The sequence below is a fragment of the Dipodomys spectabilis genome, unplaced genomic scaffold (genome assembly GCF_019054845.1).
Source record: "Dipodomys spectabilis isolate Male_0828 unplaced genomic scaffold, ASM1905484v1 ptg000492l, whole genome shotgun sequence".
Taxonomy (NCBI): domain Eukaryota; kingdom Metazoa; phylum Chordata; class Mammalia; order Rodentia; family Heteromyidae; genus Dipodomys; species Dipodomys spectabilis.
The window spans coordinates 397435-469523 of NW_024871169.1; the positions used below are offsets into that span (position 1 = coordinate 397435).

Here is a 72089-nt window from a genome sequence, read left to right on the forward strand (position 1 = left end):
GGGTTTTGTGTAGTCAGAAGCCCTCTGGCAAAAAAAAAAGCAGCCATGATTGCTGAGTGAGTTTTCCTACTACTTTAAACCCTAGTAGCTGTGAGAATGGCAGAGGTCACGGGTTCAGCTGGAGCAAGTGCCTCATGCCTATAATCCTAGATATGCAGGAGGCTCACATCTGAGAATGGCAACTCCAAGGCTAGACAGGAAAGTCATGGGATTCTTCAATTAACCACTGAAAAATTAGTAATTGGAGGTTTTCCTCAAGAGTGGAGCAGTAGCCTTGAGGAAAAAGCTACGGGACAATGTTTCGGCCCTGAGTTCAAGCCCCAGTATCAGCAAAACAAATTTTTAAAAATCAACGAAAAATGTTCCAAAATTGCTTAATCCAGCTTGTTGCATATTTTTATGTGACTCTCACTTATAACATCATTTGTTTCTGAATGATTGGAAACAATAAAAAGAACAGGAATTTTTTGATACATGAAATTATAGGGAAGTCACATATCCATGTCTAACCTTTGTGGAACCCAGTCAAGCTTGGTCCTTCACATCCTGTTCATAACTATGGAGCTGAGGAGTTGCCATTCAAGCCATATGGTCAGCAAAGTCTGAGCTGTTTACTCTCTGACTCTGCAGAAAAACCTAACTAGCCTCTGATTTAGCAGAATAGAGAGGAAGTACCATTTCAGAGAGGTGAACCTGAAGCTAAGCAGTGGTGTGTGATGTGAGGAAGGAGGTTGTAAAGCGACCTGTTAGGAGGACCACGCTGAGGAGGGGATAAGCAGCAGAGTTCTTGGATGCCTAGAATGAGCATATCGCATGGTTACATAGGCAAAAAATATGGCCAGCACTGGGAACACAAAGTGCAGTACTTAGGAGCCTGGTAGATCCAAGCAATAGCAAAGAGGAGATACAGTAAGTATTTAAGGGCCAATTAGAAAACAGCCTTTACAAGAAACCTGAGTTAGAAACCATGGAGTTTTGCCACTTTAATTATTAATCAAAGTATTACTCTAGCTGGGTATGGAAAGCTCACACCTGGACCTCATGTCTCAGCTACTCACCAGGATGAGATCCTCAGATCTGGGTTCAAAGCCAGTCCTGACAAGAAAAACCTTGAGATTCTTACCTCCAGTCTGTAACCAGTAAACTAGAAGTGGAGCTGCGTCTAAAGTGGTAGAGCACTATTCTTGAGCAAAAATCTCGGGGACAGTGCCCAGACCCTCAATTCACATTCCAGAATCAGTAAAATAATAGCCCTCATGAGGGAAGCTGGTCCTAGCTCCTAGAGGCTGAGTTCTAAGGATCACAATCTAAAACCAACCAGAACACGAAATACTCTGGGACTCTTAAACTGGTATTCTCTGAAACTATCTCACATATTTAAAAAAGGATATTACTCTAAAATGGGAAGGTGTATGAAAGACTTTCCCCAAGTTTAACTAACATATACATTCTCAGACAATTTTTTATTTTTATATTTATTTTATACTGAGGATTGAATCTAGAGATGGACACATGCTAGATGAGCATTCATCCACTGAGCTATAACTCCTGCCTCCCAGATAATCTAAAAATGTTTTCCAGACAGTAATTCGCTTTGTACATGTGTGTGTGTCTGTGTATGAGTGACAGGCAGACAGAGAGACAGAGAGAGAGAGATACATAGAGAGACAAACAGAGAGACAGAGAGAAAGAAAGAGAAAGAATATGTCCATGATGGCCTGGACCACTACTCTACACAGCTAGAACTTACACAGCTGGAGTGACAAGCTTGTTCAACCAGTCTAAGCTTATTTGTTGAAATGGTCAGCTTGATAACTTTTTTGTTTCGTGGGCTTCACTTAAACCTTATTCTTCCTAATGTCTGCCTTCTGAGGAACACAGGATATAAGTTGAGCTACACATCTGACTTTCCAATGTAATTTTTGGAGTCAGTATTGGGCCTTGAACTCAGGGCATGGGCCCTGTCCCTTAGCTTTTTCCTCAAGGTTGGCACTCTGACACTTGAACTATAGCTATACTTCTGATATTGTAGTGATTAATTGGAGATAAGCATCTCATGATCTTTCCTGCCTGGGCTAGCTTCAAACTGAGATCTTCCTGAGTAGCTAGGATTAGATTTGTAAAGTATAGCCTCCTGGCTCATCCCAGATTATTTTAATGCCTATAAAGGCCACTACTGGTATACAATCTGTTCCCATATTAATTGTGTGTAGTATAGATGTGAGTGGGTGTGTAATATTGGTATGTATTATAGGTGTGTAGTCTAAGTGTGAGTGTGTCCCTGTGCTTAAGTAATATTGGTATTCTCTTTTTAAATTTGTGTTTATTTATATTTTGCTGGTAATGGGGCTTGAACTAAGGACCTGGGTTCTGTCCTTTAGCTTTATACCTCAGGCTTGATCTCTACCCTTTGAGCCACAACCTCATTTCTCACTTTTGGGTGGTTAATTGGAGATAGGCACCTCATGGTCTTTTCAGCACAAGCTAGCTTTGAACTGAAATCCTGATATCTCAGGCTCCTTAGTTTCAAGGTTATAGATCTGAGCTACCAGTGCCTGGTTTGCTTTTTGTTATTTATTGCCAAAAATATAAGCTCTGAAATGCCATGTGATAATCTTCATGCTGGAGATGGAGCCCATAGGCTTGTGCATAGGAAGAACAGACTCTACTGAGAGCTAAACATGTTCTCTGTTGTGTACTTTATGCACTTGTCTAAGTCCACTGGGAAGGGGTTCATGCTTGTAATACCAATATTTGAAAAGCAGAGATGAGAAGAACTCAGGTTTGAAGGTACTCCAAATGAACATAAATTTAAAAACGAAGTCTTGGTGGAGAAAACAGTTTGTGATTCCAAATCCCAATGAAACAAAAACAATCTAGTGGGACTAGTATTTCACCCTGTGACCCTAGCTATTCTGAAGTAGGAAGTAGGTAGATCTCAGCAGCTGCCTGGGCAAATCTGTGAGATCCTATCTGAGAAATAAACAAAATACTCTAAGGGACAGCTCAAGTGCTAGGCATCTACTGGCCTGGCAAGCCCAAGGCCCTGAATTCATGCTACAGTACCACCAAAAAAAGAAAAAGAAATGTTGAAAAACAGTAAAATGCAGCTCATAGAAAAGTGCAGTCCCATTAAGGGTGGTACCAATTTAGTATCTGCTTCCTTCTCCTCCCTCCACCCTGTAGCCTGGGCAATTGCAGCTGATTGTTATCATCCTGAAATCCTTAAAATGAGGCTTGTTGGCTAACACAGAAATTCTGGTAACTTCTCTTGGAGTCCTAAGCTAAGGTAGACAAGGTATGGTTGAGATCTTAAAATCACGTGGAGTGTCTAGGCTTACATATCTTCTCAGGAAAAATAGTTACCAAGAACAACGATAGTATATTAAAATTAAAAAATGCAAATGCCCAAGTAAATAATTCAATTGTATCGTTTGGATACTAAAATGATGCAGTTGAAGGCTGAAGGCATGAATCCAGTCCTAACAAGGGCAAGACTATGAATTCAAAACCCAGTAATGCCACTCAAAAATATGCAGTTAAAAAGGAAATATTGGGATAAAGAGGGTTTTTTTTTTTTTCAAGAACTCTTATAAAAGTCTTCAGGAATGCTGGGTGCTGGTGGCTCATGATAATAATCCTAGCTACTCAGGAGGCTAAGATCTCAGATTGTGGTCCCAATCATCTAGGAAAGTCAAATCTGAGAGATACTTATCTCCAATTAACTACCAAAAAGTCAGAAGTGGAGCTGTGGCTCAAGTGGTATAGCACTGGCCTTGAACAAAGCATTTAAAGATAGTACGGAGACAGTCTGTTCAAGTCCCAAGACCAGAAAAGAATGAAATTGGTACTAGCACTTAAGAGGATGAGTTCCTGAGACTCTTTCCTTTAATGAACCAACAAAAAGGCAGAGATGGATATTTGGCTCAAGAGGTAGAGTGCCAGATTTGAGAGTGAGAATCCTTGAGATCAAGCCCTAGCAGTGGTACAAGTATCATATATCTGTCAGGCACTGGTGGTTCACGCCTGTAATCCTAGCTTCTCAGGAGGCTGAGATATGAGGATCATGGTTCAAAGGCAGCTTGGGCAGGAAAGTCTGTGAACTCTTATCTCTAATAAACTACTCAGAAAACGCCAGAAGTGGCACTGTGTCTCAGGAGCTAGAGCACTACCCTTGAGCCCAGAGAGGTTCAAGGAGAGAGCCCAAGCCCGGAGTTGAAGCCCCAGAACTGGATACATGCATACATATCTATATATACATACATACCGATAGATAGATAGATAGATAAGTGTGTGTGTGTGTGTGTGTGTGTGTGTGTGTGTGTATATATATATATATATATATATATATATGGAAGCTACTCTTGTCTTGTTGGTGTACGTCTGTAGGTTCAAGGACAGCTGGGTAAAGGTAGTTAGACCCCTGTGTCCGCAAAGAAAAAAAAGACTGGAAGCCTGACTGATAAGATAGAGAGCTTGCTTAGCAAGTTCAAGGTTCTGGTTTCAATCTCTAATGCTAAAATACAAAGATAAACTTGTGGAGAACAGCCAGAGATAGAGGAAATAAATTCAAGTTTAAAAGAGTGGAAATGAAAATGGGCACACCACTTGTACAGTTAACTCATAAAAAGAATACAGTAATTCAGAAGGAGAGCATACTAAAATAACGGGTTTCTCGGATTTAGACAACGTCCTATCTAGAAGGATCATTGCATACTCTACAGGGGAAAAGAAACAGAACTGTGTTGCAGACCCTAGCGTGCCAGGAGCTGGCAACATGGGCGCAAAGGCTCCCGGCCATTGACTCCAACCCACTGGGCTGCAAGTCCTTGCCCTTTTATTTGAAGAAGTGTTTTTCTCAGATTGTGAGCCTGAGGGCTTATTTGAGGGAGTAGACAAAGATTGTTTGAAATAGAATGAGAAAGGATGCATATACTGTCTGCACTTGTTGGCGCTGAGGGTCCTAGGACAATGTTATTCAAGCATTTGACAAATATGGAAAGGGTATATAGCTGAGGCTTTTGCTGGAATAAACAGAGTTGTGTCTTCAGCCTTCTCCTGTCTCCTTCATCAATCCCCTTGCCCCTTGGGAGCCCCTGTTCATGCTGTGGCTGTACTGTGGCAGAACTGCACACTTCTACACACAGAGTAATTGGTGATTATGACAAATGAACGTTTTAGGAACTCGGGCTCTTACTTGGCATTTTTTCTCAAAAGTGCCAATCTTACCCATTGAACCAACCATGTTTTTGCTGGTCAATTGGAGGTATGGCACTCTTCGACTTTTCTGTGTGGGCTGGTTTGCAATCTCAATTCTCACCGCTCAGCTTCCTGACATTAGCACCTGTCTTTGAGCTCAACTCTGTTTCCAACAAGTTAAGTGGGGATTCGTAGGCAAGGAGCAGGGTAGAGGGAGGTTTCGTAATGGAAATTAGTAAGAGGAGTCATGGGGGAAAGAAGAATTGATTTTGCTGATCTTGGAAACAGGCAGAAGGCACAGGACTAAGCGCAGAGTTCACCATTGCCCATCTTCAGAAAGAATACCCAATAACACCCTGGAACCTTGAGTCAGGATCTGGTTATTTTACACACAGAGTTTCATGAATTGTTCTCCCCAGATCCTCTGGTTGTCAGTCTCCTGAGTAGCTTTGTTTACCTACATGAGCCACTTGTGCCCAAGTAGAATATCTTTCATTCTTTGTATTTGTGCACTAGCCTTGAACTCAGGGCTTGGGCACTGTGCCTGAGCTTTTTGTGTAAGGCTACTACTCTGCCACTTGAACCAAAGCTTCTCTTCTAACTTTTTGGTAGTTAGTTGGAGAGAAGAGTGCCATGGACTTGTCTTGGCTGGGCTGGATTCAAACTATGATTTTTAGAATTTAGACTCCTTTGTAGCTAGAATTGCAAATGAGAGCCATGAACTCCCAGCTAGGTTGTCTTTCTTAAGGGCTTCAGAGAAATTTTGTGCTGGGACCATCAGGAAGTGAACAGCTCCGTCTCCCTGTCACCAAGTCGTTTAGCCTAGGTGACTTACACCAAGCTATCAACATCTGCTTGTCATACAGACAGGAGTTTTATTCTTTCTTCAGATCAATATAATTTCCTGACACAAAAGGCTCCTTTTAGTCCCAGGTGAACTTGTATGTTCATTGTTCACGCAGCCAGGCCAGTGAGGGGTGTACTTGGACTTTTCTGGTTTATTTTTTCCACAAGAATAATGTTAATTATGAATGCAAATAATTTATGGTCACTCCAGAAGAGTTTAGAAATACTTTCAGGATGCAGGCCGGTAAGTGACACGGGACAAGAAAAGAGAATGGCAGCTGAGCACTGGTGGATCACACCTATCATCTTAGCTACTCAGGAGGCTGAGATCAGAGGACTGCAGTTCAAAGCCAGCCTGGGCAGGAAAGTCCACAAGACTCCTGTGTCCAATAAACTACCCCCTACTCAAAGAAAACCAGAAGTGGTGCTGTGGCTCACGTGATAGAGCATTAGCCTTGAGCAAAAGAAGCCCAGGGACAGCATCCAGGCCCTGAGTTTAAACCCCAGGACTGGCAAGAGAGGGAAGCGGATTGCTGGCTGAGTAAAATGCAGGGAATCAGAGTAGAAAAATCTAAACATTCCTTTGGTACTGTCTGTAGGGGCAGTCTCTAAAGTAGTTCCCCTACTGATGTTCCTATTTTGTGTAATCTCATCTTGTACAGTTTAGGTGGACATGTGACTTGGCTCTAATGAGTGGAACGTGGCAAAGAAGATGGGAAGTCACTAAATTTTGGAATTTTAGTAGTTTTTGTGCCACAGCACATTTCTTTTGGATGAATATGTCAATAGGTTAGCGGTATATGACAGGAGAATTATTAGATCATATGGTGATTTCTCACTTTCTGAGGATACAGATATTTTTCCACAGTAGCTACACCATTTTCCATTTCTACCAGAGTTGCAACAGGATCCTGATTTCTTCCAATCCTCATTAGTTTCCGTTGGGTTGAAGTTGTTGCAAGAAAATAGCCATACAAGTCAGTGTGAAGCTATTCCTCCCTATAATTTTGATTTGCGTTGTCCTAATGATTGTTGGTATTGAGGAAGTATCCATGTGCCTTCTGGTCATCTCTATCTACTATCTATCTATCTATCTATCTATCTATCTATTTATCTATTTATCTATCTATAGATATATATCTTCTCTAATAGCTTCTCAATTCCTTTGACCCTTTCTGAATTGGTTATTTCTTATTGAGTTGTAGGAGTTCTTCATGCTGGATAATAACTCTTTATGAACTACTGACTTGTAAATATTTTCTCACATCCTGTGGATTGTCTGTCCACTCTCTTGTACACAGTTTTAAAATTGTACTTTATATACTTCTTTTCAATTGTTACTGTTGTTTTTGACATCATATTTAGGAATTCTTACCAAATCCAAAACACAGAACCTTTCCCCTATGGTTTAACAGTTTATAGTTTCACCTCACATCAATTAAAGGAAACATACTTCTTGGTTCTGTCTCTCCTTGATATTTCTTCCTGAATAAAACTGGGGCCATCCAGGTGCAGGACCCAGATCTGGGGGCAAGATGGATGCGAGTCTGGGTGTGGGATGCAGGTGCACAGGTCCAAGCTGACCACGTCTGCTCAGGAGCCCATGTGTTGGACTTAGAACGCCACGTGATGCTGTGAGTGTGCCCACTCCCATAGCCCTCAGACCACCACTTTCGGGTTTCTTACCCCATATTTGTAGGGTGTGAAACACTACACCTCAGAGTATGGGATCTGGTTTCCAGTGAGCTTCCCCAAGAGCAGATGAAGACATCTAGAGGTAAGGGGGAGTCCACAAAGCCTTTAAGCCACCTTAACACAGAGGTCCTACCTCGGCTCTCTACTCCTCTAGTCCCAGTTCCCACTTCCAACTGGCCTCGATCCCAGGTTTCTTCCCCTCTGTGATCTGAATCCACATCCTGGCTCCAAACCTGCATCCTCACTTCCAGTCCTTACATGCACATGCTAGACTCTACCCCCCAATTCCACCTAACTGCTGAACCCTCACTTCTAGCCTCTATCACTTCCCCAAGTCCAGGCACTCAGACCCACCCTTCCCACTTCTTACCCCAACCCTGACTTCCTGAACCCACGATCCCATTCCTTCCTGACACTCCCTACGCATGCAGACCTATGAGCAGCTGGCAAAGAGGCCATTCAGGCTTGCAGGGTGGTAGGGGTGGCCTTGGCCATGTGTGTGCACAATGTTGGGGTGAGGACTCTGGGGGTGGGATCAGAGGGTAAAGAGGATGGGGTGAGGTGGGATCTCCCTGGCTGTGCTGTGCTGGGGAGACTGGAAGGAAGCGAGAGAGGAATCTTTTCACTTTACATGTATTCCCACCAACTCCAGCCACGTGTGACCTTTGCGTTATCCTACCTGAACTCCTCTGGTTATCAGGGCTTTCCTGCACATAGACCCAAAGGGTAACATTCAGGTCCTCCACTCCTCCTGTGAGGCCTAGCTGGCCTTTCAACCTCTCTATCCCTACCTGACTCGCAAGTATTCTTTTTTGGTACCAGTTCTAGGTATGATCTTAGGGTCTGTTGCTGTTCTTTAGCCTTTTCACGCAACATTGCTGCTCTGCCACTTGGTCTCCAGCTCCACTTCTGGGTTTTTGGTGGTTAATTGGAGAAAAGAGTCTCACAGACTTTCTGCCTGGGCTCTCTCTGAACCATGATTCTCAGCTCTCAGCCTTCTCAATAGCTAAGAGTACAGGTATGAACCACCAGTGCCCAGGCTCTCAAATGTTCTATTTACATTTGCTTAGGTTTGGCTGTTGTTCTGACCCTGTGGTTGACTCTAGGTCCATCCTATGGTGGAATCTGTTGCACTGTGTCCACTGGGAGTCCAGATGTGCTGATGCAGATGTTTCCAAACGTACACAACTCACAAACCCTCTATGGTTTGACTTATGTATAGTTTTGTACTATTCCACGGCCTCTCGCATGTGAGACAAGCACTCTACCACTCAGCCCAGATCCTCCTTTTTCTGATTTGAGGTTTTACTATATACCTGAGGTTTTCTTGGGACTCAGAATCCTCCTTCCCTGGCCTCACACCTCTGACTCCCAATGGCTAATGTAGAGCAGGCTGGAACTACAGGTGTGAACTCCCTCTCATCTCCTCTGTCTGTTTTGACACAGCTATGACTATGTGAGGTTGTGGTGTGTGTGTGTGTGTGTGTGTGTGTGTGTGTTACTGTCCTTGACTCTGGTCCCTGGCTTTGGAATGTTGCATGTCTGATTTTCTCAGTCTGACTCTGAGGAAGTTGGTTTGTGGTCTGATAGTTGTAATTGAAAGCTTGCTTTTTTAAAATTATCTGTGTGTATATGGTAAATGATGGGTTTGATTCTGAAAGTATCTGGAGATTAAAAATGCCCAATTCTTTTTTGTAAGTGCCAATTCTGGGGCTTGAACTCAAGGCCAGATACTGATTACAGACATGAGTCACCATAGCCTGGCCATTGTGGCTATAATGGTCTGGGAATCCCAGGTCAAAGTAAGCCCAGGGAGGAAAGTCCTGAGATTCTTATCTCCAATTAATAAGAAAAAGCCAGAAATGGCTGGGTGCTGGTGGCTCATGCCTGTAATCCTGACTACTCAGCAGGCTGAGATCTGAGGATCATGGTTGGAAGCCAGCCCAGGCAAGAAAGTCCATGAGACTCTTATCACCAATAAACTACTCAGAAAAAGCCAGAAGTGGCACTGTGGCTCAAAGAGTAAAACAATATCCTTGAGCACAGAGAGGCTCAAGGACAGAGCTCAGGCCCTGAGTTCAAGCCCCATGACTGACCAAAAGAAAACAGAAAAAGAAAAACATAAAAAACGCAAAGAAAGAAAAAGAAAAAGTAAAGGCCAGAACTGGAGCTCCAGCTCAAGTGGTATATCATTACCCTTGAGTAAAATAACTAAGGGACAGTGCCCAGGCCCTGAGCTCAAGCCTCAGTACGAGCACACACACACACACACACACACACACACACACACACACACACACACACACACACACATGCACACACGGCTCAGCTGTGATTTGTAGTGAAGAACATTAGGTAATTAGGTATTGCTATCCAAAGGTCTCAACAGCACCTGTGAAACCCAGTTGTTCACAGTTGATTCACAATAGAGATGTAGGAGAGTAGGAGTTCCCACCACACAGACCCTCTGAACTTGTCTCCACTGCATTACTCATGGTGGAGCCCCACGGTGGACATCAAGGGTTACATATGTGTGATAGGGATAATGACAGAGTGGCTGAGAGAAGGGGAAAGAGGTCCTCTGAAGGAGCCTCTCATACCATAACCCCAAGGAGTGTTTCTGTTCCTGAAGAATGTCATACCCATAATGTGCCCATTATGACTTTGGTCTTGTGTGCCACTGATGACCTCTCATCTACATGTAACTCTGCCAGTGAGTGGGCAGCCAAGGGGCCTGTGTGATGAGCCAGTTGGGAGGGGAGGGGCACTCATTGTGTGTGATGGTTCCCATAGCAGCCTCAGAACTTTAGATTCAGGCAAGAGACCCTGACTAAGGAGTACTTTCAGACGGTCGGTCAGAAGCCCTCAGGGAATGAAGGACAATATGCTGCCTCAGTGAGTTTGCCTACTATTTTAACGCCCAGTAGCTGTGAGAATAGCAGAGATCAGAGGATCAGCTGGAGTGGGGATCTTTATGGAGAGCGCTGGGAAGCAGAGATGGTTAGCTGGATGGGGAAGAATACGTTTATGGGGAGTGAGGCAAGGATAAAACAGTAGGGTGGTGGGACACAGAGGGACAGCGGGGACTTTCAGATGGAAGGAGAAGATATTAGGGGTGGGCGGAAAGGGTGAGAGGTTAGCAGAGAAGGGAGGATTGGCTAGCCACACAGCACCTCCGTGTGTACAGGATGAATGCCAGTCTGGAAGGAGGGAACTCTAGAGGCCTGAGCTGGGATTGAAGACTCAGGCCAAGTCCAAGGCTCTCAGAATGACAGTTCCCTGACTCGTAGACCTTAGTCCCTCCCAGTGCAGGCTGTAAGCTATGGCCAATGTGTCCTTCAGGCTTATGTTCTTCATGTAGAGACTCATGGTCACTTATGGATACCTCATCTTCTCCAATGAGTACAGCTAGGTCCTGGGCTGGGGGCTGGAAGGAGAGCCTCTGAGCTGCTTCCCTCTCAGACCTTGGACCCATCAATACCCAAGGGCAGGGTGCATTTCTGACACTTCCAGGGTCGGTTTTGGGGTGTCAATCCTCGTACTCCTATCACATCCTGAATACCATGTCTTTTCTCCCATGTCCAGGTTTTACACGAGGGTAAATGATCCATATATACAGCGAGGAGGATCTGCTCAACCTCTGGATGCACCTCCATGTGTGGCCTGCCTTGTGCCTGAAGTCACCAATGGTGCTGAATCCAGAGGTATTGGGTTGCAGGGGCAGGGAGGGTGGCGGGTGAGGAGGCCCAGGGAGCTGGGTGCCAGGGGTGGATGAATAGAGAGCCGGGGCATGGTTGCTTGGATACAGACTGGAGCTCTGGGGGGAGGGGGGCTGGATGGAAAGAGGAGGCAGGAATGGATACACCAGGAGGCAGAGTTCTCTTATGAGCAGAGAAGGCAAATATCAATGGTCTGCCAGAGAAAATGTGGGGCAGAGAGGCTCAGGGAACAGGGCTAGGCTAAGATCTGAAGATAATGGTTTGAAGTCAGTCTGCGCAGGAATGTCTAAGAGACATTTATCTCAATTATCCGCTGAAGAAACGCTGAAAGTGAGGCTGTGGTTCAAGTGGCAGAGAGTCAAACTTGAGGGATACAACTAAAAGCACAGCACTCCAGCCCCAAGTTGAGGCCCCAGTACTGGATCAAAAATATATTTTGTTTCCTAACCCAAAAGAAAAAATAAAATCCAGCTGAGGATTTGATACTCAGTGTCACAAATGAAAAAGAGAGAGAATGGGTGGGAAGGAAAGAAGGGAAAGAGAAAAGGAAGGAAGGAGGAAAGGAAGGAAGGAAGGAAGGAAGGAAGGAAGGAAGGAAGGAAGGAAGGAAGGAAGGAAGGAAGGAAGGAAGGAAGGTAAGTAGGAAACAAGGAAGGAAGGAAAGAAGGAAAAGAAAAAATGTTGAGAAATGGTAGAAAAAGATGGAGGCCAAAGTAGGGAGGTATAGGAAGGATGAGGCTCAGGTGGGTAGGTGGGAATGATTTTGACAGGAAGAAGGTAGAGCTAGTCAGATAGAGAAAGAGGGAAGGCAATGAGACCAGGAAGAAAGACAGGTGCTGGTCTGATGGGGAGGCAGGAGTGAACAGAGAGAGGAAGAAAGGATTTCAGACATTTGTGGAAGGGCAGACAAAGGAAGAGAGCTTGTCAGAGGGAGGAGACAAAGCTCTTTGTCTGCTCCTGTGTCTCCTGGAGGCACAGATGGATAGACAAGATGAAGCCACAGTCCACTTCTCTTCCAGAGAAGAAAGCAGGGATTTCAGAGGGGGTAGAATTAAAGGCCTGCTCCTGGAATTGGTGCTGGTGGCTAACCTAAAACCCTCCCTATTCCAGGGCTGGGATCTGAGGATTGCCCTTCAAAGCCAGCCCAGGCAGGAAAGTCTGTGAGGTTCTTACCTCCAAGTAACTACCGAAGCGCTCAAAGTGGATCTGTAGTTCAAGTGGGAGAGTACAGCCAGGAGCCTAAAAATCCACAGGGACAGTACTCAGGCCCTGAAATCAAGCCCCAGTACAGGAACACATGCATGCACAAAGTTCTTAGCACATTCAGGAAGGGCAGCACACGAGCCTTCCCCCCTGACTTGCCTTTCCTCACCACAGATCCACATCCTACTCGCTACAAGCTGCGAGTTCTCATCGGTGTCTTCATGGTTTTGCTGACATTAATTGTTGCTCTCATTGTCTTATATCGTCCATCGGAGGTATCTTTGAAATTATTGGTTAGTATCTCCAATCCCAGTTCCCAGGCTGTCCTCATTGGGTCGGGTTTATATCCAAATTTGTTTAACTTCTCTCCCTTCTTGTCCTCCAGGCTTCAAGTAGACACCGAGTCTCACCAGTGTCGGCACCAGCATCTTCTACTACTGTCTCATGCCTTGAGTGATGGAGCCCCTTTTCCTAGCCCAACAACTAAGTGAGTATCCTATGGGTGAGTGCTGGAGAAAAGAGGCAGTGTTCAGAGTGAATGCTTGGTCTCAGATGCTTGGACACACACATCTGGAGCATTCTCAGGATGGGTGGGTTGGATTGGTTAGAGGAAAGCTGATGCCAGGAAAAAGGGTGGATGGTGTTGGGAGAAAGAAAACAATGGCCTTGTACGGGACAGAGCAGATAGTGCTCCAGCAGGGTAAATAAGAGATGGATCACAGAGGAGAGTCAGGGACGGATGAGACACCTGGTGGGACAGGTGAGAGTTTCAGGAGTCTTCGCAGGTTTCGCTTGAATAAGGAGTCTCTGACAACCCCATCTTTTCTCTCTCCCACCTGCAGGCCCTGTACTTTGACACCCTTGACATCTTCGAGATCATCACTCTGGGCTTTTTGTTTATCAATTGGGCTAGAGGCCAAAGCAATATTCCCTTAAATGAAATAGATTGCCCTAACCAGCCCAATGTCTTTCTGGTTTTCCCCAATCCCTTCAGTGGAGTAATTGTACTACTCCCAATCATAGCCCCAACCTCCCTGGACAATGGAGAAGGAGGGCAAATCTTCAAGCATCTCCACCCATCCCAGTCCCTACTCTGATTCTTGGCCCCATAGCTGGTTAGGACTGCTCCCTAAAACGACGGCAAATAATAAAAGTTCTATTTGAAGTCACTGGTGTCAGTCTTCTCATCATTGTTAAAGACATCTTTAGGGAGCTGGTCTGAGATAGGCGAGGGTAAACTGAGGCCTCAACTAGGACTCTATTCACTCACTTCTGTCCTTCAGATACCCAGAAGGGTCCACATGAGAATGGCAACTCAAAGGCTGGACAGGAAAGTCCATGTTACTTTCATCTTCAATTAACCAGCAAAAAATTAGGAAGTAGGGGCTGGGAAGGTGGCTCAGTGGTAGGGCGCTTGCCTTGCATGCCTGAGGCCCTGGGTTCCATTCCTCAGCACCACATAAGCAAAAAGAAAAAAGCTGGAAGTGGCGCTGTGGCTCAAGTGGTAGAGCGCTAACCTTGAGCTGAAGAGCTGAGGGACAGCGCCCAGGCCCAGAGTTCAGGCCTCATGCCGGGACCCCCCAAAAAAATTAGGAAGTAGAGTTTTTGCTGAAGTGGTAGACCTCCAGCCTTCATTTCTCCCCCCAGCAACATTTCTCTCTCTCTCTCTCTCTCTCTCTCTCACACACACACACACACACACACACACACACACACACACACACACCCCTAAAAGATAAAGTAAAAACTAAACCTGAAAAAATGCAACAGACAATGGTGCTCCCACATGGCTAAATTTAGCCTGTGGCTTATTCCGTGTGAACCTTACCTTATTTCTAATGTTTGTGAAACTCAAGCTTGTTTATTCAAGTACTATTCATGAATCTGAAGATGAATCCTACATGATCAGCAAATTCTGAGCTATTTACTCGCTGGCTATTTTCAGAAAAAGCTGATTGGCATGTGATTTAGGAGAGAGAAAATACCATTTCAGATAGAGATGAACAAACAAATAGTGATTGTGATGTGGGGGAGGCGGAAAGAGGCTTCTTAGGAAGGCCTCAATAGGAGGGCACAAGAAGCCAGAAGGAGCATGCCCCATGTTTACCTAGGTCAAGAATGTGCCGGGCACAGGGAGCAGCAAGTGTAAAGGCCCGGATGTAGGTATGAGCCTTGCAGATCCAAGTAAGAGTAAGGAAAACTAGGGTATGTAATCAAGGACCAAATGCACACCAGCCTTGTCAAGAAGCCTGAGTTACAAAACACAGATGTTTGCCACCTGAATTGGTAAAAAAAAAAAAAAAAAAAAGGGGTGCTACTACTACTGTAAAATGTAGAACTTAATGAGACTTTCCCAAGTTTAAATATCTTTAATCATCTCAGATAAATTTTAATTTAAATGATTTTAGCTTTGAAGTTGGGACTGATTCCATAGTGTGACACATGATAGCTAAGTATTCCACCACCCAGGTCCAGCTCCAGCCATCCAGATAATTACTTTCTTATTTAAGATGGTTCCTCTGTGTGTGTGTGTGTGCGTGTGTGTGTGTGTGTGTGTGCGCGCGCGCGCGCGCGTGCGTGCATGCGTGCAGCATGCACTATACCACTCTCCTCCACAGCTGGTCTTCTCACACTCCTGGGATGACAGGTCTGTCCCACAGTGCCAGGCTTATTTGTCAAGATGGACACAATGCTAACTTTCTTGCCTGCACTGGCCTTTAACATTGAAACTCCTAATCTGTCTCTGAGGGGCTGAGGCTATAGGTGTGAGCCACATACTTGTCCTCTCTAGTTAATTTTTTTTGTGCCAGTAGTGGAGTGTGAACTCTGTACATGGGCACTGTCCTTTAGGTTTTTCACTCAAAGTTGGTGCTATACCATTTGAGCCACAACTCCACTTCTGGAATTTTCTACTAAATTGGAGATAGGTTTCTTATGTACTTACCTGCCTGGGCTAGTCTCAAAAAGGGATCCTCAGATCTTAGAACCTTAAATAGCAAGGATCACACCTGTGACCCCCAAAACCCTGAACTTCCGGATAATTTTAATGTGTATACATAATCTTTTTCTCCATTATTTTTTTTTTTTGCCAGTCATGGGGCCTGAACTCTGGGTCTGGGCACTGTCCCTCAGCTCTTCAGCTCAAGGCTAGTGCTCTACCACTTGAGACACAGTGCCACTTCTGGCTTTTTCTGCTTATGTGGTGCTGAGCAATCGAACCCAGGGCCTCATGTATGCAAGGCCAAGCACTCTACCACTGAGCCACCTTCCCAGCCCTTCTCCACTATTTTGTGTGCTGTGTATGTGTATTTCTCCATGCTCAAGCTAATTTGCTCTTCCTTTTTTTTTTTTTTTTGTTGGTCATGCAGCTTGAACTCTGGTCTTGGGCACTGTCCCTGCTCTCTTCAGCTCAAGGCAAATGCTCTACTGCTTGAGCCACAGCGCCACTTCCGGTTTTCTAGTGGTTTGTTGGTGATAAGAGTCTCAAGGAGGGCTGGGAAGATGGCTCAGTGGTAGAGTGTTTGACTTGCATGCCTGAGGCCCTGGGTTCGATTCCTCAGCACTACATAAGGAAAAAAAGCCGGAAGTGGCCCTGTAGCTCACGTGGTAGAGTGCTAGCCTTGAGCTGAAGAGCTGAGGGACAGTGCCCAGGCCCAGAGTTCAGACCTCAGGACCGGACCCCTCCCAAAAGAGTCTCATGGACTTTTGTGCCTGGGATGGCTTTGAACCATGATCCTCACATAGCCTCCTGAGTAGATAGGATTACAGGCCTGAGCCACGGGTGCCTGGCTTGCTCTTCATTTTTTATGAGTGGGTACTGGGGCTAGAACTAGGGTCTAGGAGACGTCTGTTAGGTGCCTTTCTAAAGGATTGAGCTCTACTTTCACAGCCACAGCTCTACTTAATGTGTGTGTGTGTGTGTGTGTGCAGATCATGAAGTTTGGGATCAGGATTTGGGTACTGTACCTGAGCTGCTTCTTTTTTAAAAAATAATTTCTTATTGTGAAAATGCCTTACAGAGGGGTTACAATTACATGAGCAAGGTTATGAGTACATTTCTTATCAAGCATTGTTTCCTCCTCCTTGGTTTCCCCTTCCCATCCCTACCCTCACAGCTCCCTCCCAACCCCCCACCAAAGTTCTAAAGTTCATTTTTCGACATAACATCTTGTATATCTTATTGTTGCAATGAGTCCACTTGTATTCCTATTTAAACAAATTTTTTTTCCCTTCCCCTCCCCAAATTATACCTACATCAAATACATTGAAAACAGGGATTATACTGTGGGGGAGGGACATACAAAGCAACAAGAAATCATCTTATAAATATGTTAGACACAATAGCAAGAAAGAAAAACCATTTAAGTCCTTATCTTGGGGTTCATTTCACCTAACATCAACTTATCTGACCATTTCTGCTTGTCTCGGACATATACTATTTATTGCAAATAAGGGAAACCATGGGACCTATGTTTCTTTGGGCCTGGCTTACTTCATTTAATATAATTTTTTCCATGTTTTTCCATTTCCTAACATATGAGGAAATGTCTCCTGAGCTTTTTTTGTCCAAGACTAGTGCTCTACTAGGTGAACCCCAACTCTACTTCAAGCTTTAGGTGATTAACTGGAGATAAGAATCTCATGGACTGGGCTGGGAAGGTGGCTCAGTGGTAGAGCGCTTGCCTTGCATGCCTGAGGCCCTGGGTTCGATTCCTCAGCACCACATAAGCAAAAAAAAAAAAAAGCCGGAAGTGGCGCTGTGGCTCAAGTGGTAGAGTGCTAGCCTTGAGCTGAAGAGCTGAGAGACAGTGCCCAGGCCCAGAGTTCAGGCCCCACCACCGGACCCAAAAAAAAAAAAAAAGAATCTCATGGAATTTGCTGCCCAGGCTAGCTTGATCTAAGATCCTCAGATCTCAGCCTTCTGCATAGCTAGGATTGCAGGCAGGAGCCACCTGCACCCAGCTCTCTTCTGGCTTCCTGATAATTACTTGGAGGTAAGAGCCTCCTGGACTTGAACCTGGGCTAATTTCAAACCCCAACCTCAGACCTCAGCCTCCTGAGTAGCTAGGATTCCAAGTGTGAGCATCAGTGTCCGGCACATTTTGGGTTCTTTATGCCACTAAATGTAAGCTCTGAAAGGCCGCCTGACATTCGTAATGTTGGAGACAGAACCCACATACATTGTTGTGCATTCTAATCACACACTCTCCTAAGGAGCTAAACATCCCTTCTGATGCATAGTTCATGCAGTTGCCTATTTTTACCTGTGAGCTGCACAAGGGTTAAAGCTATAATCCCAGCTATTTGGGAAGCAGATATCAAGAGGACTCAGTTTGGTTGTCTCAGACATATACTAGTTATTGCAAATAAGGGAAATCATGGGACCTATGTTTCTTTGGGCCTGGCTTACTTCCCTTAATATAATTTTTTCCAAGTCTTTCCATTTCCTAACAAATGGGGCAATGTCATTCTTTCTGATGGAGCCATAGAATTCCATTAAATATACCACATTTTCTTGATCCATTCATCTGAGGGGCATCTGGGTTGGTTCCATATCTTAGCTATGGTAAATAATGCTGCAGTAAACATAGTTGTGCTGGTAGCTTTAGTAGGGTCTTGTTTGTGATCATTTGGGTAAATGCCCAAAAGTGCGATTGCTGGGTCATAGGGGAAGTCTATGTGGAGTCTTGGATAATTTGTGGAGGGGAAGGGCAAAAACAAATTGTTTCAATAGGGTTACAGGTGGACCTATTGCAACAATGAGATGTACAAATCGTTACGTTGAAAAATGAACTTTACAACTTTGGTGGGGGGTGTGGGGTGGGGGAGATGGGAAGGGATGGGAAGGGGAAACCAAGGAGGAGGAAACAATGCTTGATAAGAAATGTACTCATTACCTTGCCCATGCAATTGTAACCCCTCTGTAAGGTATTTTCATAATAAAAAATTTTTTTAAAATCCAGTTTGGTAGCCATCACACGTGAATAAAATGTTAATCAGCCAAAGTCTTGCCAAAACGTTAAAAAGTTTGAGCATCCTATTTAAGTTTTTTTAATGTGGGCCTATTTTTATCACCTTTGTAATCTTAGATACTCCAGAGCAAGAGGTAGCAAGATCTCAGCAGCCTGCCTGCCAAATGTGGGAGATGCTATCTGGGAAATAAATAGCTCAAGAGGTAGGGTGCTACTGGCCTGGTGAGCTCACAGTCCTAAATTTATATCCCTGGACCAAAAAAAGAAAGTTAAACCCCATACAGGGAATGGTGCTCACGGATAACTGCAGGCCATTAAGTATGACTACATCTCAGTATCTCCTTCCTTCCCCTCCATCCATCTTGCAGCCTAGGCAATTGTAACAGAGTGCTGTCACTCCTTGATTCTTAGAGATGGGCTTGGTAGCTAAGATAGAAGTGCTACTACCTTCCCTCGGTGTCATAGATTAATGAAAGAGACATAAGATAGGCTGAGATGTGTCCCTGGGCACTGTAGGATAGAAATACCAACTCCTAATGATTCGAAATATAACATATATCTTTTTTTTTCCGGAAGAGAATAGTTACTTAGAAAAACTACACAGAATCTGGATTTAAACATTTTTATTGCTCAGAAAATACTCAGTTCAATGGACTGGAAATTACAGGGATGCAAGTGAGGAATGGAGGCCTGAGTCACATCCTAATGTGTGCAAGACCCCATGTTCAAACCCCAGTATTGCAAAAAAAAAAGATTTTAAAAAGAATTATGTAGTTAAAAAGGAAATATTGTGATGAAAAGGATTCTGTTTTTTCTTTTTTTTCTTACATTTTTTTGTCAGTCGTGGGCCTGAACTCTGGGCCTGGGCACTGTCCCTCAGCTCTTTAGCTCAAGGCTAGTGCTCTACCACTTGAGCCACAGTGCTACTTCTGGCTTTTTCTGCTCATGTGGTGCTAACGAATTGAACCCAGGGCCTCATGCATACAAGGCAAGCACTCAACCACTGAGCCTCCTTCAAGATGTCTTATAATTCAGTCAGTATTGACCGAAGACTGTAATCATAGCTACTCACAAGACTGTGATGTGAAGATCTTGGTTTCAAACCAGCCTTGGGCAGGAAAGTCTGTGAGATTCCTATGTCCCATTAAACACAGAAAAAGCCAGAAGTAGCACTGTGGCTCAAGTGGTAGAGTGTTAGCCTTGAGCAAATGGAGCCCAGGCCCAAGTTCAAGCTCAAAGATGGAAAGATAGAACAAAAGAAAAAGAGAGAGGGGGGGGGAAGAAGGAGGAGGAGGAGGAGGAAGAGGAGGAGGGAGGAAGGGAAAGGAAGGAAGGAAGGAAGGAAGGAAAGAAAGAAAAAAATAAAGAAAGAAAGAAAAAAAATTAAAAAGAAAGAAAGAAAAAAGAAAAGAAAAAAAGAAAGAAAGACGTCAGGGACACAACTCCACTTTTGGGTTTTTGGTAGTTAACTAGAGAAAAGTGTCTTAGCAATTCTCCTGTCTAGGCTGTGTTTAAACCATGATTCTCAGATCCCAGCCTTCAGAATTACTAGGATAGCAGACAAGGGTCACTCCTGCTTAGCAGTTCTGTTTGAAGGCTTGGAGTGGACATATGGTGAGTCCTGTGAATGATAAATGTCTACAGTATCTGGGACTCTTGCTGATTCTAGCAGGCCTGTAGCCTATGTGCTAATTCTGGGAATGGTGTTCTGGCTGATTCTGGCTTGAAATGGATCCAGAGTTTCCTTTGTAGCTGATACATTGTGTGTGTGTGTGTGTGTGTGTGTGTGTGTGTGTGTGTGTGTGTGAGAGAGAGAGAGAGAGAGAGAGAGAGAGGGTAAAGATGTAGAGAGGGAGAGAGAGACAGAGACAGACACACACAGAGAGACACACACAGAGAGATAGACACACAGAGAATGTCTGTTCCATTAGCTGTAAATTTGTAACATCTGGGCTTCGCTCTGTGGCTTTTGTAGTAGTCGATTCTCCCTTGCTAGACATATGATGTGTGACAGCTGTGTCCTGTATACTATCATTCTAAACATATGTCTGTGACACTTAGGCACTGGATATTTCCTAGTCCAGCTGATTCTCTGAGTTTGATTTGGCACTCATCAGGCTTTTGCAGTCTCTCTAGCTCTAAAACTTTGTTGATGGCTTCACTGCTCTGTGTGTGTGTGTGTGTGTGTGTGTGTGTGTGTGTGTGTGTGTTTTCAATTCCATCCATCTCCCTTATTTTTGCCAGTCCTGGGGCTTGAACTCACGGCCTGGGCACTGTTCCTTAGCTTCCTTTGCACAAGGCTAGCACTCCACCATTTGAGCCAGAGCAGGACTTCTGGCTTTGTCTGTTTATATGGCACTCAGGAGTTGAGCCGAGGGCTTCATGCATGCTAGGCAAGCACTCTACCACTAAGCCACATTCCCAGCCCCCACCCAACTCTTTTTGATTTTTTTTATCAGAATTTCTAGAATTTTTATTAAGGATTAAGTATAGTCACATGATTAATGAAAGCGATATAATATTCTCCATAATATTGGAGAATCTATAGTTTAGTAACAGAGAAATTGTTACATATAAATATGTAAATAGTTACATAGAAATAGGTAAATGACTCCTTGAAACATGTATGCAATGATCTTCTCTTGGGTCCTCAAGTAAAGAATTTCAATAAATATTTTTAAAAGCACATGGATGAATCAACTCTTTGACTTAAATTTCAAGAGTCATTGCACATTTACTTAAATATAAAACCTCATCTCTGATCTCTAATTGTGGTACAAATTGTCATGTAACATACATCTGTGCCAGAATAGTATATATGTGAGATAATCTTCAAATAAAGAAGATTAAATTTCCAAAGTGGTTGACTTTACATATATTTATTCTGTGAATTTACATATATTTATTCTTCTACAGAATCTTAATATTGTATCTTTATATCAACATTTTCCATCTTTAAAGCATCATGTATATATATATATGTATATATGTATGTATCTATGTATATATGTGTATATACAATTTACATGGTTCTAATCAGAAAATATATACATGTATTAGAACAATGTTAATCGAACTGTCTTCCAGAATAAGCCATCTAAATTGTTTCAAAGTTATCTAGAATTGTTATCAAGTCTAATATTACCATTTATACCCATTCAATATTAATTCTGATTAGCCAAAGTTCATTTCAAAATATGCAAACTCTATTGCAAGTAAAGCATAGATAGAGACAGAGATAGAGGCAAAGATAAATGCTTTTCATCTCTAGTTCCCACAAAACTTGGCAAGTAGATGCCTCCTTTGATTTGATGACTGTTCTCACAAATCCTCTCAAGTTGTGTGTGTGTGATGCCTAAATGTAGCAGTATTTGTCTTTTCTTTCTGCTTCTGGTTATGTGATTGATCGGAGATCTCCTATCAGGATGGTGTCCTTTGTGACTCCAGGTGTGCTGCTGTGTGTGTTCTGAAATGCATACATCTCACTCCACCTCTGTACTTTGACTTATTTGTATTTGTTTACTAGGCCAGGACCTCTTCCATGCTAGGCAGGAACTCTACCATGAGCCACATGCACAGCTTTTTTTTTAGGATAGGGTTACATTGGGTTGCCACAGCTACACTAGGAATTGCAATCCTCTTTCTTTAGCCTTTGACCTCAGTCTCCTAGAGCTGGACTTAAAGAGTGCCAGACCTACAGTGTAAACTCTCCTCCCAGATCCTCTATTTTGACACACCTACTTGGAAATGAGAGTCTCATGGTCTTTCCTGCCTGGGCTGGAGTTGTTATTCCCAGATGTGAGCCTCCTAGGAAGCTAGGATTACAGGCATGAGCTATTAGTTCCTAGTCTTGTCAGCTCTATTTAATGCTGTGTCTCCAACATCTGGAAATTTCATTGCTCAATCTGCAAGCTGCCCCTAAACAAGCTCCAAGTTGCTGTATCAATTCACTGAAGGAGAGAAATGAGTGAACAAAGCCCTACTTAGGATCTTAGTTTACCTCTACCTATCCTCAGAAAGGTTTCTCTAAGACAATTTTAACAAAGATCAGAAGACTGAGAACAGTGATCTAAAACAGCATTTTTGTTCTTTCTGTTTACTTCAGGGACTTCCTGAGCAGCCATTTGGGCCAGTAGTGGAATAGGAACTGGGGTGGGTGAGGACCCCTAAAGTCTCCCCCTCCCTTTTGATTTCTCATGGCGTTTGGGGTTGGGATTGGGACTAGGGTCACCACTCCATAGAAGGAGTTCAGGAAAATGTTCAGTTCCCCTAGACATATAGGCTCATGCTCACGGGCATAGAGTAGGTGAAGAGAGTGCACTTCATTGTTCAAATTGTCTCTCCACCAAAACTGTGGCTTTGACCTCCAACCCACTTGGTAAGCAGGAAGCCCACGTTGATGGTCCTGAGGTGGATGTTGAGGGTGCCAAAGAACTGGCCTGCAGGAGAGAGGAGCATAAGATGGGGCTCTGAGGGACTCCTCATGAGACAACTCCTGAAATCTTAACCTGGCACCTGGCCCTCAAGAGTGTTCCATGCATTCCCGCCTCTCCTCTGTGCTCCATCTTCTACTTTTAAAATTTTATTATTAGTATTGTAGTCTGGGCTCTGGGTCGAACATTTGTGACAAAGATGCTCTACCACCTGGTCATGTCCTCATCCTTTTTTCCTTTTAGTCATTTTTCAGGTAGAATAACACATTTAACCTAGACCAGCTTCAGACCAAGATCCTTCTACTTAAACCTCCCACATATCAGGGGACTACAAGTATGACCACTGCCCCTGGGCCTCTCTTCCTATAAGTCAGCACTTTCCTCAGTCCTCCATTATCAAAATGCTTCTACCTCTCTTCACAAGAGTTCCCCTTCATCTGTCTGAACAATCTTCCCTCTATGTAGCCCATCCCCTTTTGCAGTGTTAGGGTTGGGACCCAAGTGGTCATGCATGCCAGAAAATGATGCTGCCACTAAGATCCACCCCCAGTTCCTCTGCCTCTTCCAGTGTCCTAGACCCTGCTGGTGCTCAATCCCAAGAGAATGTTCTTTTTCCCAAGACCATCCACTCTTATTCCTGGCTTCATCCTTCCGCTCACCCCCACAATCTCATCTTGAGAATGTTTCAGGAAGTCCAGGCATCTGAGAACCAGCAGTCCCTCTGAACATTTTGTCTTTCCCTGGCCCTACCCATGGGATGCTCATCTGATTATTAGGCTAGGTAAAAAGGGGCTCCACCAAATCAGGTATCAGACAATGGTAGAGGCGGATGAGGCTTGTGGCTTAGGTGGAGCCTGAGGACAAGAGGGGATAGGATGCATCCTGAATGTAGGTACAAGGCTGGTCTAATGAGGTCAGCTTGGGAACTTGGAGGAGAGATACTGACTGACAACCCCAATATAGCCCCACTACAGAGTAGAAGACGACCAGAACAGTAACCATAGACACTAGGAGTAAGAATATAGTGAACAAGAGGCATAGCTTGTAACTAGCAGGAATGTGCAGATCTGTGGTGAGAGAAAGGCATGTCAGGGATGAGGACCCTGTGCTGTCTCTCCTTAACATAACTAGGTCATTGTGTGTGTGTGTGTGTGTGTGTGTGTGTGTGTGTGTGTGTGTGTGTGTGTGTGTAATTGGAGAGAAGTGTCTCTTGGCCATTCCTGTCTGGGCTGGCTTTGAACCATTATCCTCACATCTCAGTGCCCTGAGTAACTAGGATCATAGGCCTGCACAACTATCATTGGTCTTCATTACCATGTCTTTAATTCTAACTTGGCTGAAATCCCTGCTTTCTCGGGTGGAGACTGTGGCTCTAGTATCTGACTGTCCATCGGTTTTTACATTGTCTAAATGCGCTTCCTGCCTCATACTCTGATAAAGTCTTTTGGTTCTATCGGCCCTCCCATCACTGCCTACTTCTGCCTCCTGATCAGACCAGCACCTGTCCTTCCTGGTCTCAAAGCCTTGCTTCTGTCTCCATCTAACTAGCTCTACTTTCCTCCTGTCAAAATCAGTCCCACCTGCCTATCAGAGCTTTATCCTTCATATGGCTTCATACTTCAGCCTTTATCCTTTTTCTGTCTCTTGTGCTTGGTTTTCTATCAAGTATCCCTGAGGATTAAATCCCAAGCTGGGTCCATGCTTGCTAAGTGTGCTATGCTGAGCTACATATTTTTAAACTTTGCAGGATATTTTTGTTGTTGCTAGGAAACTGGGGATACTTTTTGTGACTAGAGTTGGGGTTGAACTATAAGCCTGAGTCCTGTCCTTAGGCTTTTCCCCTCAAGTCTATTTCTTTACCACGTGAGCCATCTTTTTTGGTAGGAAATTAGAGATCAGAATCTTCTAGCTGGGGGCCAGCATCTCATACTTGTAATCCTAAAATGCCCAGGAAGCTGAGATTTGCGGATCAGTATTGGAAGCCAGTCTGGATAGGACAGTGTCTAAGACCCTTATCCCCACCAAACTACCAAAAAAGACAGAACTGGAACTCTTGCTGAAGTTGTAGAATAGTAGATTTGAGCAAGAGAAACTCAGGGACAGGGTAAAGCCTTCTGGAATTTCCAGACCAGGCTACTTATATGTCATGATCTTCAAATCTGAGAATCCAGAATAGCTAGGATTACAAGCATGACCCACTGTTCCTAGCAGGAAACCAAAGGATACAGAACAGTAAAACACAATTCTAGAAAAATAGATGTGAGGGCTGGGAAGGTGGCTCAGTGGTAGAGCGCTTGCCTTGCATGCCTGAGGTCCTGGGTTCGATTCCTCAGCACCACATAAGCAAAAAGAAAAAGAAAGCCGGAAGTGGTACTGTGGCTCAAGTGGTAGAGCGCTAGAATTGAGCTAAAGAGCTGAGGGACAGTGCCCAGGCCCAGAGTTCAGGCTGCACCACTGGACCCTGCCCCCCCCAAAAGAAAAATAGATGTGACACTTGTACTTTTTTGTATGCAGATATTTTTGACAAAAGAGTAAATGTAAAATAATGAGAATTTACTCCCACTTAAGAAAGTTAATCTGCTAAAATGCGAAATGACATAAAACAACTTATGTCACATTATATACATATATATATATATATATATATATATATATATATATATATATATATATATATATATCCTGTTGACATTTTTCTAGTAATCGTACAAAGTGTTAATGATATGTACAGGGTCTTTGCCTGAAACAGCTATTTCTTTCTTTCTTTTTTTTTGATTATGTCGTGCTCTTTATTGCCAAAAATAAAAACTTTGAAAAAGACAACTACTGCTAATCAGTAAGTCTCCCTTCCTCTGCACCAGTCTCCTAGGTTTCTCCAGGCTGCCCAGTGTACTGCTGCCCATGTGCTCCTCTCAGAGCCTTTACTGATGGGATATGTAGGGGGTGGCCTTCGCTCTTGTTTCTCCCCACCAAACACCCAAGCCAAGTGGTCAGACTGCTGACACTGAATGAACTCATAACCCAAGGGCAGGAAAAAAAAAAAACACAAAAAAACCCAGCATACCTAATAGGGGGAAGTGGGGGATGTCTAATGCTATTCCCAAAGGATTACTTCTCAAATTACAGACACCCAGGAATCTGAAGTCCCTTGGGGAAAGGAGCTGGCACGGGCTCTGATCCTAACACCAGGAAACTAACGTACAGCTGTGAAAATTCCTTCCTTTGGAAGCAAAGAGCTGGAATGATCATGAGAGAATTCCAGCTCAGTGGTCTGCACAGAGAAGCACCATGTCCCCCTAGTGGTGTTACTAGGAAACTGGATGGAAGGGATGGATGCGAGAGATGTGCTGGGTTATGAAGAGCTCTACTGGCAATCCTTAGCAGGGCTAGGCAAATGGGAAAGTAGAAAGCTGTCTGTCTGCCTAGCCAGATGTGGTGGTGCAAACCTCTGGTCATGTGTTTGAGACCAATATAGCCTACAGGGTAAGAACCTGCCTCAAAAAACCAAGGGCCCAAAACAACCACCAAAAAAAGTATTCTGGTATTCTACCTGTAACCTGCTTCTTGCTGGTACTGATGACTGCCCAGAGTTTGAGCAGTAGCAAGCAGTCCAGAGCGTAGAAACTACAGGGGCTCAGGAGAAACCTGAAATCCAGCCATGGTCTGTCTCAAACTCAGCCTTTGCTGACACAGGTGAGCTGCTGCTAGTGTATAGTAAGTACATCACTCTGGAGCTCATGGCTTAATTGAGTCTGTAAATCACTCAGCTTCTTCTTCAATTCAGAGAGGGCTGAGAGGACAATGGTTTCAGGTCTCAGAGAGCCGCAGGACTCCACGTTGTAGTAAAACCTCTCAGGCTTGCCATTGGGGTCATGAGCCTGTGACTCATCCTCGACCAGCTTTGAGTACTCACTCTTTGGCCATTCCTCAGGTTTGGGGTAAACTGTGTGCCTCGGGGCATGGTCTGCGTCATATTCAAAAGCCACCCCTGCAGTGGGGTTCCACTTGGCATGTTCCTTGTCCAGGCCGTTTTTGGCATAGGCTTGAAGTCTCAGCTCCTGGCCCTTCCTCAGCTTGACGATGAGGATGTCATCCTGCTCCACGTAGTCATTGGGGTCGTTATCGCGGTTCTGGGATGGCACCGGAATGACCCGGGGGCTCTTGGAGATGAGGTCTCGGGATGTGACGTGTCGTGTCTGGTCTTCATTACACCGCACATCCAGAGTGAACTCCACTGAGCACTCGGGGCAGCACTCCTCACATGTACAGTCCCGAGAGTATGGCAGCTTGTCCACGATGTCATCACCGGTGAGTAGAATTAGTCCAAGCTTGAGAGTAATGAACTCATCATAAAGACAGAAGAATTGGCATCAATCTGAACCCAGTCGATGGCTATTATGGGTACCTGGGCGATGAAGACTCTTCGAATAGAATTGGCCACCGCCAGGTCCGTGTTCTCCATGATGAACTTCACGTTCTCATCCATCACTCCGTAATGGGCACGGTGGGCTGGTGGGCTGGTTGGCTTACAGAATCCTCTGTTTCTTTCTTTATCTCCTCCTTTTGAACCCATTTTAAGAGGTTCCATTATTCCATTTTCATGTATAATGTACTTTGACCATGATTGCCTCTCCCCCAACCCTATCCCCTCAGCCCTTCATTTTTTGAGACAGGCTGTTTTGGAGATCAGCTTTTCCTCAAACTTAAGAGCCTCCTGCCTCAGCGTCCTGACTGTTGGGAATACAGACATGTATTACCATATCCAGCCTCATCTTGTTTCCTCATTCTATCTATGCTTCTATCTTCAGATTCACCACTTCTGCATGTCCCTTCTGTCTAGCCACCCATCTGTACCCCTTCCCTCCATCTAAATTAGTGCTATTACGCGCTGAGCCTCCATCTCCTACCATCCCCAGCTTTTCTGTAAGAACACCAATTTTTTCCTTCTCTGTTCTTCAGAAAACTCCGTCTTCCTGTGTGCCCATTCCTGCAACCTCCTTCCCCATCCAGCCCCTCAGATCTCCAGCCTCCATCCAAACAACCATGTCCTGGTTGTCTATTCACCTAATCCTGGACCCACCTCCCTGGGCCTCCTCATGCCCTGCCTCCCTGGGATCAGCAAAATTGACAGAGATAGGGCCAAGACAAGCAGGGTGGCTGGGAAAACCCAATGGCTGAGCAGGTCCTGCTAATTGTCCACGTGGACCATCGCCTCCAGCGAACAATCTGGACATGGGAGAAGAGACATGGCATTCCGGATATGAGACCAATACAAGGACTGACACCCCCAAACCCACCCTCACCATGACAGAAATCTACACAGGAGACTCACCTGTATCCTCTCCTGTAAACTGATGAGTCCAAGGTGTGGGAAGGAAGGAGTTCAGAGGCTCTTGTCCCAGCCTCCAGCCCTGACCCTACCCATACTCATTGGAGAAGATGAAGTATCCATAGGTGACCATGAGTCTCTCTCTACATGAAGTACATGGTCTCATGGACACATTGGCCATAGCCTACATCCTAGGTTAGGAGAGACTAAGGTCTACAGCTCATGGAACTGTCATTCTGAAAGCCCTGGACGTGGCCCAGATGTTCAAACCCAGTGACATCCCCTAAACAGCCTTCTTCCAGGCATTCAACTGGCATATACTAGGGTGCTGTGTGATTAGCCAAGCTTTCCTTCTCTGCTCTCACCCATTCTGCCATCTCCCAAACATGCTGCTCGCCCCTGCCTCTTCTTCCAGCTGGCTGCTTAGGCTCCCCTCTGTGTCACATCATCCACACATCTCTCCCCACCTGTATCCATGCCTCTCTTCCCTGTAAACATATCCTCCCCAGCAATCTGACCATCTCTGTTCCCCAACCCTGTCCATTCTGATCCCCATTCTACCTGACCCTCTGATCCCCACAATTCTCACAGATACGGGGGTTAAAATAGTACGCAAACTCACTCGGGTAATATGCTTGACTTTCTCTCTTGAGGGCTCCTGACCATGTGAAATCCCTCCTTTGTCAGGGTCCCACCTGAAAGCTAAAGTCCAAGGCTGCTATGAGAACATCAGACACAAGAAGTGCCTCTCCCCCTGCCTGCCCCATCACACAGGCTCCATGGCTGCCCGCTCACTGGCAGAATTCCATGGAGATGTCATGTCATCCGGGTGGCACACAAGGTCAAAGCCATAAGGAATACTAGTGCAGGAACAGAAATAGTCTGTGGGCTCAGGGTAAGGGAGATTCAGAGGACCTCTTTCTCCATGACTCAGCCCCTCTGTCATCCTGCATACCTGACACACGTAGCCCCTGAAACTGACCTCATGGCTCCACCATGGATAATGCAGTGGGACCAAAACCGGAGGGTCTGGGTGTGGTGGGAGGTCTTACTCTTCTGCATCTTAACTGTGAGTGAAGTGTGAACAACTGGGCCTCACAGGTGCTGTTGAACCCCTGGGGTAGGAAGATTGAAGCCTCTTTGTCCTTCACTGCTGTCTCCTTGGGACTCATAATACCACATAGCTTCCATTTGTGTGTGTGTGTTCTGGTACATGGGATTGAAACAAAGTCCTAGGTGATGATGCTTAGCTTTTTCACTCAAGACTAATGATATAACTGAAATATGGATATTGGATTAAAATAACCACAATCTGTCCTTCCCACCATCCTGGTGCCTTCATGAGTGTTGGGGGCTTTTCTGAAAACCCTAAAAGGTAATATAGGTCATTCTTTGAATTGCAGATGCATCATGTTGTTTAGCCCCAGGAGAGCTCTGCTCCAGATAACATGCAGGTGTGTCTTGCTGTTCAGCCCTAGATGGTTTGCTTTTCTTGCCCCTGATGTTTCCCCTAGATGGTTTGCTTTGCTTCTAGAAACATACTTTTGTTAGCTTGGTCCCCCACCCCATCAAGTGTTTTTGGCCTTTAAAAGCTTTGTGTAAGCTACTTTCTAGGCTGCTGGTTGTTGGATCACAGGTGCACCTGCAGTCATTGGCCTTCTAGTAAAGACTTCCAGTTTGACCTCTCAAAATGTGGCTTCTCTGGATCTAACCATCGAGTGCCAGTATAACATAATACTTGAGCTAGAGATTCACTGTCAGCTTTTTTTTTTTTTTTTGCTTAAATCTGAGGAATTTCCTGTCTTGCCTTACTTTAAACTGTGTTCCCAAGACTATTAATGGTATAATGGCCAGGTCTGGTCCCTCAAGCCTCTTATCAGCTCCCCTGCCTTTATTTCAAGCACCAGTACTGGCAATAAAAAGAAAAAAGAATGAGGCATTCTTACTCTCTAGATGGTTTCAAAATCATAGTAATCATTTAGCAATATAGACATAGATAATGAAAACCAAGCTTTGGTTGGGGGGTGTGGGGGGCTCTGGCTCATCCCTGCAGTTGTAGCTACTCAAGAGGCTAAGATATGATCGTGGTTGGAAGCTAGTCCGGTTATCTCCAATGAATGCCTCCTCAAAAACAGCTCGATATGGAACTTAGTTAAGTAGTAGAGCACTCACTTTGAGCAAAATAAACTCAAGGACAGTGAACAGGCTCTACATATACACACACAGAATACTCAAGATTTCAGTGAATCATAAAGTTACTACCCTAAAGTCAGAATAACATAAGACACATACTTACCCCCAAGCAATGTCCAGTGACCAGAGTCAGGCCAGTCTTGGGCACAGTTAGCTGTGTGTCAAAGTAGAGGACCTGGGAGGAGATTTCACACTGTAGGTCTGGCACTCTCTAAGCCCAGCTCTAGGAGACTGAGGTCAAAGGCTAAGGAAAGAGGATTGCAATTCCTAGTGTAGCTGTGGCAACCCAATGTAACTCTATCTTTAAAAAGTAGCTGTGTATATGGCTCAGTGTTAAAGTGTTTGCCTAGCATAGTAAACAAATACAAATAGTCAAAATATGTAAGTGTAGTGAGATGTATTCATTTGGGAACACACACAGCAGTATATCTGGAGTCACAATGGAGAAAAATAACCTGACAGGAAATCTACAATCAATCACATAATCAGAACCAGAGCAAAATCTATATTGATTAAGATCAATATAACAGACACATACTGCTACAATTAGGCATCACACATATATAACTTGAGAGGATTTGTGAGAACAGTGATCAAATCAAAAAGATATGGATGGAATTGAACACACACACAGACACACAGACACACAGACACACACACACACACACACACACACACACACACACACAGAGCAGTGAAGCCATCAAGAAAGTTTTAGAGCTGTTTTGACTACTATGGCTTTGTAGTTTGAAATTTGGTATTGATATTCCTCCAGCACTGTTCTTTCTGCTAAGGATTGTTTTTGCTATTCAGGGTCTTTTATTGTTTCATATGAATTTTTGTGTTGTTTCTTCTATTTCATTGAAGAATGAGGTTGGGATATTGATAGGTATAACATTGAATTTGTAGATAGCTTTTGGCAGTATTGTTACTTTCACGAGCATGGGAGGTTTTTCCACTTCCCTAGTTCTGCTTTATTTTCCTTTTTCAGGTTTTTACATTTTTCATCATAGAGTGCCTTCACTTCTTTATTTAGTTCCTAGGTATTTTTTTTGGAGGGGGGACTATTACAAAGTGAATTGCTTTCCTGATTTCAGTCACACTTTTCTTATTATTGGCATACAGAAAAGCCATTGGATTTTTTAATATATGTTTTTATTGTAAAGATACTGTACAGAGGGTTTACAGTTACAAGAGTAAGGTAATCAGTGCATTTCCTATTGAGCATTGTTGTCCCCTCCTTTGGTTTTCCCCTACATCCCTTCCCTCTCCACCTCCCTAACTCCTCCCTCTCACCCTTCCCCTGTGCCTGAAGTTGTAAAGTTGGTTTTCAACATAGTGTCTTGTACATCTCATTGTTACAATGGGTCAAACTCTATCCCTATTTAAGCATTTTGTTTTTTCCCTTCCCCTCCCAAATTAGAAAAATATATATACAAGATGCAGGGCACCAGAACATAACACAGTCAAAACAGGGGTTATACCATGGAGGATCATATCAAAGAAACAAAAAATCACATAGTACATTATAAATGCGTTAAAAACAATATCAAGAAAGAAAAAACCACTTATGTCCCTATCTTGCCATTCGTTTCACTTAACATCATCTTATATGATCCGATGTACATAGCTTTTGACCTTTTCTGATTGTCCTAGACATATCCTAGTTATTGCAAATAAGGGAAACCATGGTAATCTACGTTTCTTTGTGCCTGGCTTACTTCACTTCATATAATTTTTTCCAAGACTTTCCATTTCATAACAAATGTGGTAGTGTCATTCTTTCTGATGGAGGCATAGAATTCCATATATATATATATATATATATATGTATGTATGTATGTATGTATGTATGTATATATATATCACATTTTCTTGATCCATTCATCTACTGAGGGGCATCTGGGTTGGTTCCATATCTTAGCTATGGTAAATAATGCTGCAATAAACATAGTTGTGCTGGTAGCTTTAGTATGGCCTTGTTTGTGATCCGTTGGGTAAATGCTCAAAAGTGGGATTGCTGGGCCATAGGGGAGCTCTATGTGCAGTCTTTTGAGGAAACTCCATACTACTTTCCAAAGTGGTTGAACAAGTTTACATTCCCACCAACAATGTAGTAGGGTCGTCTTTTCGTCACATCCCCTCCAGCATCTGTTGTTATTAGATTTCTTGATTCTAGCCATTCTAGCTGGGGTGAGGTGGTATCTCAATGTTGTTTTGATTTGCATTTCTTTTATGGCTAGAGAAGTTGAGCATTTCTTCATGTGTCTATTGGCCATTCTTATTTCTTCTTCAGAGAAGTCTCTCTTTAAGTCTTTAGCCCACTTATTAATGGGGTGGTTATTTCTTTGAGGATTTGTGGTAGGGGGATTTAATTTTTTGAGTTCCAAGTATATTTTATATATGAGGCCCTTGTCTGTTGTATGGCTAGTGAAGATCTTCTCTCAATCTCTGGGCTTTCTATTGATCTTGCTAGCTATGTCCTTTGCCATACAGAAGCTCTGCAGTTTCATGCAATCCCATTTGTCCAACCTTTCTTTGATTTGTTGTGTTTCTTGGTTTTTATTAAGAAAATTTTGGCCTGTGCCAAGAAGCCTTAGACTTTCTCCTATTCCTTCCTGTAAGGTTTTCAGGATGTCTGCTTTTACTTAAAGGTCTTTGATCCATTTGGAGTTCATTCTGGTGCAGGGTGATATATAAGGATCTAGCTTTAGTTTCCCACAGGTGTTTAACCAGTTTTGCCAGCACCATTTACTGAAGAGGCTGTCTTTCTTCCATTCTATTTTTTGGCTTCCTTACCGAAGATTAGGTGGCTATAGGTCTGTGGGTTCATTTCTGGGTCTTCATTTCTGTTCCATTCATTCTCAGGTCTGTTCTTGTGCTGATATCAAGCTGTTTTGCTTGATATGGCTTTGTAGTAGAGTTTGAAATTTGATATTGATATTCCTTCAGCACTGCTCTTTCTGTTAAGGATTGTTTTTGCTATTTGGGGTCTTTTATTGTTCCATATGAATTTTCGGGTTGCTTCTTCTATTTCATTGAACTTCAGAGTTTGCTGGCCGCATGGTCAGCATGGCAACTCCTCAGCTCCAGAATCATGAACAGTATGTGAAGGAACAAGCTTGACTGTGTTCCACACTACATTATACACAGACCTATGAGTTTCCTATAATTTTTCCCCTTTTGGAACATAAACTTTCTTACTGATGCATTTAAATGTATGTTTTAGAGATGCTCAGTATTCCACCCAGAAATTCATAGTAAGGCTTCTGCAGGCACTTGTGTGCTCTCATCTATCATAACAAAAGCTCCTAACAGGAATCATAATGCTGCCAATTTTCTGGATTTCTATATATAAAATAACCCATTAAACAAAACAAATTGTATCTACATTGTATAGAACAAAAGAAGTTACCAAAGGCCCTTAACTCACAGAGATGACCTGTTAGTGGGACAATACAGTCTATATAATTAAAACAATTTAAATCTTATTTTTTAAAAACAGACACGCTGGGCGCTGGTGGCTCACGCCTGTAATCCTAGCTACTCGAGAGGATAAGATCAGAGGATCATGGTTCAAAGCCAGCCCAGGCAGGAAAGTCTGTGAGACTCTTATCTCCAACAAACCACTTGAAAACTGGAAGTGACACTGTGGTTCAAGCGGTAGAGCGCTCACCTTGAGCTAAAGAAGAACAGAGCCCAAGCCCAGAGTTCAAGCTCCATGAATGAAAAAAAAAAAAAAAACAACAGACAATGGGCTTTACTGTCACCATCTCACCAATTGAAAGAAAACCAATATCTTCAGTTTTTTTAAGTAAGAACAAGCACAAACATTGCCCAACTATTCTGTGTTACTTATAAGATAAAATATTCCACATAGAGAATGTAAGCAATTACCAGCCCAGAGCTCCATTGGGTGCACTCTATGGTGTCTGGTGGCCAAGTCCCCTGAGCCAAAAACCCACTAACAGCCAGTGTGAAAGTACCACTCTGGAGCCCTATCTTTCAGCTAGTGATGTTTGGATGTCCTTGTCCTCTCTTTACTGATCCACAGAGCCCTGTGGGTAAAACAGGGAAAGAGAAACCCCAGAGTTGAGTGATAGGACCAAAAAACACTTTGGATCCAAGGTGGAACCTTAACTTGTAGGGGAGAAGAATGTGTGTCAGTATGAAATGAACTGGGGAACATATCTTTAGAGCTGTGATGAAGGTAATCATGGGTAGTAGCAGCCCTATTAGATAAGGAAGGAGGCCATGTGGCCAGCAGAGGCCTCAGCATCCCATCTCACCAGCATAAAGGGCTGCCATTGATTGGCTGGTCCTGACTGCAGTGGGCTCATTGCCATACATTGGTTGGTCCTGACTATGCTTCTATTGAAGCACTTCCCACAAGACTGCTCATACTTATGCTGGACCCAGCCCAGGTCTTGTACCACCTGTCTGTGTGAAGCCTGGGGGCTGGTATTTGTCTGCCTCCCTGAGGCTGAGGCCTGAATCTACTGTGCTGATACATTTCTACTACAGTGGCCAGTACATGTAATCCCTTGGATACATGTGAGCAGGAAATAAATGAGTGCTTGCTGGATGCATGTGCTGGATATATACCATTCCTCAGAATCTCAAACTAATTCTTCCAAGTAGATGTGGGTATTTTACAGATGAGGAAACTGAGGCACAAAAATACAAAGGAACATTGCTTTTGCTCATCGGGGGCCTCTCTTCTGATACCAGCTGGGAGAGAAGGATCTTCAAGCCAGTGTCTAGTGGGCAGAGGAGTCAATATCCCTTCTGTCTTTGCCCAGATGCATAGTCCAACAGTCACTGTACATGGCTCCTGGCAAGACCCCAGGAGGAACAAACCTTAGTTGCCCATAGCATTAAGCAGCTAAGACTGGTACAGATTCACACTTCCCATCCTGTAGAAGTTGCTCTGAAGACCATCAAACACATGCCAGCCTTTATGTCTGCTCTGGGTACAGGCAGTCTGGGTAGGTGGAGGAATCAAGTTACAGTGTCCTAAGAAACGTGGGTCCCTGGCAGAATCCAGCACTCTGCCTACAGTGCACATGCTAAAGTGACCCCAAAAGTGATCTAGCTGGGAGGGTAATGGAGGGACCTTCTAGGGTACAATAAAAATAAGTTAGCCTTGGGTGAATTTGAGGCTCTGAGCCCTGATCCTCAACCACGGTGGTCCAGGTGGAGTGGTCAAGGTAGCATTCCCAAAACAGCCAGGCAGCCTGCTCCCTACCTTCTTCCCTAAAGGCCAGTTAGCTGTGGGCAGGAGAGGGAAGCCAGGCAAAATAATGGTCACAGCTCTGCAGAAATCCCACAGGTTCTGACCCTCACTTGCACCATACCTGGGAGCCTCAAGAACAAGTCCTCTCTAGCTACAAGTCCAGAACCCAGAGACCTGTAGAGGCAGAGGTGAGCAACTGTCCCCATGGGGTCCCCACCCCTCACAGCTTCGTGTTTAGTGCCAAGTGGATAAGACTGTGTTTGAACATCCCCTTGATGGCCCACAGCCTGTACTCACTGCTGCCAGAGTAGTTTGGCCCCAGAGCCTGGGCTTTTTCTGCTAGATCCAAAAAGAGGAAGCTCCAAGCAACTCGTAGACCTCAGTGGGCTCTCAGAATCTGTGAACAGCTGGCTGTTACCACAGAGCTTCAATTCCCACCTCTGGGCCTTTGCTTCAGCTTCCCCCCTAACTTGGCATTCTACTTCTTCCATTTGTCTTCTAGAATTTAAAGTAATACAAAATGCTATTCTTCTTTTGATTCTTTTCAATCATTCAGGACCAAACTAATGCTATAGGTAAAATTTCCACAAGAAAGCCTTCTGAATGTAGCCTCATTTGGCATTATTGTCTATTGCAAGTCTTTCGTTCTCTGTCTCTTTCTGTCTCTCTCTGTCTCTATCTCTCTCTCTCCCTTCCTTCCTTCTTTTGTCTTTCTTTCTTTCCTTCCTTCCTCCCTCCCTCCCTCCTTTCCTTCCTTCCTTCCTTCCTTCCTTCCTTCCTTCCTTCCTTCCTTCCTTCCTTCCTTCCTTCCTTCCTTCCTTCCTTCCTTCCTTCCTTTCTCTCTCTTTCTTTCTTTTCCATATTTTGTTGTGCTGGTACTGTGCTTGAAATCAGAGCCTAGGAGCACTCCCTTACCTTTTTTCACAGACATGGGCTCTAGGAGTTGGGCAAAAACTTCACTTTCTACTTATTTGGTGGTTATTTGGAGATGAAAGTTTCATGGATTTTCCTGTCTGGGCTTTTTATTGAATCATTTGTCCTCAGATGCCTATCTTCAGACTAGGATTACAGGTATGAAAATACTTTCTCTGAGCTTGCCTGCTTCATTTAATGCTTTCCCCCCAGTATTTAGAAAATTCACTGTTCAGTCTCCAAACTACCACTCCAAAGGTTTGCTATCACTGTACCAGTTCACGAGAGGAGAAAAGAAGCGGTGAAGCAGCTGTACTTGAAGGCTCAGTTCAACCATGCCTATCCTTTGATAGTTTTCTCGAAGACAAATTTAACAAAGATCCGAAGACTGAGACCAGTGATTTTAAACAACGTTTTTATTCTTTCTCTTACGCTCTGGGAGCTCCTGAGAGGCCATTTGGGCCAAGTACTGGAGTAGTGACTGGACCAGCTGAGGACCCCTGAGGTCGCCCCTTCCCTCTCTATTTCCCATAGCAATTGGGGTTGGGATTGGGACTAGGGTCGCCACTCCATACAAAGGGTTAAGAAAAATGTCTTCTTTCTCTCGACAGAAAGCCTCATGCTCACGGGCATAGAGGGGGTTAAGACAGTCCACGACTTTGTTCAAAACTGTGGCCTTGGCATGTAGCCCAGCTGGTAAGCACGATGCCCAAATTGACTGTGCTGAGGTAGACGCTGAGGGCGTCATGGAACAGGGCCTGCAGGTGAGAGGAACAGAGGATGGTGCTGTCAGTCTCCCTCTCAGTAGGCTCCTGAAACCCTCACCAGCCATCCCAAGTGTGTCCCACCCATTTCTGCTTCTGCTCTGTGCTCCATCTCCTAGTTTTAAATTTTGTTTATGAGTAGTGAAGTTTAGGCTCAGAGTTGAATATTTGTGAGAAAGATGCTCTACCATTTGAGCCCTCCCCTATTCTCTTTCTGTTTTTAGTAATTTTTAGGTAGGTTCACACACATTTAACCTAGGCCAGATTGAGACCAAGCTCCTTCTGCCTAAACCTTCCATATTGCTGGGGATGATAGGTATCCACGTTTCACCTGGCCCTCCTTCTCCTCCTTAAAGCCACAACTTTCCTCAATTGTTACTTTACAAAGTGTTCCCATCTCTCCTCACGACAGATCTCCCTCATCTGTCTGAAGAATCCTCCTTTTATTTAGACCTGTCCCCCTTTGCAGTGCTATGGATAGGACCCAAGTAGTCATGCATGGTAGAAAGGGATGCTCCTACTGAGCCCCAACCCTGCCCCATCTGCCACTTCCAGTGGCCCTTGTCTTCCTAGAGCCTGCTTTGTCCCTTCTTAAGACAACTGCCTTTAGTTTTCAACATCCCCCCACATGCCCCATTCCTGGCTTCACCTTCCTCTATTGCCCACAATTCCATTCTGAGGATGATCCAGAAATGTCAATGCATCTAAAAACAAGCATTCCCTTTCAATGACACCTCTTTCCCCCAGCCCCTGCCCATGGGATGCTCACCTGATTATTGGGCTTGGAAATAACGGGCTCCAAAAAACAAGGTACCAGATGAAGGTAGTTTTTTCTAGTGAAGAGCTGGCTGAAACTTGTGACTTAGGTGGAGCCTGAAGGACAAAAAAGGGGCTGGAGTCAAGCTAAGTGTGGGCACAAGGTGGATCCAATGAGGTCAGGATGGGGACTGGGGTGGGAGATACTGACCGGTATCCCACAATCTTCTATGGATAAATGGTACACACAGATAAAAATAGTAACCCCAGCCAGCATGATCACGGTAACAGCAAGCAGGAGGATTAATTTGTAGGCAGCCGCATTCTCCAGACCTGTGGGGAGGAAAAGGCAGGTTAGGGGTGAGGACTCACGTGCAAATCCTCCTGAATGGGACCAGGTTGTTCGGTTTGTCTGTGTGTGCTAGGACTGGCGCTTGAGTTCAGATCCTGTGCTGTCCTTAATCCTCTTCTAGATTGTGTGTGTGTGTGTGTGTGTGTGTGTGTGTGTGTGTGTGTGTGTGTGTTAAACTGGCAATAAGTCTCTTGGACATTCCTGCCTGGCCTGGCCCTGAAACATGATCATCAGAACTCAGCTGCCTGAGTAAAGCTAGGATTATAAGTTATGAGCCACCAGCAGCCATCTCTATTACTATATTTTGAACTCCACCGTATCTGAAATCCCTGTTTTCTCCCATAAAGACTGTGGCTCTGCCTTGTGTGACTGTCTCTCTGTGAATCCTTCATCTAAGTGAGCTTCTTGCCTCAACCCTCTATCAAAATCTTTTCTGTCTGCCTCTGCCTGAACCCCTTTCTTCCTGTTTCTGTCCACTGCAGCTTCTCCTTCAGATTAGCACCTGTCCTTCTTCCAGGTCTCAAAGCCTTGCTTCTGTCTCCATCTAACCAGCTCTACTTTCTTGTTGTCAAAATTATTCCCACCTCCCTATCTGAGCCTCATACTTGCTAAAGTTCCCTACTTCCATCCTTTTCCTGTGCCTGCTCCTTGGTTGTCTTTCATATATCCCTAAGGAGTAACTCCCAAGCTGAGCACAAGGGTGATAAGTCTTATGTATAGTTTTACATAGAGTTACATATATTTAAACTTCATGGTGCGTGTGTGTGTGTGTGTGTGTGTGTGTGTGTGTGTGTGTGTGTGTGTGTGTGCTGCTGTTGTTGTTGTTGTTGCTGCTGCTGCTAGGAAAACAAAGATATTTTTGCCTGTAGTGGGGAATTAAGTACAGGCCTAGGCCCTATCCCTAGGCTTTCTTATTTAAGTCTGGTACTCTACCACTTAAGCCACCACTCACAGGCACAAATTTTTTTGATAGATTATTAGAAATAAGAATCTTCTGGCTGGGGGCCAGTGGCTCGTGACTGGAATCCTAGCTACTCAGAAAGCTTGGATGTGAGGATCATGGTTTACAACCAGCACAGATACAAAAGCCTCTGCAACTCTGTATCTTCAGTAAACTGCCAAAAAAGCCAGAAATGGAGCTATGGCTTAAGTGGTAGGGCACTAGCCTTGCACCAAAGTAGGTCAGTGACAGCAACAAGGCCATGAGTACTTATCCCAGAACCAGCACACACAAACAAAATAGTTCTTGTAGACTTTTCAGCCAGGGCTGCCTTCTTATCATGATCATTAAATCTCAGACTCTTGAATAACTACAAGTTTGGACGTGAGTCACTGTTCCCAGCAGGAAACCAAGGATATGTACTGAAAAAGATATAAAACAATAAAATTCAATTCTCGAAAAGTAGATGTGAAAATTATATTTATTTGCATTGAGATATTTAACACAAGAAACCAAATGTAAAACAATAAAAATTTAATCTCACTTAAGAAAGTTAACAGGCTAATATGTGAAATTGCATAAAACAAGTTATGTCACGTATGATTACTGTCTATACCCTATGGGCCTTTTTATGTCCTGCGTGATTGTACCATTGCTAGTTTTTCTAGTAATTATACAAAGTGGTATCGCTGTGAACAAGGTATTTGCCTGAATACTCTATTGCTTGTTCTCCTTTTCCCTTTTAAACCAATTTGAAGAGGTTCCATCTTTCTGTTTCCTATGTAATAATACACATCAATCATGATTGCTCCTCTCCCAACCTTTATCACCATCAGCCCATCAGTTTTTGAGAAAGGCTCTTGCTGTAGAGACTAGCCTGACTTGAAACTCGGGATCCTCTTGTCAGCCTCCTGACTGTTGGGAATATACACGTGTTACCACATCCAGCTTCATCATTTTATCTGTGCTTCTATCCTCTAACTGCTTCTGCCTCTTCCTTTTGTCTAGCCATTTGTCTGTGCCTCTACCCTCCAACTTAACTAGTGCTGTTCCCTGCTGATCCTCCTCCTGACATCCATGGCCCCCTCCTCTTTTTTTTTTTTTTTTTTTGGGTCCGGTCGTGGGGCCTGAACCCTGGGCCTGGGCGCTGTCCCTCAGCTCTTCAGCTCAAGGCTAGCACTGTACGACTTGAGCCACAGCGCCACTTCCAGCTTTTTTTTCTTATGTGGTGCTGAGGAATCGAACCCAGGACCTTGAGCATGCAAGGCAAGTGCTCTACCACTGAGCCACCTTCCCAGCCCGCCCCCTACTCTTTCAGACCACCAAGTTTTGCTGTCTCTGTCCATCAGAGAATGGTGTCTTCCTGTGTATCCCTACTTGTATTCTCTTTCCATACACTCCCTCAGATCTCTAGTCTTCTAATCATCTAGCCCTAGCATTCTGCTCCCTGGGCCTTCTGGCCCCCTTGCCCCAACTTACCATTGTCAGAAGTAGGGCCACGAGAAGCAGGGCGATGAGGTACAGGCAGTGGCTGAGCTGGTCCTGCTGGTTGTATATGCGGACCATCTCCAGCAGCATAAAACCTGGGACATGGGAGATAAGACATAGTATTCAGGATGTGACAGGAAAATGAGGACTGCTACTCCTAAAACCCACCCTGACAGTGTCAGAAATCTGCCAGATGTTCATGTACCCTCTCCTTGAAAAGGTCTGTTAGTAAATGATCTCAGAGTCTCTTATCCCAGCCCACAACCCTGGACTTGGCCATAGTCTTTGGAGAAGATAAGGTATCCTTAGGTGAGCATTATTCTGTACATGAATAACATAGTTCCAATAGACACACTGGCCACAGTCTACATCCTGTGCTAGAGGGTGTAAGGTCTACAGCTCATAGAACTATCATTTTAGAGCCCCGGACTTGACCCAGGCCCTCAAACCCAGCTCTAGCGTCCAAACACCCTCCTCCAGGCATTCAACCAATACATACTGGTGTGCTGAGTGATTAACCAAGCCTCCCTTCTCTTCTCTCATCCATTCTGCCATCCCCCAACCATTCTGTTCACCCTTGCCTCTCCTTCCAGCTGACTACTTACGTTGTCTTTCTATGTCTTATCACCAAAACATTCCTGATTCCTATACCCCTGCCTCTCTTCCCTTTAAACATATCCTCCCCAGCCATCAGACTATCTCTGCTACCCAGCCCTGTCCATTTCCATCAATGTTCCACCTGACCCTCTGATCCCCACAATTCTCACAGCTACTGGGAGTTAAAATAATAGCCAGACTCACTCAGGCATCATGTTGGCCCTTTCTCTCTCCAGGGCTCCTGACCATGTGAAATCCCTTCTTTGTCAGGGTCCCACCTGAAGCTAAAATTCCAAGGCTGCTATGAGAACATCAGACACAATAAATGCCCCTCCCCCTTCCAGCTGCCCCATCACACAGGCTCCATGGCTGCCGACTCACTGGCAGAATGCCATGGAGATGTGCATGTCATCAGGGTGACACAAGGCCGAAGCCATAATGGGCATTGTGTAAGGCATTAGTGCAGGAACAGAAATTGTCCATGGGCTCAGGGTAAGGGAGATTCAGAGGACCTCTTTCTCCATGACTCAGCCCCTCTGTCATCCTGCATACCTGACACACGTAGCCCCTGAAATTGACCTCATGGCTCCACCATGGATAATGCAGTGGGACCAAAACCAGAGGGTCTGGGTATGGTGGGAGGTCTTACTCTTCTGCATCCTAAGTGTGAGTGAAGTGTGAACAACTGGGCCTCACAGGTGCTGTTGAACCCCTAGGATAGGAAGACTGAAGCCTCTTTGTCCTTCACTGCTGTCTCCTTGGGACTCATAATACCACATAGCTTCCATTTGTGTGTGTGTGTTCTGGTACATGGGATTGAACCAAAGTCCTAGGTGATGATGCTTAGCTTTTTCACTCAAGACTAATGATATAACTGAAATATGGATATTGGATTAAAATAACTACAATCTGTCCTTCCCACCATCCTGGTGCCTTCATGAGTGTTGGGGGCTTTTCTGAAAACCCTAAAAGGTAATATAGGTCATTCTTTGAATTGCAGGTGCATCATATTGTTTAGCCCCAGGAGAGCTCTGCTGCAGATAACATGCAGGTGTGTCTTGCTGTTCAGCCCTAGATGGTTTGCTTTTCTTGCCCCTGATGTTTCCCTTAGATGGTTTGCTTTGCTTCTATAAACATGCTCTTATTAGTTTGGTCCCCCACCCCATCAAATGTTTTTGGCCTTTAAAAGCTTTGTGTAAGCTACTTTCTAGGCTGCTGGTTGTTGGGACATGGGTGCACCTGCAGTCATTGGCCTTCTAGTAAAGACTCCCAGTTTGACCTCTCAAAATGTGGCTTCTCTGTATCTAACCATCAAGTAACAGTATAACATAATACTTGAGCTAGAGATTCACTCTCAGCTTTTTAGAGGTTAGAATATGAGGACTTTCCTGCCTTGGCTTACCTTGAACTGGATCCTCAGATCATAAAAGGTACAATGGCCAGGTTGCAGTGCCACAAACCTCTTATCAGCTCCCCTGCCTTTATTTCAAGCACCAGCACTAGCAATAAAAAGAAAAAATAGGTATACTTTAGTCTCTATATGTTTTCAGAATCATAGTAATCCTTTAACTGTATGCACACAGATAATGACAACCAAGCTTTTGTTGGGGGGCTCTGGCTCATCCCTGCAATTGTAGCTACTCAGGAGGCTAAGATATTATGATTGTGGTTGGAAGCTATCCCAGTGATCTCAATTAATTCCTCCTCAAAAAAATGCTGGAAGTGGAACTGTAGGTCTAGTTGTAAAGTGCTCACTTTGAGCAAAATAAACTCAAGGACAGTTAACAGGCTCTACATATACACACACAGAATACACAAGATTTCAGTGAATCATAAAGTAACTACTCTAGAGTCAGAATAATAACATAAGATACATACCTACTCCCAAGCAATGTCCAGTGACCAGAGTCAGGTCAGTCTTAGCACAGTTAGCTGTGTGTCAAAATAGAGGACCTAGGAGGAGATTTCACACTGTAGGCCTAGCACTCTCTAAGCCCAGCTCTAGGAGACTGAGGTCAATGCTAAGGAAAGAGGATTTCAATTCCTAGTGTAGCTTTGGCAACCCAATGTAACTCTATTCTAAAAAAGAAGCTGTGCATGTGGCTCAGTGGTAGAATGCTTGCCTAGCATGTAAGAGGCCTTGGCCTAGTTAACAAATATAAATAAGTCAAAATACATAGATGTAATGAGATGTATGCATTTGGGAACACACACAGCAAATTAAAAACAAAGAGATGGGCAGGAGCTGGGAATGTGGCTTAATGGTAGAGTGCTTGCCTAGTATGCATGAAGTCCTGGGTTTTATTCCTCAGTACAACATAAACAGAAAAAGCAGGAAGTGGTGCTGTGGCTCATGTGGTACTGTGGTAGCCTTGAACAAAAGAAACATAGGGACAGTGCCTAGGCCCTGAGATCAAAACCCCAGGACTGGCAAACGAGATGGATGTGTTTTCAAGCCAGAATCAGCCAGAACACCACTCCCAGGATTAGCACAGGGTCTACAGGCCTCCTAGAATCAGAAGCATCACAGATACTGTAGACATTTATCATCCACAAGAGTCACCTTCTGGCCAACCCAAGTATCCAAACAGAACTCCTCAAAGTCTGAGTATCATTGACTGTCACCTGCAATCCTCATTGTTCAGAAGACTGTTGTCTGAGAATCATGGTTTAAGGACAGCCTGCGTAGGATATATATGAAGCAGTTTTCTCTAATTAACCACGAAGAACCTAGAAGAAGAACTATGGCTCAAATGTGTTTTTCTTTTCCCTCCCACCCTTCCTTCTTTCCTTTCTTCCTTTCTTCCTTCCTTCCTTCCTTCTTTTCTTTCTTTCATTTTTGCAATTTCTTTGGGCTTGAACTATGGGCCTGGGTGATGTCCCTGGGCTCCATTTGCTCAAGACTAACACTCTACCGCTTGAGCCACAGAGTCATTTCTGGCTTTCTCTGTGCTTAATGGGACATAAGAATTTCACAGACTTTCCTGCTCAGGTTGGCTTGAAACCAAGATCCTCACATCACAGTCTTGTGAGTAGCTATGACTACAGTCTTGAGTCACCAGTAACTGAATTATGAGTTCTTTAAGAACTGTTTTCATCACAGTATTTCCTTTTTAACTGCATTATTCTCTCTCTTTTTTTTTTTTTTTGCAATACTGGGGGTTTGAACTTGGGGTCTTGCACACATTAGGATGTGACTTAGACCTCCAGCTCTCACTTACTGATTTTTTTCCTGAGCAATTAAAAATTTTAAATCCAGATACTTCCATAGTCATTTAAGTAACTATTTACTCCTGGGGAAACAAAAACAAGAGAACCCATATGATTGGAAGAGGTAGGAGGTGGTATTTCTAACTTACAGTGTCCCAGGGGCACATCTCAGCCTATCCTGTGTCCCTTTCATTAATCTATGATGCCCAAGGAAGGTACTAGCACTTCTATCTTAACTACCAAGTCCATCTCTAAGAATCTAAGAGTAAGAGCACTCTGCTACAATTGCTTTGGCTGGAAGGTGGATGGAGAGGGAGGAAGGGGATACTGAGATGTGATCACACTACAGTTATCCATAAGCACCATTCCCTGTTGGTTCAGGGACATGAATTCAGGACCTTGAGCTTGCCAGGTCAGTAGCACCATACCACTTGAGCTACCCCCTTTGACTTTTTGCTTTAGTATAAGTCTCAGATAAGATCTCCCACATTTGCCAGGCAGGCTGCTGAGATCTTCCTACCTCTTGCTCAGAGAATCTAGGATTACAAGGGTGATAAAAATAGGCCCACATTAAAAAAATAATGAAATAGGATGCTCAAACTTTTTAATGCTTGGCTAGACTTGGTTGATTAACATTTTATTCACATGTGATGGCTACCAAACTGGGTCCTTTTGATATCTACTTCCCAAATAGCTGGGATTACAGCATGAACCCCTGTGCAGCTCACAAGTGGAATTAGGAAACTGCATGAACTGTTTAGCTCAGTAGGAGAATGTGTGATTAGAATGCACAAGACTATTGGTTCTTACTCCAGCACCAAGAATGTCAGTTGGCCTTTCAGAGCTTACATTTAGTGGCAGAAAAGAACACAAAATGAGCCAGACACTAGCGCTCACACTTGTAATCCTAGCTACTCAGGAGGCTGAGGTCTTAGTTTGGGGTTTGAAATTAGCCCAGGTTCAAAAGTCCAGGAGGCTCTTATCTCCAGTTAATTATCAGAAAGTCAGAGTGAGCTGGGTACAGGTGGCTCATGCCTGTAATCTTAGCCTATGCAGAAGGCTGAGACCTGAGGATCTTAGGTCAAGCCAGCCTGGGCAGGATGCTTATCTCCAATTAACCAGCTGAAGCTTGAAGTGGAGTTGGGGTTCACCTAGTAGAGCACTAGCCTTGGACAAAAAAGCTCAGGGGGACTAGGAAGGTGGCTCAGTGGTAGAGTGCTTGCCTTGCATGCACGAGGCCCTGGGTTCGATTCCTCAGCACCACATAAGCAGAAAAAGCCGGAAGTGGTGCTGTGGCTCAAATGAGCTTTGAGTTGAAGAGCTGAGGGACAGTGCTCAGGCCCAGAGTTCAGGCCCCACAACTGGCAAAAAAATAAAAAGAAGAAAGAAAAAATAAAAGCTCAGGAGCAGTGCCTAGACCCTGATATCAAGTTTCATGACCTGCTTCTACACAGGAAAACTAAAAGTGGAGCTTTGACTTGGTATGTAGAGCTCAATCCTTTTGAGAGAGATCTAATGCACATTGTTAAGACCCTAGTTCTAGCCCAGTACAGGTATACAATCATACAAAAATGAAGAACAAAATAGCCTGAGTGTGGGAAAATACACATACACAGCACACAAAATAAAGGAGAAAAATATTATGTGTATACATTAAAATTATCTGGAAGATCAGGGTATTTGGGGCTTACAGTTGTGATCCTAGCTACTCAAGGTGCTAAGGTCTGAGGATCCCTTTGTGAGACGAGCCTAGGCAGGAAAGTGCATAAAAAACTTACCTCCAAATTAGTAGAAAATAGATGAAGTGGAGCTGTTTCTCAAGTGGTATAGTGCCAACTTTGAGTAAAAAACCTAAAGGACAGTGCCCATGTCCAGAATTCACACTCCATTACTGGCACAAAAAATTTTCTGTGGTATATAGCTCACACCTATGATCCCAGCCCCTCAGAGAGAAGAGATTAGGAGTTTCAATGTTAAAGGCCAGTGCAGGCAAGAAAGTTAGCAAGATATCCATCTTGACAATTATGCCTGGCACTGTGGGATAGTTCTGTCATTCTAGGAGTGTGAAAAGTCTAGTTTTATGGGATAGAGGTTCATTCTGAACACATACACACAGACACACACAGAAATGTGTGTGTGCACATGAAAAATGAGGCTCTATCAAAGAAAAAGTTTACATTAAAAATGTTTATCTCGATGGTTGGAGGTGGAAATCAGTAGTGGAATACTCACCTATCATGTTTCAAACTGTGGATTCAGTCTCTACTTCAAAAATTAAAGAATATAAATTAAAATTTATCTGAGATGAATAATGACAATTGAAATTTGGAAAGTCCTTTATAAAACTTCTCACCTTTACAGTAGTACCTTTTTTTAAAAAATAGATTAGGATGGCAAACATCTGCATTTTGTAACTGAGGCTTCTTGATAGGGCTGGTTTGTATTTGGTACTTGAATACTTTCCCTTCCTTTTTCTTATACTAGATTGTATCTGCCAGGCTCATGCCTACATCAAGGCCTTTGCATTTGTTCCCTGTGCCTAGTGCAGTTTTGGCCTAGATAATCACAGGGCCTGCTCATTCTGGGCATCATAGGACCCTACTTCTTGTCCCATCCTCAGTGAGGTCCCATCTTTCCCTCCCCCACATCACACTCAATCACTCATTTGTTTCCATGTTCATTTCTGTTTGAAATGGGCATTTTCTCTCTTTTAAATCGGAGGCCAATCAGCTTTTTCTGCAAGTAGACAGACAGTAAATAGTTCAGACTTTGCTGACTACATGGTCAGCATGGCAACTCCTCAGCTCCGGAGTGATGAACAGTTTGTGAAGCAACAACCTTGACTGTGTTCCACACTATATTATACACACAATTATGAGTTTCCTATAATTTCTTTTTTCCCCTTTTGGAACATAAACATTCTTACAGATGCTCTTAAATATATGTTTTAAAGATGAGATGTTCAGAATCCCATCCAGAAATTCAGGGCAGTGTTTCTGCAGACACTCGTTTGCTCTCATCTATCATAACAGAAGCTCCTAACAGGAATCATAATACAGCCAATTTTTGGATTTCTGTATATAAAATAAACCATTAAACAAAAGAAATTGTATCTACACTATATAGATCAAAAGAAGATTTCAAAGGCCATTAACTCACAAAGATGGTCTGTTAGTGGGAGAATATAGTTTGTATAATTAAAACAATTTAAATCTGATTTTTTAAAAAGACAATGGGCTTTACTGCATGCCACCATTTCACCAATGGAAAGAAAACCAATATTGTCAGTTTTCTTAAGTGACTATAAAATTATGAGTAAGAACAAGCACTTATCATTGCTCAACTCTTCTGTGTTACTGATAAGATAAAATATTCCTTACAGAGAATGTAAGCCATTATCAGCTTAGAACTCTGCTTGGTGCACACTGTGGTGTCTGGTGACCAAGTCTCCTGAGCCAAAAACAGCCCAACAGCCAGTATGAAGGAGGACCAATATGGAGCCCCAGTCTTGCAATTAGTGATATTTGGATTTCCTCTCTCTACTGACCCACAGAGCCCTGTGGGTCAAACAGGGAAAGAGAAATCCACAGAGCTGGTTAAGGGAACCAAATGACAGTTGCTGCTTCAGTGTGGAACCATACCCTGTAGGGGAGAAGAGTGTGTTTCAGTTTGAAATGAACTGGGGAAAATATCTTTAGAGCTGTGATGAAGGAAATCATGGGTAGTAGCAGCCCCATTAGCTAAGTGCCTACTGGGAACCAAGGAAGGAGGTCATATAGCCAGCAGAGGCCTCAGCATCCCATCTCACTAGCATGAAGGGCTGCCATTGATTGGCCGGTCCTGATTGCACTGGGCCCATTAGCTGGTTCTGACTACTCTGCCATCCATTGGTTGGCCCTGACTATGCTTCTATTGATTGCCTGGTCCTGACTGAGCTTCTATTGATTGGTTGGCCCTGTCTGCTCAGCACTTCCCACAAGACTGCTCATACTTATGCTGGACCCAGCCTAGGACTTGTACCACCTGACTGTCTGTGTGAAGCCTGGGGGCTAGTATTTGTCTGCCTCCCTGAGGCTGAGGCCTGAATCTACTGTGCTGACACATTTCTACTACAGTGGCCAGTACATGTAATCCCTTGGATACATGTGAGCAGGAAATAAATGAGTGCTTGCTGGATGCATGTGCTGGATATATACCATTCCTCAGAATCTCAAACTAATTCTTCCAAGTAGATGTGGGTATTTTACAGATGAGGAAACTGAGGCACAAAAATACAAAGGAACATTGCTTTTGCTCATCGGGGGCCTCTCTTCTGATACCAGCTGGGAGAGAAGGATCTTCAAGCCAGTGTCTAGTGGGCAGAGGAGTCAATATCCCTTCTGTCTTTGCCCAGATGCATAGTCCAACAGTCACTGTACATGGCTCCTGGCAAGACCCCAGGAGGAACAAACCTTAGTTGCCCATAGCATTAAGCAGCTAAGACTGGTACAGATTCACACTTCCCATCCTGTAGAAGTTGCTCTGAAGACCATCAAACACATGCCAGCCTTTATGTCTGCTCTGGGTACAGGCAGTCTGGGTAGGTGGAGGAATCAAGTTACAGTGTCCTAAGAAACGTGGGTCCCTGGCAGAATCCAGCACTCTGCCTACAGTGCACATGCTAAAGTGACCCCAAAAGTGATCTAGCTGGGAGGGTAATGGAGGGACCTTCTAGGGTACAATAAAAATAAGTTAGCCTTGGGTGAATTTGAGGCTCTGAGCCCTGATCCTCAACCACGGTGGTCCAGGTGGAGTGGTCAAGGTAGCATTCCCAAAACAGCCAGGCAGCCTGCTCCCTACCTTCTTCCCTAAAGGCCAGTTAGCTGTGGGCAGGAGAGGGAAGCCAGGCAAAATAATGGTCACAGCTCTGCAGAAATCCCACAGGTTCTGACCCTCACTTGCACCATACCTGGGAGCCTCAAGAACAAGTCCTCTCTAGCTACAAGTCCAGAACCCAGAGACCTGTAGAGGCAGAGGTGAGCAACTGTCCCCATGGGGTCCCCACCCCTCACAGCTTCGTGTTTAGTGCCAAGTGGATAAGACTGTGTTTGAACATCCCCTTGATGGCCCACAGCCTGTACTCACTGCTGCCAGAGTAGTTTGGCCCCAGAGCCTGGGCTTTTTCTGCTAGATCCAAAAAGAGGAAGCTCCAAGCAACTCATAGACCTCACTAACTTGTGGGCATGGAGTCTTCTTCATCATCAACGAACTGATGGATCTTACCACAGCACCTTAATTCCCATGTCTGGGTTTTTGCTTCAGCTTCTCTCACTCCCCACTTCTTTGAAGTTCTGCCTCCACTCCTTCTTTCCTATAATTTCAAGTACCACAAAATGCTGTTCTTCTTTTGATTCCTTTCAATCATTCAGGAACAGGACTAATGTTATAGATAAAGTTCACACAAATATAAAAAACCTGGTGAGTCTAGCCAGATTGGGTCACCACTGTCTACTGAATGTCTTTTATTTTTGATCCTTATTGTTAATTTGTTTGTGCTGGTATGTAGGTTGAAACAAGGAGGGGATTCTAGGACTTGGGCAAAACCTCCCTTTCCTAATTCATTGGTGGCTATTTGGATATGAAAGTCTCTTGGGTTTTCCTGCCTATAATTGTTTTGAATCATTGTCCTCAGTTGTCAGTCCTTTCTCTAAGTGATTAAGATGACAGGTGTGAAGCTACTTGCTCTGAGTTTACCTGCTTCATTTAATGCTTTTCCTCCGGCAACCCAACAGTCATTGCTCAGTCTCCAACCTGACATATTAAAGGTTCCCAATTATGGTACCAATTTACTGTAGGGGAGGAATGAATACAGCTCAATCTGGGGCCTTGGTTTACCCCTGCCTCTCCTCAGACAGGTAGTCTCAAGATGAACTTAACAAAGATCAAAGACTGAGACAAGTGATTTTAAACAATTTTATTCTTTCTCTTACGCTCTGGGAACTCCTGAGAGGCCATTTGGGCCAAGTACTGGAGTAGTGACTGGACCAGCTGAGGACCCCTGAGGTCGCCCCTTCCCTCTCTATTTCCCATAGCAATTGGGGTTGGGATTGGGACTAGGGTCGCCACTCCATACAAAGGGTTAAGAAAAATGTCTTCTTTCTCTCGACAGAAAGCCTCATGCTCACGGGCATAGAGGGGGTTAAGACAGTCCACGACTTTGTTCAAAACTGTGGCCTTGGCATGTAGCCCAGCTGGTAAGCACGATGCCCAAATTGACTGTGCTGAGGTAGACGCTGAGGGCGTCATGGAACAGGGCCTGCAGGTGAGAGGAACAGAGGATGGTGCTGTCAGTCTCCCTCTCAGTAGGCTCCTGAAACCCTCACCAGCCATTCCAAGTGTGTCCCACCCATTTCTGCTTCTGCTCTGTGCTCCATCTCCTAGTTTTAAATTTTGTTTATGAGTAGTGAAGTTTAGGCTCAGAGTTGAATATTTGTGAGAAAGATGCTCTACCATTTGAGCCCTCCCCTATTCTCTTTCTGTTTTTAGTAATTTTTAGGTAGGTTCACACACATTTAACCTAGGCCAGATTGAGACCAAGCTCCTTCTGCCTAAACCTTCCATATTGCTGGGGATGATAGGTATCCACGTTTCACCTGGCCCTCCTTCTCCTCCTTAAAGCCACAACTTTCCTCAATCGTTACTTTACAAAGTGTTCCCATCTCTCCTCACGACAGATCTCCCTCATCTGTCTGAAGAATCCTCCTTTTATGTAGACCTGTCCCCCTTTGCAGTGCTATGGATAGGACCCAAGTGGTCATGCGTGGTAGATACTGAGCCCCAACCCTGCCCCATCTGCCACTTCCAGTGGCCCCTGTCTTCCTAGAGCCTGCTGGTGGTCTCTCTGCTTTGTCCCTTCTTAAGACAACTGCCTTTAGTCTTCAACATCCCCCCACATGCCCCATTCCTGGCTTCACCTTCCTCTATTGCCCACAACTCCATTCTGAGAATGATCCAGAAATGTCGATGCATCTAAGAAGAAGCATTCTCTTTCTTTTTTTTTTTTTGGGGGGGGGGGGGGTCCGGTCGTGGGGCCTGAACTCTGGGCCTGGGCGCTGTCCCTCAGCTCTTCAGCTCAAGGCTAGCGCTCTACCACTTGAGACACAGCACCACTTCCGGCTTTTTTTTTGCTTGTGTGGTGCTGAGGAATCGAACCCAGGGCCTCAGGCATGCAAGGCAAGCACTCTACCACTGAGCCACCTTCCCAGCCCCAAGCATTCCCCTTTCAATACCTCGTCTTTCCCCCAGCCCCTGCCCATGGGATGCTCACCTGATTATTGGGCTTGGAAATAACGGGCTCCAAAAAACAAGGTACCAGATGAAGGTAGTTGATTCTAGTGAAGAGCTAACTGAAACTTGTGACTTAGTTGGAGCCTGAAGAACAAAAAAGCGACTGGAGTCAAGCTAAGTGTGGGTACAAGGTGGATCCAATGAGGTCAGGATGGGGACTGGGCTGGGAGATACTGACCGATATGCCACAATCTTCCATAGATAAATGATATGCGCAGATGAAGATAGTAACCCCGGACAGCATTATCACAGTTGCAGTAAGCAGAAAGATTAATTTGTAAGCAAAAGTATTCTCTGGATCTGTGGGGAGGGAAAAGAAGGTCAGTGGTGAGAACTCATGTGCCACCCCATCCTGTTGGTCTGTGTGTGCTAGGACTGGCGCTTGAGTTCAGATCCTGTGCTGTCCTTAATCCTCTTCTAGATTTGTGTGTGTGTGTGTGTGTGTGTGTGTGTGTGTGTGTGTGTGTGTGTGTGTTAAACTGGCAATAAGTCTCTTGGACATTCCTGCCTGGCCTGGCCCTGAAACATGATCATCAGAACTCAGCTGCCTGAGTAAAGCTAGGATTATAAGTTATGAGCCACCAGCAGCCATCTCTATTACTATATTTTGAACTCCACCGTATCTGAAATCCCTGTTTTCTCCCATAAAGACTGTGGCTCTGCCTTGTGTGACTGTCTCTCTGTGAATCCTTCATCTAAGTGAGCTTCTTGCCTCAACCCTCTATCAAAATCTTTTCTGTCTGCCTCTGCCTGAACCCCTTTCTTCCTGTTTCTGTCCACTGCAGCTTCTCCTTCAGATTAGCACCTGTCCTTCTTCCAGGTCTCAAAGCCTTGCTTCTGTCTCCATCTAACCAGCTCTACTTTCTTGTTGTCAAAATTATTCCCACCTCCCTATCTGAGCCTCATACTTGCTAAAGTTCCCTACTTCCATCCTTTTCCTGTGCCTGCTCCTTGGTTGTCTTTCATATATCCCTAAGGAGTAACTCCCAAGCTGAGCACAAGGGTGATAAGTCTTATGTATAGTTTTACATAGAGTTACATATATTTAAACTTCATGGTGCGTGTGTGTGTGTGTGTGTGTGTGTGTGTGTGTGTGTGTGTGTGTGTGTGTGTGTGCTGCTGTTGTTGTTGTTGTTGCTGCTGCTGCTAGGAAAACAAAGATATTTTTGCCTGTAGTGGGGAATTAAGTACAGGCCTAGGCCCTATCCCTAGGCTTTCTTATTTAAGTCTGGTACTCTACCACTTAAGCCACCACTCACAGGCACAAATTTTTTTGATAGATTATTAGAAATAAGAATCTTCTGGCTGGGGGCCAGTGGCTCGTGACTGGAATCCTAGCTACTCAGAAAGCTTGGATGTGAGGATCATGGTTTACAACCAGCACAGATACAAAAGCCTCTGCAACTCTGTATCTTCAGTAAACTGCCAAAAAAGCCAGAAATGGAGCTATGGCTTAAGTGGTAGGGCACTAGCCTTGCACCAAAGTAGGTCAGTGACAGCAACAAGGCCATGAGTACTTATCCCAGAACCAGCACACACAAACAAAATAGTTCTTGTAGACTTTTCAGCCAGGGCTGCCTTCTTATCATGATCATTAAATCTCAGACTCTTGAATAACTACAAGTTTGGACGTGAGTCACTGTTCCCAGCAGGAAACCAAGGATATGTACTGAAAAAGATATAAAACAATAAAATTCAATTCTCGAAAAGTAGATGTGAAAATTATATTTATTTGCATTGAGATATTTAACACAAGAAACCAAATGTAAAACAATAAAAATTTAATCTCACTTAAGAAAGTTAACAGGCTAATATGTGAAATTGCATAAAACAAGTTATGTCACGTATGATTACTGTCTATACCCTATGGGCCTTTTTATGTCCTGCGTGATTGTACCATTGCTAGTTTTTCTAGTAATTATACAAAGTGGTATCGCTGTGAACAAGGTATTTGCCTGAATACTCTATTGCTTGTTCTCCTTTTCCCTTTTAAACCAATTTGAAGAGGTTCCATCTTTCTGTTTCCTATGTAATACACATCAATCATGATTGCTCCTCTCCCAACCTTTATCACCATCAGCCCATCAGTTTTTGAGAAAGGCTCTTGCTGTAGAGACTAGCCTGACTTGAAACTCGGGATCCTCTTGTCAGCCTCCTGACTGTTGGGAATATACACGTGTTACCACATCCAGCTTCATCATTTTATCTGTGCTTCTATCCTCTAACTGCTTCTGCCTCTTCCTTTTGTCTAGCCATTTGTCTGTGCCTCTACCCTCCAACTTAACTAGTGCTGTTCCCTGCTGATCCTCCTCCTGACATCCATGGCCCCCTCCTCTTTCAGACCACCAAGTTTTGCTGTCTCTGTCCATCAGAGAATGGTGTCTTCCTGTGTATCCCTACTTGTATTCTCTTTCCATACACTCCCTCAGATCTCTAGTCTTCTAATCATCTAGCCCTAGCATTCTGCTCCCTGGGCCTTCTGGCCCTCTTGCCCCAACTTACCATTGTCAGAAGTAGGGCCATTAGAAGCAGGGCGATGAGGTACAGGCAGTGGCTGAGCTGGTCCTGCTGGCTGTATATGCGGACCATCTCCAGCAGCATAAAACCTGGGACATGGGAGATAAGACATAGTATTCAGGATGTGACAGGAAAAATGAGGACTGCTACTCCTAAAACCCACCCTGACAGTGTCAGAAATGTACCCAGATGATCATGTACCCTCTCCTTGAAAATTGTGGTCTACAGTATGGTATTGAAGGAGCTCAGAAGATTTTGCCTGAACCCCCAGCCCTAGACTTAGCTGTCTTCCTTGATTAAGTTGAGCTATCCATAGGTGACCATGAGTTTCTGCATGAAGAACATGGCTTCTTTGGACACATCCGCTACAGACTATAACCTACCTGAATACTCTATTAGAAGGCATTAAATTCCTCAGCACCACATAAGCAGAAAAAGCCAGAAGTGGCGCTATGGCTTAAGTGGTAGAGCGCTAGCCTTGAGCTGAAGAGCTGAGGTACAGCACCCAGGCCCAGAGTTCAGGCCCCACAACTGACCCAATAAAAATGTAACTTTAGAAGGGACGAAGTTATACAGTTCATACAACTGTCATTTTAGGATCCCCTGACTTGACCCAGGCCCTCAAACCCAGCTCTAGCGTCCAAACACCCTCCTTCCAGGCATTCAACCAATACATACTGGCGTGCTGAGTGATTAACCAAGCCTCCCTTCTCTTCTCTCATCCATTCTGTCATCCCCTAACCTTTCTGTTCAACCCTGCCTCTCCTTTTAGCTGATTACTCATTCCTGCTTCCTATACCCCTGCCTCCCTTCCCTTTAAACTTATCCTCCCCAGCCATCAGACTATCTCTGCTACCCAGCCCTGTCCATTTCCATCAATGTTCCACCTGACCCTCTGATCCCCACAATTCTCACAGCTACTGGGAGTTAAAATAATAGCCAGACTCACTCAGGCATCATGTTGGCCCTTTCTCTCTCCAGGGCTCCTGACCATGTGAAATCCCTTCTTTGTCAGGGTCCCACCTGAAGCTAAAATTCCAAGGCTGCTATGAGAACATCAGACACAATAAATGCCCCTCCCCCTTCCAGCTGCCCCATCACACAGGCTCCATGGCTGCCGACTCACTGGAATTCCATGGAGATGTGCATGTCATCAGGGTGGCACAGAAGGCCAAAGCCATAATGAGCACTGTGTAACCACTAGTGCAGGAACAGAAATAGTCCATGGGCTCAGAGTAAGGGAGATTCAGAGGACCTCTTTCTCCATGACTCAGCCCCTCTGTCATCCTGCATACCTGACACACGTAGCCCCTGAAATTGACCTCATGGCTCCACCATGAATAATGCAGTGGGACCAAAACCAGAGGGTCTGGGTGTGGTGGGAGGTCTTACTCTTCTGCATCTTAACTGTGAGTGAAGTGTGAACAACTGGGCCTCACAGGTGCTGTTGAACCCCTAGGATAGGAAGACTGAAGCCTCTTTGTCCTTCACTGCTGTCTCCTTGGGACTCATAATACCACATAGCTTCCATTTGTGTGTGTGTGTTCTGGTACATGGGCTTGAACCGAAGGCCTAGGTGATGATGCTTAGCTTTTTCACTCAAGACTAATGATATAACTGAAATAAGATATTGGGTTAAAGTAACAACATCTTGTCTTCCCCACCATCCTGGTGCCTTCATGGGTGTTGGGGGCTTTTCTGAAAAGCCTAAAAGGTAATATAGACATTCTTTGAATTGCAGATGCATCATGTTGTTTAGCCCTAGGAAAGCTCTGCTCCAGAAAACATGCAGATATGTCATTCTGATTTTCCCCTAGATAGTTTGCTTTTCTCACCCCTCATGGTTCCACTAGATGCCTTGCTTTTGTTAGTTTTGGTCCCCCACCCTATCAAGTGTTTTTTGCCTTTAAAAGCTTTGTGCAAAATACTATGTAGGCTGCTGGTCTTTGGAACAGGGGTACTCCTGTAGTCATTGGCTTTCTAATAAAGACTTCCAATTTGACCTCTCAAAATGTGGCTTCTCTGTATATAACAGTCCAATTCCTATATAACATAACACTTGAGGTAGAGATTCACTCTCATTTTTTGGAGGTTAGAATTTGAGGACTTTACTGCCTTGGCTTACCTTAAACTGGGATCCCCAGATCATTAAAGGTACAATGTCCAGATTCTGGTGTCTCAAGCCTCTTATCAACACTCTGGATTTTATTTCAAGCACCTGTACTGACAATATAAAAAGAAAAAAATAGATATACTTAGTCTGTAGATGTTTTCAGAATCATAGTAATCCTTTAACAGCATACACACAGATAATGAAAACTAAGCTTTTTTTTTGGCGGGGGGTGGGGGGGTGGGGGGGGGGTGGCGCTATGGTTCATGTCTGCAATTGGAGCTACTCAGGAGGCCAAGATCTTCTGATTGTGGTTTGAAGCTAGCCCAGTTATCTCAATTAATCCCTCCTCAAAAAAAGCTGGAAGTGGAGCTGTAAGTCAAGTAGTAGAGCATTCACATTGGGCATAATAAACTTAAAGACATTGCATACGCCCTACATACTCATATGCGCGCGCGCACGCGCGCACACACACACACACACACACACACACACACAGAATGCCCAAGATTTCAGTGAACCATAAATTAAGTACCCCAGAGTCAGAATAACAACATCAGACACATTCCTACCCCCAGGCAATGTTCAGGGACCAGAGTCAGGTCAGTCCTGGGCACAGTAAACTGTGTGTCAAAATAGAGGATCCAGGAGGAGCAATAACACATACATCTGCTCCAGTATCTATCAATCCTCTGAACATTTTATAATTTATGATGAGATTGTACTCAGGGCGACCAGGCCCAATGATAGGTTTGATGGTGCTGCCAAAGCCTCCTTCCCACTGATGTTTCATGCAGGAACAGGAGAGCTCCTTATATGGGAGCAGCAGAATCTGGGCAATTCTGCCTCCTGTTTGATATGCAGTAGAGACAGAGCCAAGGCCATAATCTGAATATGTCAATTATAATCCTCATCAACCACACTTACATGAACTTTTAGGCCCTTTAAAGTCCAACTACTTTTTTCCATAATTAATCCTACTGTAGATTTAGGTATAGGCCCATAATCCTGTGTGGATATTATTTTTTTTATTTACATTTTTTTTATTGTAAAGATACTATACAGAGGGTTATAGTTACATGAGTGAGGTAATGAGTACACTTCCTCTTGAACATTGTTACCCCCTCCATTGTTTTCCCCCTACCATCCCCTCCCTCCCTCCCTTCCCCGAGGTTCTTTTTTTTTTTTTTTTGATTGTGATTAAGTAATTACATAATTTCAAAGTCACAAGTTCATTCTAACTTTCCTGGAGCAAATTGTCTACCACAGTCTGTAATATATAACAGTGTTCACATGTTATATACCATATTTGTGATCAGCAGCATGGGGATATTTAGTAGTGGTTCAACCAGATGTGCGGGAGTTCTTTGTTTCTTAAGTCCTGTTAGTTTTGTCGTATCACCTAACATTTTGGATTTAGCATCCACTTATCAGGGAGACCATGTACCGTTTGTCTCTTCGTTCTTGGCTTACCTCGCTCAACATGATTCCTTCTAGCTCCATCCATTTCCCTGCAAATGCCATTATTTTGTCATTTCTAATGGCTGCATAATATTCCATTGTGTATAGATACCACAATTTTTGGATCCATTCATCTGTGGTGGGGCATCTAGGTTGTTTCCATATCCTAGCTATTGCGAACAGTGCTGCAATAAACATGGAGGTGCACGTGTCCTTGTATATTGGTTCCTGTTGTTCAGGGTAGATGCCTAGAAGTGGTATGACTGGGTCGTAAGGGAGGTCAGTCTTTAGCTTTCTAAGGACCCTCCAGACTGCTTTCCAAAGTGGTTGTATAAGTGTACATTCCCACCAGCAGTGTAATAGGGTTCCTCGTTCTCCACATCCCCTCCAGCATTTGTCGTTGGCTGATTTGTGGATGTGGGACATTCTGACTGGGGTAAGGTGGTATCTCAGGGCTGTCTTTATTTGCATTTCCTTCACCACCAGGGATGATGAACATTTCCTCATGTGTTTCTTTGCCATTTTTATTTCTTCATTTGAGAAGTCCCTCTTTAGTTCCCTTGCCCATTTAGTAATTGGTTTGTTAGGTTTGGGAGGGATTAGTTTCTTGAGTTCCCTGTATATACAGGATGTTAACCCTTTGTCTGATATATTGCTGGTAAATATTTTTTCCCAATTAGTTGGTTGTCTTTCTAGCTTAGTTGCGATAGATTTAGCTGTGCAGAAGCTTTTTATTTTAAGGTAGTCCCATTTGTCGAGTCTCTCTCCAACTTGTTGTGACCCTGGGACTCTGTTCAGGAAGTTCCTTCCTGTGCCTATTAGTTCAAGTGTCTCTCCTACTCTGCCCTGCAGTAGTTTCAGAGATTCAGGTTTAATGTTAAGGTCTTTAATCCATTTTGAGTTGATGTTGGTGCATGGTGATAGGCTGGGGTCCACTTTTAGTTTTCTGCATGTGGCTGCCCAGTTTTCCCAGCACCAGCGATTGAAGAGGCTGTGTTTCTTCCATTGTATGTCTTTGGCTCCTTTGTCGAATATCAGCTGGCTGTAGGCCTGTGGATTTATTTCTGGATCATCTATTCTGTTCCATTGGTCTTCGGGTCTGTTTTTGTGCCAGTACCATGCTGTCTTTGTTATTATAGCTCTGTAGTAGAGTTTGAAGTTCGGCATGGATAGCCCTCCCATATTGTCTTTATCCCCTAGAATTGTTTTGGCTATTCTAGGTCTTTTGTTGTTCCATATAAATTTTTGGACTGTTTTCTGTATTTCAGTGATGTACGTCATTGGGATTTTAATAGGAATTGCATTGAATTTGTATATTAGTTTTGGAAGTATTACCATCTTTACTATATTAAGTCGGCCTATCCAGGAGCATGGGAGGTCTTTCCATTTCCTAGTGTCTTCTGCAATTTCTTTCTTTAACTTTTTATAGTTCTCATTAAATAGTTCTTTTACATCTTTGGTTAGGTTAATTCCTAAATATTTTATTTTTTGGGAGGTTATTGTGAATGTGGTTGCTCCCTTTATTTCCCTCTCTTCCTGTACATTATCAGTGTATAGGAAGGCAACTGATTTTTGTGGGTTTATTTTGTATCCTGCTATTTTGCCGAAGTGACTTATGATTTCTAAAAGTTTGGGGATGGAGTTTTTGGGATCGTGGAGGTATAGTATCATGTCGTCTGCAAAAAGGGATAGTTTAACTTCTTCTTTCCCTATGCGGATCCCTTTAATGTCTTTTTCTTGCCTTATTGCCCTGGCTAAGGGTTCTAGGACTATGTTGAAGAGGAGTGGAGACAGTGGGCATCCTTGCCTTGTTCCTGATTTTAGGAGGATTGGTTGTAGCTTTTCCCCATTAAGTATAATATTGGCTATTGGTCTGTCATAAATGGCTTTTATTGTTTTTAGAAATGTTCCTTCTATTCCTATTTTCTCCAGAGCTTTTAGCATGAATGAATGTTGAATTTTATCAAAGGCCTTTTCTGCATCTGTGGCGATAATCATGTGATTCTTGACCTTGGCTCTGTTGATATGCTGGATTACATTTATTGACTTACGTATGTTAAACCATCCCTGTGTCTCTGGGATGAAGCCTACCTGATCATAGTGTATTATTTTTTTAATGTGTTTCTGGATTCTGTTAGCTAGAATCTTGTTAAGGATCTTTGCATCTGTGTTCATCAAGGAAATTGGCCTGTAATTCTCCTTTTTGGTTGGGTCTTTGCCTGGTTTGGGGATGAGTGTGATATTGGCTTCGTAGAATGAGTTTGGGATAGCTCCCTCCTTCTCTGTTTCTCTGAAGAGCTTGAGGAGTATGGGTATTAGTTCTTGTTTAAAGGTCTTATAGAATTCTGCTGTGAATCCATCTGGTCCTGGGCTTTTTTTTGTTGGAAGACTTTTGATAGCTTCCTGTATCTCATTATAGGATATTGGCTTATTTAATTGGTTAACTTCTTCTTTGCTCAGTTTGGGTAACTTGTATTTCTCTAAAAATGCATCCATTTCTGCCAGATTTTCTTCCTTTAGAGAGTATAGCTTTTGAAAGTAGTCTGTTAGAATTGTTTGGATATCTTGGGTACGTGTTGTGATGTTTCCGGTGGCATCCCTAATCCTATTAATATGGGTTTCCTCTCTTCTTTTTTTAATTAATCTTGCCAACGGGCCATCAATTTTGTTTATTTTTTCAAAGAACCAGCTTTTTGTTTGGTTTATTTTGGTTATGGTTTTCTGATTTTCTAATTGGTTAATCTCTGCTCTTAATTTGGTTATCTGGCTTCGTCTAGTAGCTTTAGGTCCCATTTTTTCTTGTTTTTCTAGCTGTTTTAGTTGCAACATGAGATTATTTACTTGGTCTGTCTCCATTCTCTTGATGTGGGCACTGAGGGCAATAAATTTGCCCCTCAGGACTGCTTTTGCTGTGTCCCACAAGTTTCTTTGTGAGGTGTTTTCATTTTCATTGAGTTGTAGGAAATGCTTTATTTCTTCTCTGATCTCTTCTGTTACCCAGGCATTGTTAAGGAGTGTGCTGTTCAATTTCCATGTATTAGAGAAATTTCTGCGGTATGCTTTGTTATTGAGAGGTAGCTTGATTCCACTGTGGTCAGATAGGATACAGGGGATTATGTCGATCCCTTTGTATTTGCTTAAGTTCCTTGCATGAACTATGATATGGTCTATTTTGGAGAAAGTTCCATGAGCTGCTGAGAAGAATGTGTACTGTGTTGTTTTAGGGTGAAATACTCGGTAGATGTCAGTTAATTCCGCTTGAAGTATGGCCTCACTTAATTTGGTAGCTTCTTTGCCAATCCTCTGGTTGGTAGACCTGTCCTTTGGTGAGAGTGGTGTGTTAAAGTCTCCTAGTATTATCGTATTGGGATCTATTTTATTCTGTAAGTTTGAGAGCATTTGTTTGACATATCTGGGTGCACCAATATTTGGGGCATATAAGTTGATGATGGTTATATCCTCCTCTTGGATTGTTCCCTGTATTAATATGTAGTGTCCGTCCTTGTCTTTCTGTACTGATTTTAATGAAAAGTTTATTTTGTCAGATATCAGGATAGCTACACCTGCTTTCTTACTTGGGGGCATTTGATTGGTAGATCCTTTTCCACCTCTTCACTCTGAGTTTGTTTGTATGTTTGGCTGAGAGGTGGGTCTCCTGAAGGCAACAGATGGATGGGTCTTGTTTTCTGATCCAGTCCTCAGTTCATTTTCTTTTAATTGGCGAATTCAGCCCATTTATATTAAGAGAAAGTATAGAGAGATGCATTGTTGTCCCTGCCATTCCGTTTTCCTGTTTTTCTTCTTTCCTTTCCTCCTGTGCTTGCTCAGTTAGACTTTGAGTAATGCCTGTTTGGGGCAGGTCTCAGTTCCTGGTTGCTTTCTTCAGGTTGTGTCCCCCCTCTTAGAATTCTTTGTAATGCTGGCTTAATGTTTATGTATTCATTTAGTTTTTCTTTGCTATTAAAAGTTTTCAGTTCTCCATCGAATGTGAATGCTAGCTTTGCCGGGTATATCAGTCTGGGTAGGCAGTTATTGGCTCTCAGGGCTCGTATGGTTCTTTCCCAGGCTTTTCTTGCATTCATTGTTTGTGTGGAGAGATCTGCAGTGATTCTAATTTTTTTCCCGTTGTAGTATAGCTCCTTCTTCATTTTTGCTGCATGCAGGATTGTTTCCTTATTATTCAGATCTATCATTTTTACTATAATGTGTCTAGAAGTGTTTCTCCTGGGATCTTGCTTGTTGGGGGTTCTATAAGCTTCTGTAATGTAGTTAAGATGTTCTTTTTTGAGGTGGGGAAAATTTTCATTGATTATCTTGTTAAATAGGTGCTACATTCCCTTGCTCTGGAATTCCTCCCCTTCGTCCACTCCGATTATGCGAAGGTTAAATTTCTTGGCATTATCTGCTTGCTCTTGAATTTCCCTTTGGTTTAATTTGAGTGATTTTTCCATATCTGTCACTTTTTGGTCCAGTTGGTGTATTCTGTCTTCTGTATCTGACACTCTACCTTCCATTTCATTCACTCTGTTGACCGTGGCTTCTATTGTGGTTTGCATGGAGGAAATGGATCCCTTTATGGATTCAATGTTGGTTCTCAGAGTACTGATCTCACCTCTCAATGAGGTGAGATCAGTATGCATTACCTCTAATTTGGCGTTTATCTCACTTCTTACTGAGGTTTGTGCAGCTTCTATTTTTGCATCCAACTTTTGTTTGATATCCTGTATCTCTTTTGATAGTTCATCCTTGTGCTCTTTCAATTTCTGATCCATTTCTCACTTTATTTCTTGAGTCATTGCCTCCAGTAACCCTTGGATGTAGCTTTTGTCTTCCATTCCTGCTTTGCTCCCACTGGGGCTCTCCCCTGCGTGGCTGCTGGCTTTTGAGGTGAGCTTGCTGTCCTGGGTGGTGGTAAACCTTGTGATTTTTCTCTGTGATTTTCGCATGGGGGTTCAGGAGACTGCTCTTCAATTTTGTTTTGGTGTGTCTGTCTTTGCTTGGTTGCTGATTCTGTATTGGTAGAGAGAGTATGTGCCTGATCTGGGTTCTGTTGGGAGCCTATTTCCAGCTGCTATTCTGACTTACTTAGGATTCTCAGCTCTCTGCTGTAGATTGCTGGCAATTCCCGCCTTTGGAAGGGTTGAGCAGCCTAGACTGCTTGTGTTTGCTCCTACGGGTGCTCTTGGGAAGATCAGATGCTCTGGATGCACTCTCCCAAATACTAGAGTCTGCTATGGGCTCCTGATGTGTTTTTGTTTGTTTGTTTTGGGCTGGTTGTGGGCTTGAACTCTAGGTTTGGGTGCTGTCCCTCAGCTCTTCAGCTCAAGGCTGGCACCCTACCATTTGAGCCACAGCACCACTTCTGACCCTTTTTGCTTTTGTGATGCTGAGGAATCACATCCAGGGCCTCATACATCCAAGACTATCACTCTATTGCTGAGCCGCCTTATCAGCCTGAGCTCCTGCTTACTATCAGGTGCTGGCAGCCTGTGTTGCCCAATTCCCAGCCTAGGGTATGTAAGTGGAGTTTTGGTGGGGTTTGGGCTTCTCTTGTCCTGAGCCTCCAGGTCTTTTGTTGTCACAGGCGTGCTTCCCGGGGAGTGTTTCCTGGTTTTCTCCCCTCTGTTGAGGCGTATGCTCAGCTTTTTACTTCAGTTGGGAGGAGTTGGTTGTGTTGTTCAGGCGCCGGATCCCCGGGCCTGGTTCCGGCCCCAGCCTGGAGCGCGCTCGTTAGGCCTGTGCTGATGTGTATACCACCTAGGTTATGCAGGCTGGAGGACACAGTTCAAATTTCTTCTACTGTTGGTAGTCTTGACCCAGGGGCGCTGTTCCTGGCTTGGGCATTTAAGCTCCCTTCCAGGGGCACTCTTGCTCTGGCCTGGCCAGCAGAGTGTGCTCCACCGGCTGGTGGAGCTCTCGAACAGTTCCAAGTTTTAGTGGGTCCTGTGGTCCGGGTGTTGGGGTAGGGAGTCTAGGTCAGGGTTTGGGGATTCCCTCCAGCTCTGGTCTCCCTTGAGGGATACACTGTCCCCTGTGGAGTACTCACCCTGGAGCTGGTTGTTTCTGTGTGGTGTAGGTCGTCAGTTGTTGTTGCAATCCGAGTTCAGTTGGGGTGGCTGCGGGCTGGGTTGGGCGGCCCCCGCCGGGTCGTTGCGATCACGATTGGGCGGGTGGTCTGCCGACAGGTCCCTTTGTCACGCTGCTGGTGCCGGGCGGCTTTGGCCGGATGGAGCCTCTCGGCTCCGGTGGAGAGTGAGGGGTGGGGGTGGGATCCTCGTGGAGACTCCCGGCTGGTAGGTTTCTCTGTTCCTGGCGATCCGCTGTTCTGCAATCCGGTACCTGGTGATCTGCAAGCGGCCCCCTGTGTCTCTGGGGCTCCAGCAGCCCCCGCCGGGCCGGCTGGCCGGCGGCTTGGAGCACTGCCGCGCGGCCAGTAAAGGTTGGGGGAGGGGTCTTCGCTCTTCTCTGTTCTGAAATTCTTCTTTTCCTCTCTTTATTTTTTGTTATTTTCCACCTCTGGTTTTTCTCTGAGTGTTCGTCTTTTTGTTGTTGTCTGTCTCTTGGGGAGATTAAGCATTGGAACTCGAACTCTCTTTTTGGTTGGAGAGAGCTGTGGCGTTTCCCTACTGCCCCGTCGCCATCTTGGTCCCCCCTCCCTGTGTGGATATTTTAACAACACCCTGATCAGAGTTAAAAACAGGAGCTGCAGTTTTAAGTTCCACTGCTGTGCTGCCTGCAGTGGTGGCAACCAAGTCCAAGAAATGTATGCGATGGGAAACTCTATGACTGTTGGACCTCTGGTATTTGTTTCTTTCTTTCTTTCTTTTTGCCAGTCCTGGGGCTTGAACTCAGGGCTTGGGCACTGTCCATGAGCTTCTTTTACTCAGGGCTAGCACTCTACCACTTGAGCCACAGCACCACTTCTGGCCTTCTCTGTTTATGTGGTACTGAGAAATTGAACCCAGGGCTTCATGCACTCAAAGCAAGCACTCTACCACTAAGCCACATCCCAGCCCTGGTATTTGTTTCTAAGGTCCCGAAGGGTGGCCTGTTGGCTTGTTTCCCTATGGGGAAAGAGGCTTGCCACATTTATTATGTGTAGAATGGCATTGATTTGCCCAGTGACTTCCTTTACCACATCTGGCGCATGTCCCAGGTGGATTGGGATCTTTGTCAGAAAAGTCTTTGTTTTTTCGACATTCCCTTTTTCTGTGCCCTAACTTTCCACATCCAAAATGTCTTATATCTTTTACTTTAAGCCTTGTTATGGCCAGTGCCAGCAGGTTAGCATTATAAGCAGAGGTGCTGATGTCATTACAGGCCTTAATATAATCCGTAATGCTGCCATTGGCGGCCTTAATGGAATATAAGGCCTTTTGGCATTCTGAATTGACATTATCAAAAGCGAGCATATGGAGAAGTAAGTTTCTTAGCTCATCTTGTGGCACAGTCTTAATGAAGATTGTCCTCCAACCGGATTATAAAAACCACATGAGGCTCAGTGCCTCCCTGCTTCATTTTCACACAAGGAGTAGCTATCTGACCTGGCTGCACTATTTTTTCCCAAGCTCTCAAACAAGAAGCACACACTTGGTTAATTGTTTGATCATCATAATCTAGCTGTTCATCCACTCCCAGCCACACCCCTGTCTGGTAAGCCAGTCTGCCTCAAGTTCTATGGGAGGCTGGGCGTGTCGATTTTTCAGAGCCCGGATGCCAGGTTTCTCACTCCACCACATTTTAAATTGTAGATATTAACTGGGTTCTGGGCAGGTTTGGGCCAGTTTTTCCCAGTCATGGGGAATTAGGCTCTTAGCCTCTGCTAGTCCCCTGAGAATGCCCATAGTGTAAGGAGAATTGGCCCCATAAGTGCTTATGGCCTGTTTAAACTCCCAAAGGGTCTTACAAGACAATGCTTCATGCTCAACACAGATGTGGCCTTCTGGGAGATTTTTGCCCTCTTCTTGATTGCAACTTTACGGGTGCCACCAACGACAGATCAATGTTAGCTTCCAATTCCCCTTATTGTTGAGTCCACCGAATTCCCTGAGAAATAAGAGAACCCACTTGGCTTGCTATGACCGGGAGGTGGCCGCACTGGAAGGCCCTGAGGGGTCTGAGTACGATTAAATCTTTCAACCCCAGAGGACCAGAGGAAGACTCCTCCTTGGCACCTTCCTGGGCTTCATATACTTTTTGCTTCTTGTTACCAGATCTAGAGCCTTTAGCCACATTTCTTTGACTTTTTCCACAAGAATCGAAGTTTTTACTCACATCCTTTTGCTTTTTGAAGCAAGGCTCAGAGATGTTAGCCATGTCTTTTTGCTCTTTGTCACAAGACTCAGAGATTTTAGCAACATCTTTTTGGTCTCAGTCACAAGACTCAAAACTTTCAGCCACATTTCCCTGATGTGCAGGAGCTTCCCACACAGACCCATGTTTTGTTGGCTGTGGGTCTTGGAGAGGCTGCAACACTATTATAATTACATTGCACAAAGACCAAAATTTTAATGGGATTTTCCTCCCCAGGCTTTGAGCCACACAAAAAGATTGTACAATCCCCCTCCATTGCTGCACTTGCAGCATTTCCTGCAGAGGTGGCAGATGACCATACTTTTCTATATACAGGGCCAATTTCTCCACACTCATTTTCTTGTATTCCTGACTCTGCCAGCAACATACTCACTGGCTCAAGATACCTGGCCCTTTTGCTTTGCGCTAACCCTATTCATTACCCTAGCAGTCCTGAAGCATGTCCTGGCACACCTTCTCAGATCACGAACTCTTCAGCATTCCACGGCTGACCTCCTAAATTCTTTGGTTCTCCATCCTTCACCACAAGCCCATGTGTTCTCCGTGAGCCCTCGTGCGCCACATTGGGTGATGGATGTCTCAACCTGCCACGTGCTCCTTAATCTGCCTCGACAGGGAACAACACAGTAAGTGCAACTGTGATTTGGGGTAACCAGGGGACTTGTAGCCTCTTCTGGCAACAGATCCCAAGGCTCAATTAACCAAAGTTTTTATTGGTCTTGTTGTAAGGTATAAACTTCAACATGTGACAATATTTTGTATATAAGTGGTAGGTTACCTTCTTATTCTGGGAAGGAGAACTAAACATAAAGGCCCTTCAATTTGCATAAACCTAAGTCTTCCCTTAGGCTCCCACATGGTTTAGGGTGGAATCTGAGTTTCCATTAAGCCAGGACTGATTGTCTTTTCCAGGAAATCTCTCAGTGTTCTGATAGTGTATTGTGTGAGAAGGCATTCCAACTCCCAATCCTTTTGGGGTCTCACAGCTTGGATTTTTGGGCTCTCACAGTGTGACGTTGGGGAGGACAAAATGACTTGTTTGGGGGACCTCCTGAGGACAGGATAAGCAGAAGAGTCCTATGATACCCAGAAGGAGCATGTCCTGTGATTATCTAGGCAAAAAAAAAAAAATGTGCCAGGAGCAGGGAACAACAAGTGCAAGGGACTTGATGTAGGTATGAGGCTGGCAGATCTGAGCAAGTATAAAAAAAAAGGAAGGTTAAGTATTCAAGGACCAAATACACACCAGCCCTGTCAAGAAGCCTGTTATAAAACACAGACGTTTACCAACATAATCAGTAAAAAAAAAAAAAAAAAAAAAAAGAAAGAAAAGAAAAGTATTACAGTAAAAGTCAGAAATTTATGAAGGACTTTCCCAAGCTTAATCATCATTATTCATCTCAGATAATTTTTAATTTATATTCCTTTATTTTTGAAGAAGGGACTGATTCCACAGTTTGAAACATGATAGGTGAGTATTCTACCACCAAGCTCCACCTCCAACTATCGAGATAAATATTTTTTTAATTAAAAGTTTTTTCTTTGGAAGAAGGAGGAAGATGGCAGAGAAGCAGCTGGGGGCTAACTGAGCTCTTGTGAGGAAACCAGTTTCAGTGTTCCAGTGAAAAATCTAAGGCTAGAGAGTCACACCAAGTGTGCCATCATAGTACAGAAAGTTTGGCCAGGGAGGAAAAATTCAGAACGCTTGTTTAAGGAGACAGGTTCAAGCACTCGCCAGGACCTACAGAAAGTATTTTTAAAGTTGTCAGGGAGAAAAGATCAATTACCTATAATGAAAACCAATCACAATAACTACAGATTTCTCAGCAGAGACCATGAAAGCAAGAAGAGCCTGGAATGATGTATGCTATGTCCTAAAGACAAACAACTATCAACCAAGAATAGTGTACCCAGCTAAACTCTCCTTCATAGAGGAGGGACAAATAAAAACCTTCGCAGCAAAGAAAAATTGAAACAATATATCTCCACCAACCCACCATTACAAAAAACCAACAAGTGCATGATAAAGGCCAAGAAATGGCCTCCAAACAGAGAATCAGATAATCATAGTAAGAACCCAGTAGGCACAGCTCCTAAGAAGGTGGATAAATGGCAAGAACTACCAAACACTTCTCAATCTTTACTCTCAATACTAATGGACTCTCCAATTAAGTGACATAGATTGTCTAGTTGGATCAAAAGCAAAATCCTTCTGTCTGCTGCCTTCAAGAGACACACCTTGCCCACAAAAAAAAAAAAAAAAAAAAAAACATTCTGAAAGTGAAAGGCTAGAACAAAATCTACCAAGCAAATGGCCCCCATAAACAGGTGGGAGTTGCAATCCTAATATCAGATAAAATAGACTTCAAATTAAAATTAGTGAGAAGAGCTACAGAAGGACATTACATACTAATAATGGGATCTCTCCTACAGGAGGATATAACAATTCTAATATCTATTGACCAAATACCAGAGCACCCAAATTTATCCAAGAGACACTACTTTCCTTTAAAAAAAATCACACATAGATCCAAAGACATTAATTGTTGGGGACTTTAACACACCACTCTCCCTGCTAGACAGATCAACATGGCAAAAACTCAACAGAGAAACCTTGGACCTAAACAATTGCATAGGCAAACTAGACTTAACAGGAATCTACAGATTATCTCACCCAGCAGCATCAGAATTCACATTCTTCTCAGCAGCACATGGAACATTCTCCAAAATAGACTACATCTTAGGTCACAAAGAAAATATGTCCAAATTCAGAAACATTGAAATTATGCCCTGCATTCTCTAAAACCACAAAGGAATAAAATTAGAATTCAATACCAAAAGCCACCAAAGAAAATCCTGTAACACATGGAGACTGAACAACATACTGTTGAACCACCAGTGGGTCATGGAAGAGATTAGAAAGGAAATTCAAATGTTCATGATATTTAACAAAAATGAACATAGAAATTACCAGCTCCTCTGGGACACAGCAAAGGCAGGACTCAGAGGAAAATTTATACCTCTGAGTTCCTACATCAACAAATTGGAGAGATCTCAAAACAGCAATTTAATGATGCATCTGAAGCTCCTTGAAAAAGAACAACAAGCCAAACTCCAATCCAGCAAATGGAAACAAATAATTAAAATCAAATCAGAATTAAGTGAATTAGAGTCCAAAAAACATAGAAAAAATCAACAAAACAAAGAGTTGGTTCTTTGAAAAAATTAGCAAAATTGACAGACCCTTAGCAAATCTAACCAGAAAAAGAAGAGAACACACCCAAATAAACAAAATCAGAGATTAGAATGGAAACATCACCACAGAAACAACCAAGATTCACAATATTGTAAGGGAATACTTCTTAAACAAAACTTCATGCTAGGGAGGATTGGGTGGGGGGAGAGGGAGGATGGGAAGGGATGGGAAGGGGAAACAAAGGAGGAGGCTACAATGCTTGATAAGAAATGTATTCATTATCTTGCCCATGTAATTGTAACCCCTCTATACAGTATTTTCACACAAAAAATAAATAAATAAAAACTTCATGCTAATAAGTTTGAGAATCTGGAGGAAATGGAAGAATTTCTAGCAAATATTGATATGCCCAAACTAAACCAAGATAATTTAAACCAACTTAAAGACCCATATCAAGAATCAAAATAGAAATAGCAATAAGAGACTTCCCATCCAAGAAAAGCCCTGGACCAGATGGACTCACACCTGAATTCTACAAGGCTTTTTAAAGCAGAACTCACACCAATACTCCTTCAAATCTTCAATGAAATTGAAAGTGAAAGTTCACTACCAAACTCTTTCTATGAACCCATCATAGCTCTCATCCCCAAACCAGACAGGGACTCATCAAAGAAAGGGAACTACAGACCCATTACTTTGGTGAACATTGATGCGTAACTTCTCAACAAAATTCTGGCCAATTGACTTCAACAAGTCATCAAAAAAATCATACACGCCCTTTCCTTTTCAGTCATGCCTCTCCACCGTGCACAGCGGGGTGGCAGTTTGGTAAATAAACTTCTCCTGACTGAAAAAAATCATACACTATGATAAAACAGGATTCATTTCAGGGATGCGAAGCTGGTTAAATATACACAAATCAATTAATGTAATTCATCACATCAACAAGTGCAAGGATAAGAACCACATGATTATCTCAATATATGTGGAAAAAGCATTTGACAAGATCCAATAACCCTTTATGATGAAAGCTCTGGAGAAACTAGGAATCCATGGAACATTCTTGCATATAATAACCAACGCACAGCTAGCATTATACTTAATGGCGAAAAGCTAAAGACATTTATTTCCTCTAAATTCAGGAACGAGACAAGGATGTTGGCTCTCTCCACTTCTCTTTAATTTAGTATTAGAATGCTTAGTTACAGCAATAAAACAAGATGCAAACATAAAGGGGGTCCAAATAGGGAAAGATGAAGTAAAACTCTCCTTCTTTGCAGATGACATGATTTTGTATTTAAAGAACCCCATGGAATCTACTTCCAAGTTACTCGAACTGACCTGAAACTTGGGCAATGTAGCACGGTATAAAATTAATCCTCAAAAATCAATGGCCTTTCTGTATGCCAATAATGAGAAGAGCTTGGCTGAAATCAGAAAAGCAACTACCTTTGTAATAGCCCCCCCAAAAAATAAAATATCTAGGAATTAAATAAAGAAGTGAAGGCGCTCTATGATGAAAACTTTAAAAACCTGAAAAAGGAAATTAAAGCAGAACTAGGGAAGTGGAAAAACCTCCCATGCTCCTGTATTGGGAGGATTAACATCGTGAAAGTGGCAATACTGCCAAAGACTATCTACAAATTCAATGTGATACCTATCAATATCCCAACCTCATTCTTCAATGAAATAGAAGAAACAACACAAAAATTCATATGGAGCAATAAAAGACCCCGAATAGCAAAAGCAATTCTTAGCAGAAAGAACAGTGCTGGATGAATATCAATACCAAATTTCAAACTCGACTACAAAGCCATAGTGGTCAAAACAGCTTGGTACTGGCACAAGAACAGACCCGAGGGCCAATGGAATAGAACTGAAGGTCCAGAAATGAACCTACAAACCTACAGCCACCTTATCTTTGGTAAGGAAGCCAAAAAAAAAAAAAAAAAAAAAAGAATGGAAGAAAGACAACCTCTTCAGTAAATGGTATGACAAAATTGGTTAAACACCTGTGGAAAACTAAAGTTAGGTTCTTTTTTTGGGTCCGGTCGTGGGGCCTGAACTCTGGGCCTGGGCGCTGTCCCTCAGCTCTTCAGCTCAAGGCTAGCGCTCTATCACTTGAGCCACAGCACCACATCTGTCTTTTTTTTTTTTTTTGCTTATGTGGGTGCTGAGGAATCGAACCCAGGGCCTCATGCATGCAAGGCAAGTACTCTACCACTGAGCCACCTTCCCAGACCCTAAAGTTAGATTCTTATATATCATGCTGCACCAGAATCAACTCCAAATGGATCAAAGACCTCGAAGTTAAAGCAGACA

The 72089-nt window shown here is 43.8% G+C and overlaps 1 long non-coding RNA gene and 1 pseudogene across 1 annotated transcript; one reads left to right on the forward strand and one right to left on the reverse strand.

The window, feature by feature from the left end:
* The first annotated feature begins 11339 nt into the window (after window positions 1-11339).
* Window positions 11340-13792, forward strand: LOC122098818. Its single transcript, XR_006145809.1, has 4 exons — window positions 11340-11444; window positions 12837-12955; window positions 13048-13149; window positions 13505-13792. It is a non-coding gene; the product is annotated as an uncharacterized LOC122098818 (long non-coding RNA).
* A 12912-nt stretch (window positions 13793-26704) lies between these two features.
* On the reverse strand, window positions 26705-56529 carry LOC122098802 (annotated as a pseudogene).
* Between the last annotated feature and the right edge of the window lie 15560 nt (window positions 56530-72089).